The sequence below is a fragment of the Glycine soja genome, chromosome 11 (genome assembly GCF_004193775.1).
Source record: "Glycine soja cultivar W05 chromosome 11, ASM419377v2, whole genome shotgun sequence".
Classification (NCBI taxonomy): Eukaryota; Viridiplantae; Streptophyta; class Magnoliopsida; order Fabales; family Fabaceae; genus Glycine; species Glycine soja.
This window is the reverse complement of record NC_041012.1, coordinates 9872041-9939051: the sequence shown is the minus strand read 5'-3', so window position 1 is coordinate 9939051 and position 67011 is coordinate 9872041. Positions and strand designations below refer to the sequence as shown.

General features: G+C 31.0%; 7 protein-coding genes and 1 long non-coding RNA gene across 8 annotated transcripts; 1 reads left to right on the top strand and 7 right to left on the bottom strand.

Annotated features, from left to right (window-relative positions):
- Positions 1-11205: 11205 nt before the first annotated feature.
- On the top strand, positions 11206-20311 carry LOC114374695 (linoleate 13S-lipoxygenase 2-1, chloroplastic-like). Its single transcript, XM_028332368.1, has 9 exons — positions 11206-11614; positions 15758-16026; positions 16282-16519; positions 16721-17044; positions 17306-17391; positions 17512-17622; positions 17762-18069; positions 18572-18838; positions 19370-20311. The coding sequence occupies exons 1-9, from the start codon at positions 11257-11259 to the stop codon at positions 20127-20129; spliced, it is 2721 nt and encodes a 906-aa protein (XP_028188169.1). The 5' UTR covers positions 11206-11256; the 3' UTR covers positions 20130-20311.
- A 161-nt stretch (positions 20312-20472) lies between these two features.
- LOC114374696 (beta-glucosidase 12-like) lies at positions 20473-24826 on the bottom strand. The gene is made up of 13 exons (XM_028332369.1): positions 24633-24826; positions 24414-24483; positions 23931-23989; positions 22977-23052; positions 22813-22890; positions 22635-22722; positions 22336-22513; positions 21851-21966; positions 21549-21772; positions 21276-21307; positions 21031-21133; positions 20789-20897; positions 20473-20697 (listed from the first exon to the last, which is right to left on the bottom strand). The coding sequence occupies exons 1-13, from the start codon at positions 24783-24785 to the stop codon at positions 20526-20528; spliced, it is 1458 nt and encodes a 485-aa protein (XP_028188170.1). The 5' UTR covers positions 24786-24826; the 3' UTR covers positions 20473-20525.
- Positions 24827-27347: 2521 nt separating this feature from the next.
- Positions 27348-29129, bottom strand: LOC114374697. The gene is made up of 5 exons (XR_003658611.1): positions 28843-29129; positions 28654-28723; positions 27906-27965; positions 27545-27798; positions 27348-27447 (listed from the first exon to the last, which is right to left on the bottom strand). It is a non-coding gene; the product is annotated as an uncharacterized LOC114374697 (long non-coding RNA).
- A 1793-nt stretch (positions 29130-30922) lies between these two features.
- On the bottom strand, positions 30923-34032 carry LOC114374287 (cyanogenic beta-glucosidase-like). The gene is made up of 10 exons (XM_028331914.1): positions 33551-34032; positions 33376-33453; positions 33174-33261; positions 32818-33073; positions 32567-32682; positions 32034-32251; positions 31889-31920; positions 31690-31792; positions 31413-31521; positions 30923-31316 (listed from the first exon to the last, which is right to left on the bottom strand). Exons 1-10 carry the CDS (start codon positions 33924-33926, stop codon positions 31121-31123), a joined length of 1572 nt encoding a protein of 523 aa, XP_028187715.1. The 5' UTR covers positions 33927-34032; the 3' UTR covers positions 30923-31120.
- A 7517-nt stretch (positions 34033-41549) lies between these two features.
- LOC114374511 (cyanogenic beta-glucosidase-like) lies at positions 41550-44275 on the bottom strand. The gene is made up of 10 exons (XM_028332169.1): positions 43840-44275; positions 43662-43739; positions 43463-43550; positions 43103-43358; positions 42831-42946; positions 42511-42728; positions 42363-42394; positions 42163-42265; positions 41924-42032; positions 41550-41839 (listed from the first exon to the last, which is right to left on the bottom strand). The coding sequence occupies exons 1-10, from the start codon at positions 44219-44221 to the stop codon at positions 41644-41646; spliced, it is 1578 nt and encodes a 525-aa protein (XP_028187970.1). The 5' UTR covers positions 44222-44275; the 3' UTR covers positions 41550-41643.
- Positions 44276-49864: 5589 nt separating this feature from the next.
- On the bottom strand, positions 49865-52725 carry LOC114376228 (cyanogenic beta-glucosidase-like). Its single transcript, XM_028334230.1, has 10 exons — positions 52290-52725; positions 52112-52189; positions 51913-52000; positions 51553-51808; positions 51281-51396; positions 50961-51178; positions 50813-50844; positions 50613-50715; positions 50374-50482; positions 49865-50289 (listed from the first exon to the last, which is right to left on the bottom strand). Exons 1-10 carry the CDS (start codon positions 52669-52671, stop codon positions 50094-50096), a joined length of 1578 nt encoding a protein of 525 aa, XP_028190031.1. The 5' UTR covers positions 52672-52725; the 3' UTR covers positions 49865-50093.
- A 3977-nt stretch (positions 52726-56702) lies between these two features.
- Positions 56703-60022, bottom strand: LOC114376231 (cyanogenic beta-glucosidase-like). Its single transcript, XM_028334232.1, has 10 exons — positions 59592-60022; positions 59414-59491; positions 59215-59302; positions 58860-59115; positions 58588-58703; positions 57919-58136; positions 57774-57805; positions 57568-57670; positions 57333-57441; positions 56703-57230 (listed from the first exon to the last, which is right to left on the bottom strand). Exons 1-10 carry the CDS (start codon positions 59968-59970, stop codon positions 57035-57037), a joined length of 1575 nt encoding a protein of 524 aa, XP_028190033.1. The 5' UTR covers positions 59971-60022; the 3' UTR covers positions 56703-57034.
- A 2597-nt stretch (positions 60023-62619) lies between these two features.
- On the bottom strand, positions 62620-65790 carry LOC114376229 (cyanogenic beta-glucosidase-like). The gene is made up of 10 exons (XM_028334231.1): positions 65361-65790; positions 65170-65247; positions 64974-65061; positions 64612-64867; positions 64329-64444; positions 63851-64068; positions 63699-63730; positions 63493-63595; positions 63261-63369; positions 62620-63160 (listed from the first exon to the last, which is right to left on the bottom strand). Exons 1-10 carry the CDS (start codon positions 65737-65739, stop codon positions 62965-62967), a joined length of 1575 nt encoding a protein of 524 aa, XP_028190032.1. The 5' UTR covers positions 65740-65790; the 3' UTR covers positions 62620-62964.
- Between the last annotated feature and the right edge of the window lie 1221 nt (positions 65791-67011).

Sequence of the window (67011 nt, the reverse complement as noted above, 5' to 3'; positions counted from 1 at the left end):
ATAGAATAATAGATGTTAAGTTATATTATTATTGGTTTATGGATACATTGAAATTCATTGTTATAAGGTATTTATGGATTGCCCAAAGGTTGATTAGTTGTTCTTATAATTAATGAATATAATTGTAGGTGATTTGTGTGTATCATTAATTTTATTTATATATCCAAAGGAAATAAGTATTACTAATTGGTGCATATTTAATTGCCAAATAATGTTAAGAGTTTTATTAGCATCATCATGTTTGTATGTTGTGTGTTGATATATCACCCAAATGAGAACATCAATATACATTGGCTGTTATATGAATGAATCATATGTATGACATGTGTTTTATGTCTCAAAACACTTATGTGAATTTTATTATGAAGAGAAAGTTCATTATAAAGCTTGGAAAAGATCTAACAAACTAGCCTAATGTTCATGAAAATGACTGTTGCAGGCAATATTTAGATAACTCTCCCTAAGACCGAAAATGCTAAAGAGTTTATGGGGTTAGTGGATGAGTGCTCTCAAATAACTAACAAGTCTCTTGCTGGGACAATAATGAGTACATTGACCATCATGAAATTTGATGGTTCACGTATTATGCATGAACATGCCATTGAGACGACAAACATTGTAGCAAGATATAAGACATTGGGAATCACTGTGAATGAAAACTTCTTTGTTCAGTTTATTCTAAACTCATTATCGTCTGAATAAGACCCATTCCAAATGAGCTATAATACCATGAAAGATAAATGGAATGTGCATGAATTGCATAGTATGTTAGTTCAGGAAGAAACGAGACTTAAGAATCAAGAAAGTCACTCAGCCCATTATGTAAGCCACCAAGGGAATCAAGGAGTTGGAAAGAAATTTTGTGAAGAAGCATGATAAAGGAAAATGACCATTAAAGATCAATGATGGTCTTGTGCAGATCCAGCAGAAGGCATCAAAGAGCAATAATTGTCATTTCTGTGGGAAATCTGGACACTTAAGGATTGCCCAAAGCGTAAATCTTGGTTCGAAAAGAAAGGTGAGCTTAATGCTCTTGTATGTTTTGAATCAAACTTAACTGAAGTTCCCTATAATACATGATGGATTGATTCTAGATGTATGACTCATGTTTCTAATACTATGCACAGAGATTCCTTACAATCCAAACTATAAGCCCAAATGAGAAGTTTATCTTCATGGGGAATAGAGTGAAAGCTCCAGTGAAAGAAGTCGAGACTTATTGTTTAAAACTCAATACTAGACATCATTTAGATTTACTGGAAACTATTTATGTACCTAGTTTATCTAGGAATTTAATTTTATTATCTAAACTTGATGTTATACTCTTTTAATTTTGGTAATGGATATTTCAATTTATTTAAGCATAATCATCTCATTGCTAAAGCACTTAACTTCTTGAAATTGTACATAATGATATTTATGGATCTTTTGATGTTAATTCTTTCGGAAAAAGAAAGATATTTTATCACCTTTGTTGATGATTATTCACGTTACGGTTATGTCTACTTACTGCATGAGAAATCTTAGGCAGTGAATACCTTAAAAATTTACTTGAATGAAGTAGAAAGACAATTAAACAGAAAGGTAAAAGTTGTTAGGTCTAATAGAGGTGGTGAGCATTACGGAAGATACAATGAAACTAAGCAACACCAGGTCCATTTCCTATACTCCTTCAGAAACATGACATTTGTGCACAATACACGATGCCCGATACACCACAACAAAATAGTGTACTGGAAAGGCGTAATAGAACTTTAATGGATATAGTTAGGAGTATGTTAAGCAATTCAACATAATTGTCATGTATTTGTTGAATAGGGTTCCTAGTAAGGTAGTTCCAAAGATACATTTTGAACTGTGGACGAATAGGACACCTAGTATAAGACACTTGCATGTTTGGGGTTGCTAGACAGAGATAAGGATTTATAATTTGTAAGCAAGAAAATTGGATGCAAGAATAATCTATGGATATTTCATTGGTTATCCAGAAAAGTCAAAGGCCTATATGTTTTATTATCCTAATCATAGTATGAGAATTGTCTAAACTGAAAATGCAAAGTTCATTGAAAATGATGAAATCAGTGAGAGTACAGTTTCACAAGATGTGGAAATTAAAGAAGTTAGAATACAAGTCCATTTAGCTTGTACCTCTAGCAGTAAAGGTAATTACTCATTTAGTTGTTGTTCAAAATAATAATGAAGAAGAACAACACAATAATGAACCCATAATACACAATGAACCTATTGTGGAAGCATAAACACAAGAAGTAGCATTAAAAAGGTTTCAAAGAGAAAGGAGACCAACTATTTTGAATGACCATGTGATATACCTACATGAAACAGGAACATACTTAAGCATTAATGATAATGATCCAATATTGTTTTCACAAGTTGTAAGTTGTGATAATTCTGAGAAGTGATTAAATGCCATGAAAGAAGAGATAAATTTCATGAGACATAATGATGTTTGGGACCTTGTAGAATTATCAAAGGGTTGTAAGAGAGTTGGTTGTAAGTGAATTTTCAATACTAAACGTGACTCTCATGACAACTTTGAACGTTACAAGGCTAAACTTGTTGTTTAGGGATTTACTCAGAAAGATGACATTGATTATAAAGAGACATTTTCACCGGTCTCACGAAAGGATTCTTTCAGGATTATTATGATATTGGTAGCCCATGATAACTTGGAGCTACATCAGATGGATGTGAAAATTGACTTTCTTAATGGAGATTTAGAGAAAAATGTTTATATGGACCAACCAGTTGGGTTCTCAGTTGAAGGAAAGAAACACATAATGTGCAAATTAAAGAAATCAATATACAGTCTTGAGCAATCTTCTCGCCAATGGCATTTGAGGCTTAATGATATCATTTTTTCCTTTGAATTTAAGGAAAATACTGTTGATTAGTGTATATATCTGAAGGTCAGTGGAGATAAGGCTATTTTTCCAATTCTGTATGTTGATGATATCTTGCTTGCAACTAATGATCTTGATCTTCTTCGTGAGACTAAGAAGTTTCTCTCTAGCAACTTTAAAATGAAAGATATGAGTGAGGCAAGCTATGTGATAGGGATATAAATATTCCATAATGGATCGTAAGGATTGTTAGGCTTATCTTAGAAAACATATACTAATAAAATACAAGAGAGATTCAGGATGGAAAAGTGCTCAACATCACCTGTTCCAATTCAAAAAAAGAGACAAATTTAGTCTCGCACAATGTTTTAACAATGATATGGAACAAAAACAAATGGAAGTAATTTTGTATGCATCAGTTGTTGTTGCATCTACCATGAAAGTTGAATTTGTAGCATGTTTTGAGGTTACAATTCTGGGTAATTGGCTGCATAATTTTTTTTAGGGCCTGAAATTGTTGATAGTATTGCTAGGCCGTTGAAAATGTATTGTGATAACTCCAAAACAATGTTTTTCTCTAAGAACGACAAGTACTCTAAGGGTGTTAAGCATATGGAATTGAAGTACTTTGCCATGAAAGAAGTTCAGAAACAAAGAGTGTCAATAAAACATATTAGCACAAACTTTATGATAACTAGCCTTTTGACAAAGGGATTATCGCCCAAGACATTTATAGAACATGTTGAAAATATGAACATTATTGTTATTGATGATCATTAAGTGTAATTTACTTTATGTATTTTACTGACACTCTAAGCTTATTTATGATATATTTTTTATTACTTATTCTCTATGTTTGCATGCATGTTTGTATGAAAGTAATGTTAATAGGTTTGTCTTGAATAAAGACATTATGTTGGACCAATTATGTGCTTCTAACTAATGGTCATATTAAGGAGAAGACTAATTTGCAGTACATGGAAGGGACTATGTCGATTAAGTGATGTTCAATTGCCATGAATCGAATTGATTTCTATTCTTAATCATTGAAATTATGATGAACCAAATGTATAGAATGGTTTAGTCATTTTAATGCGCATTATGTTAGTTTAATCTATTTATTTATTTAGTCTACAATGTTTAGTAATGTCACATGAACCAAGTGAGAGAATGTTAGAATTGATGTCTCATGTGAGAGGCATGTGACTTATGTAGGGACTAATAAATAAATAATTAATAATTAATGACTAAACTGTAATTGGGTTAAATATAAAAAGTTTATAGAGGTAAATGCTACTTGATGGGAGTAGTGGTTATAAAAGGGATTAATACCCACTAACGTGAAACAATGTCTCATTCCTGATAAAAAAATGTTCTCTCTAATCTCTAGCTATCACAAACGTAGAGAGACAAAAAGAATAATCAAGGAAGTGAAATTTTGTTTCTCTCTTCTTCTAAGAAATCAAAGTACATCGGAGAAAAACCTGACTATGAAGAAAGTTACGCATTATTTATCTATTATTTGTGAAAATCATAGGTTTCAAGATCTTATTGACTTCCTATAATTATTAATCTAGGAAACCCTTAAAATTTTACACTATCAACCTTTTGTTATGCTCTTTTTTTCCTAACAAACAACATCTACAATACATTATAATTTTGTGAGTTTACAATTTCATATATACATTTAAATATTTTAAATATAAAATTATTTCAATGTTAAAATTCTTAAAATGAGTGTTTAAATTAATTTTATGTGTCTTATAATATTTAAAATTATATTATTTATGATATAATGTTAAACAATAATTTTTTATATAAACTAACTCTATATCATATGTTCCAATGTGAAAAAACTTAAGTAAAATTACTTAAAATTAAACAACTTATGCAAGTACCTTTATGTAAGCACCCCATTAAAGATAGTTTAGTTACTATTAAGACTCTGTGTATAAACAAATTAAAATTAATTAAAATATTAAATTCTATCAATTACTTTGGTTTAGATTTTTTTAAAAACAAATTTGATATAATAATGGGTCGTGTACCAATGTGTAGGGATGGATGGGGTCCATGGGATGTCAATTCATCAATTCAATTTAGATTTTGGTTATATTTTTTTGTTTTCCTTTAAATTATTATTTAGATTTAATTTTATCATTAATTTTTTTAATCTGATCTTCTAATTTTTAAAATCAATTTAATTTAATTTTAACAAAATGTACATTTTTCAAAAAATGAATTGATTTTAAAAATTAGATGACCAAATTAAATAAAAAAGAACTAAATTATTAAATTAAATCAGTTTTAAAAATTTAGAGGATTAAATTAAATTAAATAAAAAAATAAAGAAACAAATTAAACTTAAATAATAAATTAAAAAAACCCTAATTTAACCTAGATCTTTTGGGCATCGACAGACAATACTCATAAAATATGAGGCAAATATCCATTGGGGATAGAGACATGGGGCATAATACTCACGTGTTGGGGGAATTAACAGTCAACAATGAGTAAATGAGCTAATTATTAACTGTTAACTAAATTATAACATTTCATTATTGACTGTTAAGTTGATTATTAAGCTGAAATTAATGTTAACAAAACTTGTTTACACATTTCTTTTAGTTTGGTTACTTATTTCTTTACGTTCATATAGGTGATTATTTTGCAGGCCTCTATTTGATAGTCTTAGACTTGTGTTGATTTGAGTATGAATTTTAGGTTAGTTGATAGAATAGGATATACTTTGATTTGTCTTTGATTCTTATACATAAAAAAAAACTTGTGTTGATCTAATCAAGGAATTATTTACTCACCAAATTGTAATTGTTATAATGGACTAGCTAGCATTGATGAACTTAATTGAATCCACTAACTAAAATCCATTTCATTTCACTTTGGACATGATCTATCATTAAAAGGAAATTCCTTAGGTTAGAATGCTTAATACAGTTTATAAAATGTAGCCGGTAACATCAATTTATAAAAGAAAAGGTAAATTAGTATATGAATTGATGGTATGATCAATTCATTGAATTTTATAATAATTAATTTAAAAATAATCTCTAACATTATAACAACTTTAACTAGAAGGCTGGAATAAATTGAGAAACGAGCAAAACAATGAGAAAATAAAAAAATTAAGAAAGTAAAAAATCTCAATCATTGATCTGAATTTATATAAATCTATCGGTTCTAAACTAGTCTCCCACCCTAGTAAAAAAATTAAAATTGAAGCCAAATTAATTAAGTATCATGTATTTGAATTTAATTTTACTCGCGAGTCAATGGAAACCCACCAACACTTCTATTTAATTGAGCATCTTAATGCCAAAAACTCAAAAAACCCACGTGCTTGAAATATAAAAATCTGAATCTAATAAAAGAAGTTTCCGTGTGAGTTAAAATGAAAAGGGACGTGATTTTGGAAGAATCTGACCGAGGTCCAAACACGTGTTAATGTTTAAGATTACTGGTCTCCCTCTTGTTACAAAAAAACTAAAAAACTACTGTACCACTCTGCTTATTCACATGACCACTTTTGTCACTACGTCAACTCATTTGGCGTTTCAAGTTTTTAAGCTCTGTGATTTGATGGGAGGATGAAAATAATATTAAGGAAAAGGATGATCATGGTTCTAATTTCTAAAGTTTGTCTTTTATTATTTAATTAAAGGACAAAGTAAAATAACTAAAGAAGAAAAAATTAAAACAAAATTATTTTTCTTATTTTCGTCTATCCAATTTATCTCTCACACGTACTCTTCATTTCTTCCTTCCAAATAAATGGTTAGTGAGGGATTTGAGGTACGACAAACACGTCATTCTATCCCGTCCTTGAAAACGCGTTCCCATCTACAGTTGTTTTCCTTGTTCATCATGTTAATCATGTTTTTAATTCTCATTTCTTTTGAAAAATAATCATTTTGGACTCAAGAAAAATGTGTATATTTATAAGAAAAGAAGAATTAAAAAGACAAGAGGGAAAGAGATTAAATAGAGTAAATAATATACGATGATATAAAAAACATGTGAGGCTAGAATGTATAAAAAAATGTGAAGATTTTTTATTTTTATTTTTTAAAATCTCTGTTAAAAATAAAAGTTTAATGGAAACGTGAATAAAAATTATATTTAATCCAATAAAAATTTGTGTATATAAAATAAAATATATTTTATTATATAATTATAAAAAGAGAAGATATTAATTTATTTTAAAAGTATCTCTAAAATAGTTACTCTTCATCTTTATCATTAATTTATTTTATTGGAATGTAATAGTTAATATTAGTGACTTTTTCTTTAAATATTTTGTTATTGTTGTTGTTTTAAAATTTTTCTTTAAATAATTTTATAAATAAGATGAGAATAATTTAAATTAATTAATTAACGACAGAAAACATTAGAAAATCTAATATTATTATAGAAGAAAATTCAAAAGATGAGAATATTAATAACTTAGTCTACCAAAGTTATTTCTTGATGTTAATTATTTTTCTTTATTTATAATTATTTCAATTTACACCTGCATCTACTATAGTATACTTTAACTTTGATTCCCCGTATGAAAGAGTCTAATTTATCAATTTTCTCTCTCAAATTCCTTTGGAGAGCTAAAATAATAAATTCCATTAAAAATGTAAATGTATAACAAGCTAAACAAATATCAACTTATCCATAGTGATGACTTTATTTAGATATCATTTTTCAGTTCTATTAGTAAATAAAGTTTCCCAACATTACTCCTAAAACTTACCATGCAAATGGATGATCAAGCCACAAGTAATAATATTAAGCACAAGAAAGGATAATGTAAATGTAATATTATTAAATAGATAAGAAAAAAAATCACATAAAGAGTAGTTGGTTGTCAAGTTCCCAACAAAGGGGGTTTAACCTCTCATTGTCATAGAGACTTTACAATTGCAACAAGAGAATATTTAGTAAATATACTTAGTAAATATTCTCCTGTTGCAATTGTAAAGTCTCTATGACAATGAGAGGTTAAACCCCCTTTGTTGGGAACTTGACAACCAACTACTCTTTATGTGATTTTTTTTCTTATCTATTTAATAATATTACATTTACATTATCCTTTCTTGTGCTTAATATTATTGCTTGTGGCTTGATCATCCATTTGCATTGTAAGTTTTAGGGATAGTGTTGAGAAACATTACTTTCTAACAGATTTGGAAAAGAGTATCTAAATAAAGTCATAATTAGGGATATTTTGATTTTTAATTAGCTTGTTATACATCTATATTCTTAATGGAAGTTACTATTTTAGCTCTCCAAAGAGATTTAGGAGAGAAAATAGATAAATTAGACTCTTTCATGCGGGGACCAAAGTTAGAGTATACTAGTAGATGCAAGTGTAAATTAGAATAATTAAAAATAGAGAAAAATCATTAACATTACATCAAATAATATCTTTGGTAGGCTAAGTTTCCTACATTCTCATCTTCTAAATTTCCTTCTACAATAATATTAGATTTTCTCATCTTTTCTATCTTTAATTAATTAATTTAAATTCATGTTTAATTCTTTTTCTTGTTTGATTTAATTTTCAGCAATTTAATTTACTATTTTTTACTACTTTTTCCAAATCTTTTTCTTAATTAAATATTCATATACCTAAGTACAAACAAAGTTCTTATGAATACAATAGTTGAACTTCCGTTTTAACTTTACTACTTGGGACACATTGATATAGGCATGGCACCCGCACGGGGCGGGGGCGGGGAGTGCTCTCCCGCTCCCTGTCCCCGAACCTTACCCTGCTCCCTATCCACGTCCCCGCTTCTCATGGTGGGGGTATTTTATACCCCGTCCCTGTTTCCCGGCTCCCCGCGGAGACCCGTTTTACATTAAAAAATGTCAAAAATTATAAAAAAAAAATACAATTTTTTGTTTTATCTTAATTTTTCAACAATAATAAATTTAAGATTTAATTCTAAGTGATAAAATTGATTTTGTAAAATTAATTTTAAAGTGATGTGATTTATATTTAGATGTTTTATTATAAAATTAAGTTAAAAGTAAAATTTAGTATAAAACTTTGGATATAACACAAAAATTACTCAATATTACTTCAATATGAATTACTTTCTAACTTAAAATTGAACATATAAAAATATATTAAAAATAAATTCTCGACTCAAAATTAATTTGTAATGTGAAATCAAACTTTTTATGCTGGCGTCAATCCATTACTTCTAATCGGGGAAGGCACCTTCTAATTAGCATCTATTCGGTTATATAGTATTTGCATGATTGTATCTGCAGTGATATAAATATACTATAACCTTTGGTTTGCTCTAAGTCCATGTAATTAAGTGGGTACCACTGGACACTGTACCTATCAATTAATAACTTTTTTTACCGATTTTTTTAAAAAGTGAAAATATGTTACTGGCACTCTTCAAATATTCAAGGAAAAATATAGACCACACTATGGAGAAGCGTAGCCAAAGATAATTAAGCTTAGTATTATTAGAAAGTTAAAGTGAAAAGTGTTCTGTAGTACTATACACGATCCATGTGAAGAAAAGGATGCAACGCAGTATAAATTATACAAACAAACAAGATATTTGTGGTCCAAGACATTTGTGAATTAATTGTGGTCCAATAATAATTGATAGATTCCAAATTAAGCTTAAGGAGTTTTTAATTTTATATAATATCATATCAGCCAAAAGCCAAAGCCAACCCTAGGTTGGTCGCTAATCAATGGCAGACTTAGGTTTATTTGAGGTGGTGTACTCCTTTATTTTTTAAAATTTATCAAATTTATAAATAAAATTTTATATTTTTTGTATTTTATTTTATTTATATTTATATAATTAGATCTCTTAATTTTATTTTTTATAATTTACACTCATTGACTTAGGATCTTAAATCCGTCGCTTTTCCTAATTCAAAATGGACAATTGCATTGTTTATGCATGCATTAGCTTAGTTAAGCTAAACCTAAATACATTTAGCATCAAGAAACGTTCCTGCCGAATTTAAATTGCTTGCAACTTATTGCCAACCAACGAATTATCTAAACCTATAGTATCTTTCACCGAATTTAAAATAATCATTTCTTCTCCTCTCTCATCTCTCATCTCTCATCCTAATATAAATGTATTATGAAAATTATATATATATATATATATATATATATATATATATATATATTAATTTATAATATTTTTTATAATTGCAGCAACATAATAAACGTAGATAGATCAAATTAATACGAAATGATTAATTTTATATAATATACTATAAACATACATTTGAATATAAATAAATATAAAAAAATGATAACTTAAATTTTTTAAGGAAATTATTACTTTTTTTAACAAAGTAATATAAAATAATTGTTTCATTAACATTACAAAAATGTTCTTCATAAAAAAATCATTTAGAGAAGAGCATTAAAAATTGTTTCATTAACATTATAAACACAACATAATTTATCATTATTTTTTACTAAAAATTGTTTTTGGAAAAATAGTTATTTTTTCAAATTCATTTAAATAGAACAAATATTATTAGTTTTTAAATAAATATTAATCAGTCGCATTTATTATTTTTTAAATATATAATCTAATTTAATATTTATGAGAGAAAAGATGATTGATAATTTAATATTCATGAGAGAGAAAAAGATTAGGGTGTCTAAAAATTTAATGCTGATAGAGATAAAAGAGGAGAGATGGATAATTATTTTAAAATTGAATAATAAATTATTATAATATATTTATATTAAACTTAATGACCCAAAATAGTTAAATAATTGTTTTGTCCAAATATTTATGATATTGGTGGCTAATAAATTCATACTAAAAAATGTTGTGTGTAATAGCATTATAGGCTTTTTTTATTAGTATCCTTGACCTAATAGTTAAACAAACTAAAAGAAAAATATTTTTATTAAGAGACACAAAATTACGTCACCCGTGGTTTTTTTTAAGTACTCTTATAATTTTTATAATAAATATATTTTTTTAATTCTTTAACTAATGCTTTAGAGATCCTGAATAACAAGATCCATATATAAATTATCCAAGACATAAATTATCTTGATGATTTTTAAATAGTTATTTTTTAAAAAAAAATATACAACATTTTCAAGTTATTAACTATTAACTTTTAATTGTGACTATGTATGTGAAATGATATAGATAAAATTGATAGATTTAACATTTTGATGAGGCAAATTTTAATGATAGATATATCCCCATGTAATAATTTATTTATTTATTCTGGGCTGAAGATATGTGAAAACAACATAAAGCCAAGAGCTAAAGAGCCAAAGACAAGCAAGCAAATAGCAAATATAAAACAAGATGGCTTATTTTGCATATATTTTGGACCATAAAACATAAAACGAGAGAGAAAGATGATAAAGCCTCAAGTGTATCAATCACAGAACACCAATCAAACCCTCTTGTTTCTGCAGAGGCTATCCGTTCACAGCAGTACTGCATCTCTTCCACTATGGTTGGGGAGTAAAGTGCAGAGGCAAAAAAAGCTTAACCACCTCGTTCTGGTTTCACGCAACGTTGAAACTAATTCCACTACAACAGATACTCATACAGATAAGAGTACAGTGATTAAGGTTAAGGCCATAGTTAAGGTGAAAGTAACCGTGGGTGGTTTCTTCTCAAGTCTGAGGTTAGACCGAGGAATCGATGATATAACAGATTTGCTTGGTAAATCTCTCCTCTTAGAGCTTGTTAGCTCTGAGCTTGATCCTGGTAAGTATACATATGCTTATTTACTTGTTTACACTTTATATGTGGGTAGTTAAATTAATTAATTAATAGTGATTGCATAGTTTGCTAATTTTTATTTTTTTGTGTATGCGTACGTGCATCAACAATCTGTGTGTAATGATTTTTATTTTACGAGAAAATAAAAGAAAAAACAATTTATTTTTTAACCAAACAAAAATAATAACAGAAAGAAAATATGGATAATAATTATTCATTTCTTTTTCTCTTTTCTAAATACATCACTAGCCTTCCTTTGGTTGGCAGAAAGAAAGAATAGAGAGAGAGAAAATTGAAATTGAGAAAAAGAGAAAAAAATGTTTTATTTTATTTTTATTTTTAAAAGTTAATTTTTTACAAACAAAAATATTATTCTTATCCATATTTTCTTTCTGTTCCTCTTCTCTTTTCATTCTTAGAAAATAGAAACACACACTCAACAAAAAAGAAAAAGAAAAAAAGAAAACACACCATTCTTGGTTTGCTAATTAATGATTTTGGGAGTGCTTGGATTTGTGTTGCATTATTTAAAATCATGTTTAACTATTAAAACTATGATTGCCAAGGCCATAAACGTATTTTGGATCCAAAATATACTAAAAAGGTAAATTTCACGTACGTCCATTCAAGGTACACTGAACGGAGAGACAAACATACACTAATTAATTTGATTTTATTTTAACTAAATATTCACTTGTTTGAATTTACATTAAAAAAATAATTATAGATATAAAATTTATTTTCACTTGAAACAATTTTTGGTAATTTTTATGTTGGATGATAAATTTTATACTAAGCTTTATTATTAATTACTTTTAAAACAAATCCATTTAAATAGAAGTCATTTCATTTTACAATTAAGGTTAAATTACTCATTTGATCCTTATAATTTCATGATTCTTACTATTTTAGTCCTTATAGTTTGAAAGTGATCTTTTTAATTTCTATAGTTTATATTTTAATTCTCTTTTAGTCCCTGAAGTTTTGAAAATGATCTTTTTAGTCCCTATAATTTTATAATTCTTACTTTGTTAGTCCTTATAATTTTCAAATCACAAGACCAAAAGAGAATTAAAATGGAAAACTAAAAATAATACTTTTAAACTATATGGACTAAAAAAGAATTAAAATGTAAACTATAGAGACTAAAAAGATCACTTTCAAACTATAGGGACTAAAAATGTAAGAATCATGCCAAATGAATAATTTAACCTAAAATTAATTTTAACCAAAATCTATTTTACTAAACCAATATAATTTAAAATAAAATTTGCAAGACACTCACTTACTTACAGTTTGCCTTGTTCGGAGTTTAAATTTCGATTTAGACTTAATTTTTTACAATAGAGGTTCTATTTTGATTCATATAAGATTTTTATATTATATGGTCATATATTTTATGATATATTATCTATTTTTTTAAACATCTTTTCCTTTCTCATTATTATTTTTTATTTCTCTTAATTATAGAAATTAATTATACATATATAAATTATCATATAATAATATTCACTACTATTCTAAAAATCTAAACTCAGGTTCTAACTTCTAACATTTAATTTGGAAACCAGGCATAGCTTCTTTCTGAAAAAGGTAAAAGATGTCATTTTTTAAAATGAAATACATTTTACAGAAAAAACAAAAAATTAATTAATTGATTAATAAAAGTAATAACCATTCAGGATGAACTTCGTTTTTTACATGCAAAGTACCGAGAAAAAAGAATTTTAATTTGACGTTTTTTTGGGGAAAAAAATCAGTGCTCTATATTATTTATGTGGAAGAGTTGGATTCCTCTTTAATTACATAAATATATTGCATCTAAATATTATTAAGTTTAGTTTTAATTTTAAATTTTAAATTCTATTAATTTTTTTTAAAAAAATTCTTATAAAATTTAATAATGACGGGACTTATACATCAATATGTTATTTTAAATAATAAGTAACATAACATATTTAAATAAGGTCCTTTTATCATAAAAAAATGGCAGAAACCATTTTTACAAATTTATAATTTATAAATATTAATTTAAAAACATATCGTTACTTTATTAGCAACAGTTACAATGCAATGACAGAGACTGACAGAATAACGCTGTTACATTCTAAAAGTCGAGTTAAAAGTGACATGTTAGCAAAATATATGACCACTAAAACTATCTCACTCCAATAATTGTACAGCCTATGGAAACAGACAACCGTATCTTTTTGTAATCTTGTGTAGGTGGACCACCTTTCGAGTACAATAAAATCTTGAGTGCAGGTGGACTACCTTTCGTTTTAGACACTCAAATATACCTTTTGATATCCAGTGAGAGAGTGAAAAAATTAAGAAAGATATAGGTATAAAAATTGATATAAAAAATTGTTAAAACTTTTCCTTATTAATTTTAATATTTTTTTAATAAATTTTTTGCTCTATTGACTTTTTTTTATCAGCCAAATAAGTAAATATATTATTGAAATGTTACAAGCACATCAAAACAAAGATGTTATAGTTAAAATAAGATGGAATGTTATATCAGAAGGTGTAATTTTTTTTAGGGTTAATTTCAAATTATTATTAAAAATAGAGTAAGTCTTACAATGTGGTAGCATCTGAAGTCATAAAATATCATAACACTTGAAGTTGTAGAATTAAATTGGGTCATTTTTTTTTCTTTTTTAATTGAAGTCATAAAATTTTATAATTTTAGTTTAATTTTTTTTATCTACAATTTTAAGGTCGTATATTCTTTTTAATCTTACGATTTTGAAGTCATAAGTTTTTTTTAACTTACAACTTTGAAGTTGTAATTTTTTTTACCTTTAAAGTTTTTTCTTTTTTAGAATTTTTTTATTTTTATTTTCTTTTGTTTTGCTTTTATTTTTTTTTGAAAATCATAAATAATTTATTTATTTATTAAATAAATATCATATAGTTTCTATTTTTTTATATTTTTCTTTAATTTGTATTTTTTATTTTATATTAATATATTATGTTATTTTTATTTCTAAATTATTAGATGTGTTTAATAGTAAATTCCTTTATAAAAAATAAATAATATTATTTTAAAAAGTATAAATTAATATTAGTAACAAAATATTTTAATATTTTTTTTAAATTTTAGTTTTTTAAAATTTAACTATTTAAAATAAAACAAATATTCAAAAAATATATTAAATAACATTATGTTAGTTTTTTTTATTTCATTTACTAAACAAATAAAATTGAATAACATTATTAAAAAATTATCTAAATTTTAAATATAAAAAAATATATTAAATAAAATAATATTCAAAAATAAAAGAATATTCAAATAAATAAATAAACAAAATTATTTACAATTTTTTAAAAATTGAATTCAAAACAAAAGAAAAAAAATTATAAAAGAATAAACTTTAAAAGTAAGAAAAAAAACTTACAACTTCAAAGTCATAAGTTATAAAAAAATATATGGATTTGAAGTCATAAAGAAAAAAATTAAATTAAAATCGTAAAAATTTTCTTGACTTCAATTAAAAAAATAAAAAAATAAAAAATTCTATACTTGTTACAATTTATTCCATTTTCGATAATAATTTAAAATAGAACCCAAATTAAAAAATAAAAAAATTATACCCTTTTGATCAAAGTCCAAAATAAGATACCTTCAGAACAGAACCGTTGAGCATTCTAACACCTTCCAATAACCCCACAATTCTACTACCAAAAAACTGATAATAGAAAACAGAGAAACTGATTAAGCACAAAACCATAAATACCAGCCAAAAGAAGGGACCAGTCGATAGCATCAAGTCCTACAAATTGTAACAGACCAAAAATGTACACACAGCCCCTACCACTGGTACGTATATCACCGGCATGGAATTTGAACTAATTGGCTCAATTTTTATAACTCTCATCTTCTTAACTTTGACAAATAGAGGGTGAAACTAAACTTTATGTGGTATTAATTAAGATGCATATTCAAATGCAAACACCTTATTGAGCCTAAGTGCTTATGGTATAATCTTTTATGTGATGAGTGTTTAATTAAGTTATTCACTCAAACGCGCTTTTGTACACATACATACTTTGTATGCGTTTTCTTAAATAATTTTGATGAATTATATATACTAATTAATTGGTTAATTGTGGGTTTAGTGACGGGGCTAGAGAAGGAAACACTGAAAGCATATGCACACAAAGCAGGAAATGGCGAGGAGTCGGTTAAGTACGAAGCTAAATTTGAAGTTCCAAATGATTTTGGGGAGATTGGTGCTGTTCTTGTTGAGAATGAGCATCACAAGGAGATGTTCCTTGAAACAATCCACCTCGATGGCTTCCCTGAGGGTCCTATTAATTTTCATTGTGCCTCTTGGGTTCACTCCAAGTTCGATAATCCTACCAAAAGGGTTTTCTTCTCCGACAAGGTACATATTAGTATAGTGTTAGTGTGTTACTCTCTCTCAAACACACTCCTTTAAATATATCTTTTTTCTAATTGGTTAAAATTTATTAAAAATTACAAAATCAAGAAAAAGAATCATTGAATATAGCGTCCGATTCACAAAGTTTTATCACTTCCAATAAATTTCAATCAATCAAAAAATAATGCGTTCAAAAGACTGTGTCAGAGATTGTTAACACATTTCTCATACAAGTGTGATATGATCTTACTGGTGTAGTGTTACTTACCGCGAGAGACACCGAGTGGTTTAAGAAGACTACGTGAAGAAGAATTGAGTCATCTGAGAGGGAATGGAGAAGGAGAACGGAAGAGCTTTGAAAGAATATACGATTATGATATATACAATGACATTGGAGATCCTGATAAAAGCCTTGAACTTCAAAGACCTCCTTTAGGAGGTAAAGAGCGACCTTATCCTAGACGTTGTCGAACTGGTCGTCCACATAGTGAAGCAGGTATGTAATTCATGTTAAATTTCAGCTTAAAATTAATTGACACTAAGTAAAGTTACCCAACATATATATATATATATATATATATATAAGTATTTTTCATCCACAAAATATTCTAAAATGATTTGTCAGACATAATAAAGGATATGAAATTGAGGCTTAACTAAGTGTAAATATTGTGACTTGTGAATTGTGAGGATGCAGATCCATTGTCAGAGAAAAGAAGTAGAAATTTTTACGTTCCAAGGGACGAGTGCTTCTCAGAGGTGAAGCAGCTCACGTTCTCAACCAAGACATTACACTCGGTGTTGCTAATATTGCTCCCAACTTTGGGGAAAATTATCAAAGAAAAGGAGCTTGCATTTTCCTACTTCCACGACATAGATTCACTCTTCAGCCATGGACTTGACTTGCCTCCCGAAGAAACCGAGAAGGGTTTCCTAGGAAAAATCATGCCCAGGCTCGTCAAATCCATCTCTGGCGACAGGACACACGTGCTTCGCTTCGAGACCCCAGAGACTATGAGCAGTCAGATTTCAATTCTCAATTCATTTTATTCATTTATTTATTTACTATATGTATATTTAAATTCGATGAAAGATACTCGTGGTTTAGATAATTTTTTTAATCTGATTATTAAATGGATGATCAAAATTAAACTCTTATATTGCATACATATTTGTGTGTTACTAATGAGATCTAGTTCAGTTGATTGAGTAGAGCTATAAGTCTCTTAGTGTCTTATCCAATTCCTACATATAAAACAAATATTTGTGTGTTGGTTTGCAGGGGACAGGTTTTTCTGGTTTAGGGATGAGGAGTTTGCTAGACAGACTGTTGCTGGTCTCAACCCGTATAGTATACGATTGGTCACAGTATGCATTATTTTACACACACTGATTTTATTTTTTCAATAAAAAATTAACCCATTGAAAAAAATTATGTCACATTAGTTGTTTCAGTAATTAAGGTACTAAATTTACTTTCTTGGGCAGGAATGGCCATTGAGGAGTAAACTTGACCCAGAAATATATGGTCCACCAGAATCAGCAATCACCTCAGAAATTATCAACAAAGAGATTGGAGGCATAATGTCTGTAGAAAAGGTTTATAGTTCTTCTTAATCAAATTTGCCTAAAGTATTAATTCAATGATGTGACATGATTTATTATTTGTGCACAAACTCATTTCTTTATTGGGGATTTAGATTATAAATTACAAATATAATACAATTCTAACATGCAGGCGATTGAAAAAAAGAAGCTGTTCATGTTAGACTACCATGACATACTTTTACCCTACGTCAACAAAGTACGCAAACTCAAGGGGAAAACACTGTATGGTTCACGAACTTTGTTCTTTCTAAACTCAGAGGGGACACTGAGGCCTCTAGCCATTGAGTTGACTCGACCGCCGTCATCTTCAAATAATACGGGCCAATGGAAGCAAGTTTTCACACCTTCTTGGCACTCAACCAGTGTTTGGCTCTGGAGGTTTGCCAAGGCTCATGTTCTTGCACATGACTCTGGCTATCACCAACTTGTTAGTCATTGGTAAGCAATATATAATACCTCACCAACTACCTTTTAACTCAACCAATTCTTATAAGAACCGAATTTTAGTTTTATTTTGATAATCTGCATAATAAAAATATGTATTTAAGTATTACATTGGTTATTAAGGCGAAACTTTAGTTTTCATTGATAAACAACATCAACAGTACTTAAACTGTATCTAAGTTTTGTCCTTAATGTATATAAATGGAAAGTTTGTGAAGGCTAGCTTTGCTTATCTTGTCAAATTCTGGGACCATCATGTCTCTACGTGACACATTATTAATTTTTTCTCGGGTATTGAAAAACTTGAATACCTGTCACGCACGGATGAGTTGAATCAATTGACACGCGGGGTCCCAGACTAACTAACTGATGATTTCTCCTCATTGACTCTTTCCTTCTCAGTTACATTTATTTAGAATTGTATTCAGTCCATATTTTCTTTGATCTTTGTTAAAGAGGTCCAAATTAACACTAAATTTGTTGTCTTGTTTGGTAGGTTAAGAACTCACTGTGTGACAGAGCCGTATGTTATTGCAACCAACAGGCAACTTAGTGAGTTGCACCCCATATACAAATTGCTACACCCTCATTTCCGTTATACAATGGAGATTAACGCTATCGCACGAGAAGCACTTATCAACGCTGATGGCACCATTGAGAGCTCATTTGCACCAGGAAAGTACTCCATAGAGATTAGCTCTGCTGCTTATGCTCTCGAATGGCGGTTTGACAAGCAGGCACTACCAGCAGATCTAGTTAGCAGGTATTCTTGTTATCAAACTTCAAATACACACACAGCATGAATATTTGCATAGAGTAAATCATTTTTGTGACTCGCAAGAAGGTCAGTTAGCGATGCGGTTGAGAGGAAAATTATTATATAATCCAGGGATATCATGACGTGTTTATGGTCTTGTCACAATAAGGCTCACTTAACAATAAAGAATATGTTTGAAAAGAGAAATTCTTACATAGTCCAAGGGCATCATCACGATGGATTCATGATCTTAATTAATCTCTCTGCGACATGTGTGAGTTTTATGAATTTTATTTTAGCAAATTGAAATGAATACACGTAAAAATTGATTGAGACCATGTACATGTAGTAATTTTAGACCATACAATAATCTCTCATTTGAAAGAGTGTGTTAGGAACATTTTTCTTTTTAATTTGACCATACCTGAATAATTGTAACTAGAACATCCCTTGTATATTATTAAGTGGAGCCTGATGAGTGATGAATAATTTTTAGTACAACTTATCTATGCTTGACATATTTTCCATAATTATTAGGGGAATGGCTGTGAAAGATCCATTTTCTCCACATGGCTTAAAGCTCACCATTCAAGACTATCCTTTTGCCAATGATGGACTCCTTCTGTGGGATGCTATAAAGCTATGGGTCACTGACTATGTCAACCACTACTACCCTGAACCAAGTCTTGTGGAGTCAGACGAAGAGTTGCAGGCATGGTGGACAGAGATTAGAACACTTGGTCATGCTGACAAAAAAGACGAGCCATGGTGGCCACGTCTTAAAACCCCAAAAGACCTCATTGGAATCCTCAACACAATCATATGGGTAACTTCTGGTCACCATGCAGCTGTGAACTTTGGGCAATATGTTTATGGGGGATATTTCCCAAATAGGCCTACAATTGTCAGGACCAAAATGCCCTCAGAGGACCCTACAGAGGAAGAGTGGAAAAAGTTCATTGCAAACCCTGAAAGAGCACTCCTCAAGTGCTTTCCTTCACAACTTCAAGCAACTAGAGTCATGGCTGTCTTGGACATACTCTCAACTCATTCACCTGATGAGGAATACATAGGAGAGAAGATGGAACCATCATGGGGTGAAGATCCTGTCATAAAGGATGCCTTTGAAAGATTTAGAGAAAGACTGAAGAAATTAGAAACACTGATTGATGAGAGGAATGAAAACACAAAGTTGAAGAACAGAAATGGAGCTGGCATTGTTCCGTACGAGCTTTTGAAACCTTTCTCAAAGCCTGGTGTGACTGGAATGGGGGTTCCCTGTAGTATATCTATTTAAGTTGACAAAGTCAAACTGATATTATGTGTGAAGTGTGATCCTAAACTCATATGGGTTTTCAATTAAACATATGATAGACACATAGTCACATAAACTGGTGCCTCAACCAGAATTTCCATAAACACATGACTAGTGTTTCTTTAGGATGTTCTTGAACCAATGAGATTATTTCTTTGAGTATCTTTTCTTTTTCCTAATCCACAGAATTAGTACTAAACAGCACTACTGCGTAACCAGAATCTCATTCAAGAACATAACACAATGAGAAGTATAAAACAATTATAACACAGATCCAGATACTTATAATTCGTTTTAAAAAAATTAAAATTAAAGTTGCTCTTGATTAATGACCAAGTTTTCATCTTATTAATTATAGGGTATCAACCTGCAATGAGTCTAGTATTTTTGAAGAAAATTCCTAAACCAATGGGCAGAGAGCTTTTGGTGTCTTTTTAAATTATCCTTGTAATCGACGAAGTTAATTCCAAAACGCAAGGTGTAGCCAGCACTCCATTCGAAGTTGTCCAAAAGTGACCATGCAAAATATCCTTGTACTTTCACCCCATCCCTTCGCACCAAAAGCCAACAAATAAAAATAGAGTTAAAATCATAAAATTAAATTATTGAATAACTGAATAAGTGAAGAGAGTGTCAATTACTTGATTGCAATTAGAATATAATAAAGATGACGATAGAAGTAGTCAATTCTGCAAGTATCCATGAGTGCCTCTTCAAGGGATAGTGTTGGATCATTGGACTCGTCCATACCTATAATTTAAGTAAAATGTGAAAAATTTAGTTTATTATATAGTTAATATATACACATTAACTTACGCTAGATTATTATCTTAAATTTCATATTGAAAATGAAAAATAAAAAAGATCATAATTGAAGTATTACCATTTTCTGTTATGTAAATTACAGGGTTGTTATACTTCATCTTTATGTACAACAATAGTTCTCGAAGTCCCCTTGGATAAACATAAAGCCAAGATGAAGCAGCCTGCATAGGAATGAGTTTTCTTTGTTATTTCATCAAATAAATAAATCATAGAAACGAATCATCTGGTTGTACTTAAGTGTTACACACTCAGATAACTAATATTTGAGATATAACTAACAGTAAATGAAGTAGTCTTACGTACCCTTGGTCCAATGGGTGTCCCATTACGTTCAGCTGTCATAAGTCATAGCATAAAACATAATTCATGAAAGACAGTTGTTATTTTTTGAAATACAAAATACAAGGCAGTATCACTGATTAATTAGTGCACATTGATTTTCATTAACTCTTAATTTCTTGGTCAGAAATTATGTAGCCCCAGTTTTGCTTTCCCCTTAATTTTACCGCAAAAGGAAAAAAAGAAGTCATATAATATATAATTCTTCATTAAGATTTGTAACCAAGGTGTTCTTACTTGTAAAGTTGATGTGAGTATCTTGGAAATAGCTAGTATTGCTTGTGTTATTAATTGTTTGGAATATATGGGCAGCATAATTAGTGGTGTAGTAATTGAGTCCAACAAAATCAAATGAGCCAATAAGTAGCTTGGATTGCTCTTCTGTGAAGTTTGGTAATCGACTTCCCAGCAAAGACTGCATGGTTTCTGGATAATTTCCTGTTGTAAGTGGTTGCATAAACCTGCAATCAAATAAATTTTGAAACATCACACTAACACAGGCACAAAGAGATATTTGAATAGACTTAATTAGCCTTTACCATCCAAACATGAAATCAAGAGCGCGTAGGGCAGCTTGATGATCTAATGTGTCATTTGAGAATGGAATAAACCAGTGACAATTTAAGGTGATGCCTATCAAACCGTTTTGAGATGCCTGCTCACATTAAGGTAATACATTCATAATGAACAACAGAACAAGATGTGTACCACTAACAAATTTGGTCTTGAATAGGAAAGATGTGTTTGGTTATATGTTGAACTGCCCAGGATCATCTTGAAATACTTGCAAAGTGCAAACAAGATTCTAGGTAAATTTTTGTATGTTTAGTTTCACGTTGAGAAATTGATTGAGTTTAGTAAAAAATTTATACTGTGTTGTAATACTAATTTTTAGAATGGAAATATTCAAACATAAATTACATCACTTCAAAATCATTTTTTGTAATTCAATTTCATTTAAAATTAGTTTTAACAATGCTCACCGAAAACACACTTAAATTTTTAAGTTTCTCAACTACTGCACCTGATAATTGGTTTTATAAATTTTGACAGCAGCTGCATGAGCCAGTAGTTGGTAGTGAGAGCTCAGGTAGGGCTCTGAACCCATACTGTAACTCCATGGTTCATTAAAAGTAATCCAATGCTTCACTCTATCTCCAAATTCCTTGAAGCATAGCTTAGCGTAATCTTGGAAATCATTTCTGCACATAGAAATGTGACTATTCTAGCTAACTTGAATTCAATTTATATGCAGGCATTGATTTATAATGAATTGCTACTATTCTAGCTAGCTTGAATGAAAATTTGTGTTGTGTCACTTACATAATATGAGGGCTTAAGAAGCCACCGTAGTCATCTTGTAAGGCTTGGGGAAGATCCCAATGAAAAAGGGTCACAAATGGCAGAAGATCTGGAATAATGTCATTCCCATCAATATATTAAGATTATGAACATCATAAATGTGTGATGATTTATGAATACAGGATGGATTATATATGACCATTTGCCAGTAGCTCGTTGATGAGATTGTTGTAATATTTGATTCCTTCTTGGTTTATACCTGCGCTTATTTTTCCTTCTGCATATTTATCAGAGTGGTTAATGTAAAGGAAAGATTCTAATAACTGAAACTCGTAAGGATGAAACTGAATCCTATTTGATTACTTGGCAATATCCTTGACCAAGAGATGGAGAATCTGTAAGCATCAGTGTTCATATACTTCATGATCCCAACATCTTCCTATGAACATGTAAAATGATTAACACATTTGGTAAATAGATAGTGAACAAAACAATTATATAAAATCAATGTGTACTAATGCAATGTGAGTATGTTCTTACAAGCTTGTGTCTTAAAAATAATTTTAGCAAGGACTTTGTCATCTTTATGGATGCTGTTTTTATGTATGTTAAATTTTTTATTGATTGCGCCTAATAGACACTACTCAATACTCAGATTGCCCTTCTATTTAAATCATGTCTTGAATTTGGATTCAAGAATGATTTTTTGTTATACTTGTTGATCTCGTTCTCCTATTATCAATAACCAACCTTGCTTACTCAGTCAAGTGAAAGTTTATGAATGACAGTACTATATCACTAACACAAGAAAAAAGACATACTTAAATATTACATCTCTAACACACTTCTTAATGCAAGATACAGCTTTTTTGTTTTTTTGGCAATTGTAATGTAGATATTTTACATCCCTATGGTAAGCTTCGATACTATGCCAAGGACTAAAACTCCTGAAAACTTAAGTTGTTAAATAGAAGTTCATGAATGTCATTGTTAGGATAGCACGCTTAAATGTTTAACTTATTGATAATTGGCTAGTCAAAAAGTTATTTTATGAACAGAAATTAAGCCAAAATAACCCATATACAAATACAGGAGTGTTAGTAACACGTTCTGTTTCCAATACATTCTTCTTTTATTGATTGAAATTCACACAAATCTCACTAGTTTAGACTGAGATTCACTAAATATAAAAAATGAAACCCTTATATGTAGTAAATTTTACCTAATAGCATTAATTTGTGGTAAACAAACTAGCATGATATATAATTGGTAAGATAGAGAGTGCAGAACAAGTTTCAATTTCGGTTTGGATGGTACCTTATAGCGATGATATTGATCAACTGCTACATCTCCATTGCTTCTATCCGATATTTTTTCTGTTAGCAAATACACCAATTACCACATGAAGAAAACAGATACAGGACAACAACTGTCATTGCCCAGATGGAGTGGAACAACGGTTATCAAATCAATATAGTGCTGATTTACTTCAGCTTTTGTCTTCTTAAATTCCTAATAATTATCTATGTTTTCTTAAAATCTGTTCTTAATCTTCACTTTTAACAGTGTCTTAAGAACGACTTTTTGCATACCATAATGTGTCAAATTTTACTCATAAAAAGAGAGGAACCCCACCTTGTATGTTCCTTATCTTCAGCTAATACAATATTTTTATACTGAGAGGTTCAAGCAATCCGGTCCAGAGACCACAAGTTTATCTGGTTTTCACACAAGGGATATTTTTAAACTAATTCTTTAGCTTTCACCTACTAAAGAAATTGAAGTATTGAATAGAGATACCTGGATATTTATGAGAATAGGCATCCCATGTACTTGGTCCTCTGCCTCCTTCATTTGCAGCACCTTCGTACTATATCATAGACACAAATTAATTATCAATTATACTGTACAAATCTAACTCCTATAATCTTAATTATGAAAATTTGAAGCACAATCTCTCTCACACACGTGCACACACGTACACATATACATGCTTATAATATCAGTACTGATACATACCTGGTAGGCGGAGGAGGCGGTGCCAAAGATGAAACCTGGCGGAAAACTGGTCCGATTTAGAGAAGGTGCAACTGCTTGTGTGATATTAACGGAGGAACTTATAACGAGAGTGAAGACACCAATGAGAATGTATAGATAGCCCTTGAATGCCATACCCTTGTTGATGTTTAATAAAAAGTCTCCTTATGTGCTTACTTTCATTGGTTAAATATATCCTTAAAAAAAAAATTACTTGTGTATTAGGATAATGGCAATGACATCTCACTTATGTTGTTGTAACTTGCTAGCATTAAATAATTTCAAAAGAGAGAAAAAGAACTGACCGGTAGCTTGTCAGTTTAATTACATTATCAACAGTTGATGCTATGTAAACATATAAGTACATACTACATACATAACTGTCATGTTTGAGCAGAATTGTTTCATATAATTTAGTCTGCACTAAAAACAAAAAAAACAGATAAGTTATTTAACTGAACAAAACTTCAGAAGTGTAACTAAACTCATTGATGTAACACTTTGTTTTTCGTCAAATAAATAAAAAGAATTTTTTTAAAAAATTAATAAAGTTTTTAGAAATTAAATAAATGAGAAAAAATGGTTTTTGTTAATTAAAATAAAGATTTCATAGTATTTGAATACATAGAGTAAGATGATGTTTTAAAAAAATAAAGAGATGTTTTAATTGATTATTTATTCAATGAAAAAGTAAAATATAGTTCATTTTTATAAAATAATAAAATAAAATAAAAAAGAGAATAAATAAAAGGTTGAGAGTATCTTAATTATAGAGACATATTAAGTTACTTTTTATACGTCTCTACACTCTTCCTCTCCTCAAATTCGTTTCCCTTTTTTCTCTTCTAGAATTTTTTTTTCACTCACATACACCCAAATATGTCACAGTAAAACTATGATCCTAAACTCGTTAATCGTTGGATCATCATGAAATTGGAACACCATCTTGGGAGCTCATTTTCACACATTTCTACCGTTGAGATTTGAAAAATATTGCTTGTAGACAGAGAAATGACCCTCGCACGGAGACAATAAAATTGAGGCTCAAATCCCTTCTCCTTCTCTATAACACTTGAAAATCCTAGTAGAGCAACCAAAAAAAAAGGTTGAGGAATCTTAAGGAACCGCTAGAGATTCCTTTATCATTGTTGGACTGCACATGTGGGCCCGCTTAAAGGTAAGAGATGTGTTTATCGCAATTGAGGTTAGAATGAATATGTGTAGAAATCCTTAGAGGATCAAATTAAAATTTATTTTGGGATGTCTACTCTATGTTAATTCTACCTTTATGATTATAATTACGATATTGTTATGTTTGATGGGCCAATTGATATCCTAATGTGAATTGGTTGATAATATTAAGTGTTCTTAGTGTTTTCGTGTTTTTGAATCTATGATTTTGATTCCTTTGATTTTGATATGATTATATCCCTTAAATGTTTAAAGATTGTTATTGTATGATATATATATATATATATATATATATATATATATATATATATATATATATATATATATATATAGTGTAAGAGAAGTGATAATGTGTTAGTGAGAAAGTATGATGAGACATGTGTTGTGAACAAGTATGAGATTAATACGATTCTCAGTATGATTATACATGTTATTGTGAAGTGTAAAGTGATGACATATGAGTTGTGAGTGGGTCCATATACTTAACCAGAAATGCAAATGCAATCAATAAGTATTGAAACACTCTTTTTTATTTTCCTAACAGCACAAATGACACATCACTACATATATAAATTACCTTCAATTTTATACAGGTTTACGAGGTGACATACTTTGTGTAAACACAAATCACCCCACAAATAAAGATCAGGTACCAACACATCAATCTAAGTGCATCGTCAACTAATAGCAATCAATAATGTTGTTGGCTCACATTTTTCTTACTAAATGTAGTATACTATCAGTCACCACATGATTATATTTTCAAAAAAAAAAAAAAATTGTCTGTCAATTTTCCTTCCCTCCAAACTATGAATGTTGAGTATAAACTTGTCATCCAAACATGAAGTCGAGGCTCCGACGTGCAGCATCTCGATCAATTTTCTCTTTAGAAACCAGAACATACCAATCAGAATTCAAGGTAATCCCTATTAAACCCTTTTGAGATGCCTGTATACACATTTTCAAATATTTTGTCAATTTCATTACTAACAGCATTCAATAATTTTACATGAAAATAAAGCATGGTCCTTCACCAAATAGAAATTACATGTGGCTTCTGTACTCTTTGACCCTTTTATTAGAAAACTTGAAGTCTCATTAAATTTCAGGACATAAAGATTCATTGTTGGTTTAAAAAACATTTGGTGATTTTAAATTAAAGCAGCTCAAGAGCACCGAGGACCTGATAGTAATGAAAACAAGTTGGTAATGCGAACTCAAATATGGCTCAGTTCCCAAATCACCAACTTTGCAATTCATTTTTAACCAACCAAGCGCAAACCTGCCATTTGCATAGCCATTCTTGCTCGCACTCCTCGGTTCATTCAAAGTAATCCAATGTTTCACCCTATTGTCAAATTCCTTCAAGCAAAATTCAGCACTGTCCCTAAAATCATCTCTGCATGCTCATATGAATTATATAAGTTTATTAGATCATTAGATTTACTAAAACTTTCTCTCAATATTCATACAATGTTTATCAGTTAATTATACAGCTCTAGGTGGAAAATGTGAGGACTTAAAAAATTGCCATACTCATCCTCTAAGGCTTGGGGGACGTCCCAATGGAAAAATGTCACATATGATTGCACATATGGTTGCAGACCTGCATGATTCATGATGATTATTTATGATTAACAACCATATGGATATGATACTAATGCAATGTAAAGAGTTATATATATATATTAATAAAGTATGACCATTAGCCATGAGCTCATTGATGAGGTTGTTGTAGTAGTTTACTCCTTCATGGTTTACACCTGCACTAAGCTTTCCTTGTGCAAATAATTTATAAGTTAATAATAGTTACTATGGAACACAAACTAAGAAAAAAAATAAAAAAATTATTTGGGTGGAATGTCAGCAAACTTGACTTACTCGGTAGTATCTTAGACCATGAAATGGAAAATCTATAAGCATCCAAATTCATATACTTCATGATTCCAATATCCTCCTAAAACATGTGGACCAGTTTATCATGATTCATGACTCTACATATTAGTTACATTTTTATTCATATGAAAATTACTTAAGTAGTACTATAACTGAAAACATATATACCTTATACCGATGATATGAGTCGTCCGCTACTTCTCCATTACTTCCCTCTTTTATTTTTTTCTGCATGCCATAAGTAGAAATTATACATTTAAGCTGGCAATTTATAGTTAAAGCAAGTATAAGAAAACATACCCAGCTCATACATCTTGCAAATTACTCATTAGTTAGGAGTTAGATGTTAGTCAGATGAACAGTTAGATGTCTCTCTTGTTTCCTTATTAGATACAATCAAAGACATTATTCCATCAACTATAGAATCTCTAAGAATCCTCTCCTTTACTTCCATCTCTATGATCTCTCCCCCCACTCTGTCAACCACCTCTGAGTTCTGATTGCAAGTAATAATTTACTTTGCTTGATAAAAAAATGGTCCTAAATTTCACCTAGAGACCCAAAATTCTGCAAGGCTGGAGCAATTAAAAAACACATACTATTTACTTTTTTTTTTCTTCTTTCCGGTGAGCACTACAATTGAGGTATTTGGCTCTCCGGTGAGATTTTGAAGTATCACCACAAACGTCGGTCTTTTATGCTGGCGATTGAATTAACCTATGGTCCGGGACTATGGCATACTTAAAGCTCCTCTTCTTCTCCCTGAATATGTGTTATGTGGAAATCAAACTCAGGTTCTCCCCTCCCACATGTTCGCTGTTTGTTGCCAACTGAGTTACGATACTATTTACTCTTATTCGAAAACATAAGTAAACAATATTAAAAAAACACTAGGGAAGGAGAGATATACATATACCTGGGTATTTATGAGTGAAAGTATCCCATATACTCGGTCCTTTTCCACCTTCACTTGCAGCACCTTCATACTACACCGCAAAATTATGTATCTTAGCTTCTGAATACATAAACGGTAATTGAGAACAATAATAACCAAATTGGAAGATTGATCAAATTGATTGACAAATTATTATGATATATAATGTACCTGATATGCTGAGGATGCTGTCCCGAAAATAAAGCCTAGCGGGAAACTGCTCCGGTTGAGATAAGAAACCTCATGAATGAGTGCATTGGTGTTGGAACGAGTAATGGTAATGGCTGAGATAACAAAAAGAGACAAAACGCAAAGCAACAGTGATAGGAATACGCAGGAAGCACCAACAGCAAGAGAAGGGTGAGGAAGCCAACATACCTGAAGGACTACGCTTGAGAGAGAAATTAGGAAATCAGCATCAAATCCTGCTTGTCGTATGTGCTCCCTCAGGGACAAACATTCTGTTACTAGAATATTCCTATAACAGATTTTATGTCAAATTCTATCCTAGAAATTTCTATATAAAGCTATGTAAATAATCAAACAGGCAATAATACGAATTTTCCTCTTACCTTATTTGCTTTGCTTCTTTCCTTCTCTGCATATCTGGAGGAGCTGACCCTCGAAGTCAATCATCACAATTCTGCACCTAACAAACAGTAGCATGCTCAAACTCAATGCCATGATCGTAATTCTTGGAGTGAAGTTAAGGCAACTGATTGTTCTCTGTCACTTTATCGTTTCGCATCGTTGCTTTTTTTTTTTTTTTTACTGTTTTATTTCTTTTAGGGTAAATAGTCACATGTACAAATATTGCAATAACCTAGTTTAAACATTAAATATCCATCTTTTCTGTCAAGACTAAGTGCATATGTGACATGTTATTTATTGAACCTAATGTTTTACATCAACACTCAATTTTTGTATTTAAAGTTTTTTACTGAATTTAATTCAAAAAATATAATAATGTGTGTTCATGTGAAACATCTCCGACACACATAGAATTGCCGGTAATATTTCATATATGCACTCAACTTTAATCAAAATAACATATACTTGATGGTCATTAACCAATCCAAAAAATTTCTTTAGTGGAGAAAAAAATAATCCATAATATTTTCAATAACAAAAAGTATTAGTATAATTTTTTTACAAAATATACAATCTCATGATAAAAAAAATTAAAATATCTAAGCTTTTAAAATTTAAAAGGATAAAATCGATAAAATTAGTATTAATTTATTTTTTATTTATTTTTAATATTCTATTTTTAAAAAATATTTTATGGTAATAATATCTATTTTTATAGGGACAATAATAATAATTATTTAAAATATTCAAGTAAAAAAATACTTAATAGAGACAATTACTCCCATAATTCACAACGTGCATCCATCCCTATTTACGGTTGAACTAATTTATCATAATATTTATAGTTTTATGGATTAAATTAATCATTTCCAAAATATAAAAATCAAACTATCATCGAATGCAAACTATATTGTCAAAATGACCATTTATTTTTAATTTTATTGATTATTAATCTTTTACTAAATAAAAGTAGCTCATCACGATTTTTTTTTGTCTAATCTTTGTTAAAATGGGAAAAAAAAGTATAGGAGTGATCGATAAATATTTATACACCCATTTAAAATTCTTCAATAAAAACAAATGAGGTTCATTGTAAGGCAGAAAGGAACAGGGGAGCTCCATTCTGTGCTGTGCCAAAAGACATTCAATCAAAAAAGAAGTGACTCCTACTCACGGTAACTATTGCTAAAAATAAGAACAAACACTAGTAACGAAAGTTAGTACTTAAAAGATTGGCATTTTTTTCTTTTACATATATAAACATGGTGAGAGAAGGTCAATTATACGTTCATCAATTAAAAACATGCAAAGATCACGGTACTTGGCAATACTCTGTTCTCGCATTGACTAATCACGGTTGAACTTGTTTGTTACTTATATTAAGTTAATTTTCATTAATAAACTAGGACGCCAAAAGTTATAGATATATTGTGCTATATTTTCATGGGGGATATATTCATATGTATATATCCAGCACATTTTTCTTTCTTTCTTTCTTAAGAGTGATACATAGATATATGTACTTATGTTGTACTTAAAGTTCGTAGTTTTGTTCAATCGCTTCGTTCAATTTCTAGTTTCCAGCAATATGATGAGAACAGAGTGAGCTTTACTGTTATCAACTTTCACAGATCCCCCGATACAAGATGCAGTAAATTATAAAAAATAATAACTTTATCATAACAAAAAATTTCTTTCATTCTTAATGTAACAAAATAGTAGCAATTATCAATAGATCTACATCTCTATTTCCCCTCTAAGTCCAATAGGACCTCGATAGAATAAAAGAATGACCAAATACAAATCAAATAATTATTTACAAATATATATAACTATTTTGTAAACAAATTTCATAATACTATTTGCTAGAACCATATAGTTTGGTTTCTTTCTTCAGAAAATTCTCAAACCATAATGCAGAGAATTTCTTGTATCTCTTCAAATCATTTTTGTAATCTACATAAATCATTCCAAATCTTGATGTAAAACCGGAAGACCATTCAAAATTGTCGAACAAAGACCATACATAATATCCCTTTACATTTGAGCCATTCCTATATCAAGGATAAGATAAAATAAGTTCAATTAACAACTATTAAATTTCATGACAAAATATCATAAATCTTTTATATAAATAATAAATTACTTACCTAATAGCAGATAGAAGATAAAAAAGATGACGATAATGATAATCAATTCTATAAATATCCATAAGAGATTCCTCAAGTGATTGTGTTGGTTCATCATACTCATTTATACCTATAAATTAAGTGAAGAAAATATAAGTTAGAATCCACATTTCTTTCACTAGGTTAGGAAATTAAAAATCATGTAAAACATATGTTATTTCATTAAAGCAAATTAAATATATATATATATATATATATATATATATATATATATATATATATAGCAAGTGTTATTTACCATTTTCAGTGATGTAAATCAAAGGATTATTGTACTTTTCCTTGGTATATAATAAAAGGTCACGAATTCCTCTAGGATAAACATATATCCATTCAGAAGCAATCTGCATAATTATGAAAACAGGTTAGTTTTATATTTTATCAAAATTAAAGGATTTAACTAGAAGAACATTTGCGTGCTTTGGTAGGCATAGACGTACCTTTATACCGATAGGTTTTCCATCGCGTTCAACTGTAATCAATCACAAATATAAAAGACAAACCATTATCAACCATGATCATTTTTAATAATGTATACGTGCAATTTGGGGAATTGATAGAATGATAGAAGATTGGAGTCCTTACATGCTGGACTGACAAGAGAATCTGTTATGTAATTAGGTCTAGCATTGCTTAGCTGAGGTGCATCAGAGGCATATGTTGTAGAGTAATAATTTAGGCCAATAAAATCAAATGAACCAATAAGTAGTTTGGATTGCTCTGTAGTAAACTTTGGCAATCTTGTTCTCACAAGAGATCGCATGCTTTTTGGATAGTCTCCGGTTGTTAATGGATCCATAAACCTGAAATCAATTACCTATCAATTAAAATTTTTGTTCAACAAGTCATGCATTTTCAATACTAAATAGAAAAAATATCAAGACCCCCGTATCAAATCCTTAATATATACGCTACCATTGAAAGACCACCATTTAAGGTTAGGGAAATGTGTAGAAGCCTTGAAAAACTAATTAAGGATTACGAACCCCCAACACATCAAGATATAGTCTATTAGATAATACTTATTCATTGTATTTCTTTATTGGTTTTTGATGTAATATAAATGCAATGCATTTTGTAGAAACCAAAGTTAGATAAAGGGTGGTAGGAACTCTTACCATCCATACATGAAGTCAATTGCTCTTTCAGCAGCCTTTTGATCAGATTTGGTATCTCTGAGCGGTATAAACCAATTAGCTACCAAAGTTATGCCTATTGAACCCTTTTGAGACACCTGAGTACATAAGAAAGAAAGTGTAAAACAACTTTTATAAATAACTTCCTTTTTCTAATTCCTCGCTCAATGTAAATTAAATGTGGCAAAGTCTACCTATAACATATCTAAAAGGTTTAGAACAAATTAACTAACCTGATACTTGGTCTTGTACACACGAACAACTGCTGCATGAGCAAGAAGTTGGTGATGTGTAACCAAATAAGGCTCTGTTGCAGAATCACCTCCAGTGCAATTTGAATTTAACCAAGCAGAACAACGACCTGGTGCCATTCCTCCATTTGCATAACCATGCTGACTGTAACTCCATGGCTCGTTCAAAGTAACCCAATACTTCACCCTATCACCAAATTCCTTGAAGCAAATTTCCGCATAGTCCCGAAAATCTTTCCTGAAGATTAATATATGTTTTGTTCAACAAATTGCATACATATCTATATGTTAAATGTGCTAAAGACATAAATATGCCGTGTTTTAGAATTGAAACTTACACTATAAGTGGACTTAAGAAGCCGCCGTACTCGTCTTCTAATGCTTGAGGAAGATCCCAATGAAAAAGAGTGACGAGTGGTTGTATACCTGTAATTATTAATATATAATATTAATTATGGTTGTCAATAACAAGGCAATATGATAAAATTAAACTGAAAATACAATAAAAGTTGAATCAACTGAGTTTAATTAAATTCTAACCATTAGCTAGTAGCTCATTGATAAGGTTGTTGTAATAGTTGATTCCTTCTTGATTTATACCTCCACTTAGCTTTCCTTCTGTAGATATATATAGTTTAAATAAAAAATGGTTAATGGGTAACATTCAACTAGGAAAATTTTAGTTTAAATTAGTCATCATAAGCAATTAACTTACTTGGGAGAATCCTTGACCAAGAAATGGAAAATCTATATGAATCCAAATTCATATCCTTCATCATGCCAACATCTTCCTTGTAGTGGTGATATGAGTCAATTGCCACGTCTCCGTTGCTTCTATCCTTGATCTTAGCTGGATAATTATGGGTGAAGGTATCCCATACACTTGGTTCTCTACCACCTTCCATTGCTGCACCTTCGAACTGGTACGAGGAAGATCCTGCCCCAAAGATGAAGCCTTCAGGGAAACTGTTCCGATTGAGTGAAATGTCAATAATAGGTGAAACTGTTTCTGCTTCTAATTCGCATGTAACTTTGGAAGTGACAACAACAATAGCAATGAGGCCGATAAGGAAATAGCCTTTAAATGCCATATCGTGTGATCGATATATTTTGCTTAGTGGTTTAGTGTTATATCTGAGAATGCTTAATTGCCTCTTTATCTATATAGATAGGTGCTGTCGTTTGATGTTATCTCTGGGAATGCTTGCTTCTTTATATATGGGTAGGAATACCTACCCACCAAACTGTAGTGCTGACTAGTAGATTTAATAAACATTAATGCATGCTCATGCCTACCTCGTTTGATATATTCTGCTGACTTTTACCACGTTTTTCTCTGGCCATTTTCCAAGTTGATAATCAAAAAAGACGGCTCACGGTTAATTGTCTTATATATAACATTCTTTTAATTAACAAGAAAATAAGCATATTATCTGAATATGTATGGTCATTGGTCAAAGACAAAAGTTTATTTTAATTTGTAAAAGGGAATGTCCATAATGTTTTTCAAACGAAGTTACATGGAAATTAATTAAAACAAAAATTAGACGAAATTTGAATACACAATTTTTGTTCAACATCTCTTATAAAAGCAACTATTTAAGACCAGCAGGAAAGTATTAATCTAAATAATAAATAATGTTTTAAATTAAAAGTTGGTTTGTAGATAGTGTTTTTTTGTTTGTTTTATACATATATATATATATATATATATATGTTTTATTTTGAATGAATAACATAAATATATTATGAAAATATACATTTAAATATTTATATTGTGAAAATCATAAAAATATTTAATCAATATATTATCATTTCAATAATAATTTATAATTATATTATTATATTTAATACCGACTGAAAAATTTAATGATTGATTAAATTAAAAATGTGTGTTCGCTTGGTTGATAATCCGGAAACTTACTTTGAATGATGAAAGATGATAATATTTTAAAAAATTTAATCAGTCAATATCCCTAAGCTGGCTTTGACCAATTTCGAAAATTGTTGACATGCATAGATAAACATGAATTTGATGAAAGTTGGATTGCGTGAAAAATTTGGACAAATTATACCCAGAGAAGTGTGTCCGTATGGGTGTTAGCCATGTGCACGGGGTATATGACTAAAATTTATAATTAATAAATATTTTGAATATATAATTATAATATAATTCAAATTCATAATAAATAAATATTTTTAAATACATAAATTATATTTTAAGTTTATGATAAATAATTGATACTAAGACATAAGATTATTTTGAACTATTGACAAATTTTATGAAAAATATTAAAATTTAATTTAGAAATAAATATGACAATTATAGAATGAAAAAGATAAGGAGTTAATAGAATATCCAAAAACGTTTTTGTTGAAAAAACTCTTAGAAACGCCCTTCTCAAAGAATAGCCCCAAAAGTCACTCTCACGTGAAGAATATTTCCGACAAGATAGATTATTTATCCTTGTTTGAAAATCAAGATTTTAATAGAATTAATAAATTAAGATTTTGACTGATATACATACAATCAATTGAACATTAAACATTTTTGGCTAGCTAGTGGCAACCTTGTGCCGATGATGGAGATTGCAGATTATGCATGTCTTTTATTAGTTTAAGTTTTGACGATTTCATACTTGTATATATCTCTATTTGAATGTAATTCGTTCTTTCAATTTTTTAATTGCTAGACATTATATTCAAGGCTCAAATCTCTACAAATATGATTCTATTCGTTAGTTTTAGTCTTTATAAAATGTTTTGTTACTTTTAGATTATTTTTTTATTGTGTTACTTTTAGATTTTAGATGTCAAAATTCCTCACTAAACATTTTATATCTATTGTGCCACAAATTTTGGCATATCAAAGTCAAGAGGAATTTGTAATATGGATATGTATTACATTGACGAGGTTAATATATATCTAAGTCATTTTAAAACGTGTTCAAATCAATTCGTCACACGAGTGTCTGACTAGTTTGTCATTTGAATGTATACACCCAATCTATTATGAGATAAAAGTAAACATAATAGTTAAAAGAGAAAGAAGAAAAGGCAATACCCGAATAAAATTAAGAAACATGCAGATGCTTGTAACATCAAGCATTTTGCAGACCGAAACGCTCTCTGCATATATAGTATTTGCGAAGCCTAACTTATAGCAACATCACAAAAGCATAACACCACACTGTATGGTGCTGGAAAAGACTGTTCTGGTATATGATTAACAGTATAGAAAGTTTGTGCACATTTTTTTTATTGATATGAACTATGAAGCTTAGATCGATTTTACAGTGTTGGTTGAGGATTGGGGTAGAGGATCAATGGATGCTTGTTTTGAGTTGTATTGAAAGGTGTTGTGGTGTAAGGCGTTGGGTACGTGTACTGCTTTACCCTAAATCCTCTACTTTAATGAATTTATTTTGCTGATAAAAAAGAAACTCCGTAACAAAAATGGGTCATAATTAAACAAATGATAAATCACAGCAAACATCTAAGAAGCATAAAATCGTGAATGTAGCACTACTACAAAATGGTCATTCTACATCGGTTATATTGGTTATTATAACCGATGTTATAGAAGACATCGTAAAAGGGGTAGGTGTTCTACATCGGTCTCCGCAATCGATGTAGATTGGTGTTAATTCTACTATGATCTCTTGGCTACGACCGTTGTAGAATGGCGTTAATTCTACTACGATCTCTTGGCATGAACTAATGTAGAAAGTAATAATTTAACATCGGTTGTCTAATTGACTGATATAGAATGTCTGTCATTCCACATCAGTTTTGGCCGTTAAATGTCGTTGAATAGACAACCAAGGTCAAACATTCTACATCGTATTTTCCAGCTAACTGATGTAGTATATTCGGGAATCGGTTATCCAAATAACCGATGTTGAATTATTATTTTTTTTTCTTTTTCTTCACGAATGACAATTACAAATGTTTCGGTACAAAATGTTTACATGAACCTTGGTATTATATATCGACAGTTTATAATCATTAACTAGCAAATTGTAATGAACCACGAAGGTTCCTATTCTAACTTTATAGTGTATACAACACATATTGTATGCATATATCACTTACTACTTGCAAACCCACTATATCTCATTAGATATCTAGGTTATATATCTCATTCTCATCGACTTATCAGCATCACCAAATGCATTCAATCAAAATTCTTATTTCATAATCATGGTATTTAAATACCATGATTATTATAAATTAACATGCTTCTCCATTATGCATCAATTTTTCATGTTAAGTTGACATCTAATAGACCAAAACCTCAGAATTATTTTATCACAAATAGCACATAGAGATGTTGTACCCGTGTTAAATAAAAGATAGCATTTGTTTAGAAGCTAACTTGACTGAATGCAGGAGTATAGTCATGCTTAAAGTTCAATTTCTTTAAAAGAGGTATGACATCCGAACTCTGTGGATAAGTGATACGTGGACCCTTTACTCTGTAAAGTGAAATAAATGTAACTCGACCACCTTTCTGTGAATTAAGATGTCTAATTATCTGGGTTGAGTTGTCATCATTTTCAACAACCACATGAAATAAGTTGTTCAAAAAAAAGATGTTAAATAAAAACATTAAAGCCAAATGTGCAAAAATAAAAAACCAGTAAAGAAATCAGGCCAAGAACAAATACTGAAAAGGCTTAAATATATTTTTGAAACAACTGACGTGCCAAATTCTCCTACCCCTCTCCCAAAACAATATAGGAAAATGCTCAATGCAATATGTGATGAATCAAATACATATATCAATGAGAAATGACCTGTGTCCTGCAATAACTTCAACAGTAGTGAAAAACTTTTCATCACAATTCAGCAACTCTATAATTGGACCTTGAACTCCAGAAATGTTACTCCCTGGAGATCTTCGTAACTGAATTCAACCCTCTTCTCACATCCTGAACATCATAATAGTGTCAAACATGGTGATAGACAAAAACAACAACCTGTGACTAGGGACTGACTGGGTTGACCTATGACTCGCAAGTTGTCATTTTTATCATCTAGGTATTCAAACATTGTTAGAAAGAGGGGTTACTCACACCAGGAATTGCATGATCAAGACTCTTTTCAGCCTTCTCAACTTCAGCTCTCAGCTTATCAATTTCAGCAGTAAGTTCATTCTCTTTGCCCCATAGGGACCTATAACGTAACAATTTAAACTCATAAGAAATATTTTCTTGACTATGAAAAGTAGTAAATAATATACTTTTGCAGCTTACTATGTTTCTCCTTTCTACTTTTGCTAAGGAGGGCACAATGCTGTTCATGTTCTCATCACAATGCTGTAGTTCTTCTTTAAGCCGATCGATTTCATCCAAAAGCTTTTGCTCCTGCAGACCAAAACAACAATCAAAAACAAGGAAGAGAGCATAGTACAAAAGACCACTACACTGTTCATAAAACAGGAGAATACAAAAGATAGAGATTAGCATTTCTTTTTTGTTACCATATTAGAAATTAAAAATTTGCAAATATAAAAAGCAATATTGGAACCCATGGCAACGTTAATTGATCACATGAAAATTCTATACACCAAGAATACTCATATATCAATGTTAACAAGTTGAGTACCATATGGCTTAATATCCGTTAAGGTTTACGGACATATGGGATTCAAGTAAAATGTAAATATGTATATATAACCCAGTTCATTTTAAAATAAGTAGCATAAAAAGTTCCATTCAGTTGAGTCTCAATTGTGTAGTAACAGGCTTCTCCTTATTCAAAGAACGAGCAAAAAATTTCAAGTGCTGGGTAAAGTTCTCACAGACTCTTTAAAAATTGGTAGTACTTTTAGAGTAGACTTTTTTTTCATAGGAGTAGACTTCAAAATCAGAGTTAGCTGGCTTCCACTTTTTGCTTTTAAAAATTAAAAACAATAAACACCAAAACATTCTCAGTTTTCTTGAGATACCATTATAGCATTTATTCATTAGAGCATAAACCTTAGCTTCTACAAGCAGCTTCCAAAAATCAACAGCAAGACCAAATTGAGCTGGAGTATTTGGAAGGAAGCCAATTAGTAATGAAGCATAGTTAATGAACAAATGCATAAAAAAGAAGTAACCCAACTTGAATAAAAGTAGAGTATGTGCCAATTCTGTGAGAAAAATTGTCTTCTCATAATGGTGCTCAACACTTCAGACAACAAGAATATTTTGAGTTCCTTAGTAGGATATACAGTGAGAAAGACAAGATTATAGATAATATTGTTTGTAGTGGCAATCACACATTTTGTTTCTTCGATGGGGATACCATATCGTCTGTTATTGTACTTCTTCCATTCTATTTTCTAATAACACTCTGCATGTTTAGGAATGATTATTTTCCCAGAAATAATCACCATCTTCTTCAAAATCTACCTTAGGAAGTTGACAAAGTAAGTGATTATTTCTTCCAGTTAGACATGCACTTGATCTGGTAGGCAGAGAACATGAAAAATGCATATACAACATAGTAGAAAGATGAATTTGATATCACATTTAAAATCAATGGAATACAAGATTAAAGAAAAGCATTTTGAACAGATTTTTTTTCAAAATGATCCAAAACTGATAATAGAAAACATTTTGAGCAGATTTTTTTCAATTAAAAATATTTTTTAATTCAACTAATTAAAACTAATTTATGAGAGAAACAAAGACTCATGTACGTACGAGGCCCCAAAACTTTTAATTAATATGATTTTAAACTGCCTCAACTGCTTCATTGCCTTCGTTGCCTTCGTGTGGTTCCCGCAGTGGAGCGTGGTGAGTGTGCGCTCGCATTTGAGCTTGATTGTGGAGTAATCGGACCCCTCGGATTGGAGCGTGGCCAATTTGATCATCCTAGGGTTGTGATAAAAAACATTGCACGTGGTGTAGGCGTCCGGCGAGGTGGCAACACCGTTGGCGGTGGCAGCCGTGAGGGATTGTTTCGAGCGCGACACAGTGTTTCACTTTTTGTGCCCCATCGACGATTGAGTTCATGCAAATCCAAATCGCGTGCATAAAAACACGTGCGAGAACCTGCAAACGTGCCTGTGTATAGAAGTGATGCAACAAATGAAGAAATAGAGAGTGAGTTGACCTAGATAAGTGTAGAAGCAAGCGAGTAAGTGGTGGGCGAAGACGGTGGAAGAATCTAGAAGGTGGTGAGAAATAAAAGAAGAAGAATCATCATCGTTGGAGCAGCGGTAGCCGAGGATGGCGTGGAGCTAGTTGCAAAAGTGGGTGATGCTGGTGGCCAAGGCAAGAGGAAATGCAAGAGGCTGAAGGGGCTCTAGGGATTTCAAACGCGGAGTGGCAATTATGTAATTAAGCGAAGAAAAACAATGACGTTTTTATGTATAAACCCGTTGTGGTTTACGTTGCTCCTAGTACATTCTAAGGCAGTTCTTGGAACCGCCTTAGAATGTGTGTCATAAAAAAAATTCTTCTTAATTACAAAATTGTCACCGCGTGACATTCTAAGACGGTTACGTATAACCGTCTTAGAGTGTGTGTCGTAAAAAATCAATTTTTTAGTAGTGTAGGAAGAGGTAGAATGGCTTGAAACACACACACACACACATATATATATATATATTAAGGAAAAATGTTATTTAGCATGAATGTTTATTTTTGTTTTCATGCAATTCGTGCCTGATAATTTTTGTACTACGTAGCATTGCTCGTATATTGAGAGGTGAGGGGTCTATTTCCAGAGCTCTAGCCGATTCGTTTCATTCCATTTCTCTTCCATTTTCTTTCATTTCATTCACCTTTTATATTTGTAAGCTTCTCATTACAATGATAGTCTAAAACCCACTGTTGTTGGGATCTCTACAAACCAAACTCTCTTGATGTAATAATTCTAACTATTTATTTAATGCTATGTTGATATTATTGTTCTTTTCCGTGCTTATTATCATGTCTGTGGTCTGATCATCCAGTCTCATGTAATGTTTTAGGGTTTTGACATTGGAAAATGTTCATATTCTAGGAACTTGGAATGAACATTTAGGTAATCCATATCTTGGGATATAATGATATTATTTAGCCTGATTTATGCATCTCTGCTCGTAATACATATTATTTGATATAACTCTTAAGGGATTAAGAGTGATATTAGGTAATTTAAGCTCTCTCACTTGAGGGATAATGGCTAGAGTATATTAGTGGATGTGAGTAATAATCAATTTATTGTTAAATAGAGCAAAATCATTTAGGATTGTATCAAGAGTAGTTCTTGTAGGCTGACCTCCCAACACGTCTCATAACTCATTAGCAACGTCATTTCACAACTCCGAACGTTTGTTTTGTCTTGTAGTTAATTTACATCAATTTATATTTATGCACAATCAATGAAAAAAATTTGATATGACTCATCAATTGCTTAAAATTTATATATATATATAAAGTCTGAATACAAGCAAAGTCTTTATGGACTTGACATTCAGTCTTATCATTTTCTTTATTACTTGAAAAAATTGGTACGATTGTCAAAGAGTTAAAAATAAGATGCACAATAAATTAGTTAGCAAACATAATCAATTTGTAAATGATATCACTTTATCGTAACCAAAAGTTTTTTTCATTCTTATTATAACAATAACAATAACAATATATAGCAGCTATAATCAACTGATACACATCTTTGTTTCACCTCTCAGTCCAATGGGACCTCTTTAGAATAAAAGAATAATCAATACCCTCTAAGTCAAATTAGGACCTCTTTAGAATAAAAGAATATCAAAGAAAAACCAAATAATTATTTACAAATATAACCAATGAATAAACGAATTTCATATTATTTACTAGAGCTATAAAGTCTTCTTTCTTTCTTGAGAAAATTCTTGAACCATTGCGCTGAAAGCTTTTGGTATCTCTTCAAACCATTTTTGTAATCCACGAAGATCATCCCAAAACGTGATGTATAACCTGAAGACCATTCAAAATTGTCGAACAAAGACCATACATAATATCCCTTCACATTTGCGCCATTCCTACATAATGTAAAAATTAAAAAAATGAAGTTGGAATACAAAATAACATAAACCTTTTCTACAAATAAAATATTAATTACTTACCTAATTGCGGATTGAAGATAAAAGAGATGACGGTAATGATAATCAATTCTAAAGGTATCTATAAGAGATTCCTCAAGTGATAATGTTGGTTCATTATACTCATTTATACCTATAAATTGAGAGAAGGTAAAATATAAGTAAGGACACATTATCATTTGGTTAGGAAAATTAAAATTCATGTAGAATAGTATATGTCAGTGCAATAAAGGAAATCAAGTATTTAGAGAAGTGTTATTTACCATTTTCAGTGATGTAAATCAAAGGATTATTGTACTTTTCTTTGGTATATAATAAAAGGTCACGAATTCCTCTTGGATAAACATATAACCAATCAGAAGCAATCTGCATAATTACGAAAAAAAAAGAGTTAGTTTTTATATTTATCAAAAGTAATGATTTAACTAGAAGAACATTTGCATGTTTTGGTGTATACACACACCTTTATTCCAATAGGTTTCCCATCACGTTCATCTGTAATAATCAATCAAAAACATAAAAGACAAACCATTGTCAGCCACAATCATATTTAATAATGAATACATGCAATTTAGGGAATTGATAGAATGATAGACAATTGAAGTCCTTACATGCAGGAGTGACAAGAGAATCTGTTAAGTAGCTAGGACGGGCTTCGCTTAGATCAGGTGCGTCAGAGGCATATGTTGTAGAGTAATAGTTTAGGCCAATAAAATCAAATGAACCAATAAGTAGTTTGGATTGCTCTGCAGTAAACTTTGGTAATCTTGTCCTCACAAGTGATCGCATGCTGTTGGGATAGTCTCCAGATGTTAATGGATCCATAAACCTGAAATAAAATAAATTAGTTGTCAATTCAATTTTTTTGTTCAACAGGGCATGCATTCTCAACATCAAATAAAGTTACATAAAGGGAAAGATCAACTCTTACCATCCATACATGAAGTCAATTGCTCTTTCTGTAGCCTTTTGATCAGATTTGGTATCTCTGAGCGGCAAAAACCAATTAGCTACCAAGGTTATGCCTATCACACCATTTTGAGATGCCTGCATACATTGTATTTAAATATTTAGTTAGAAAACAAAAATGTCAAACAACCTTTATGAGAATTTCCTTTTTCTAATTCCTGGCTCAAGGTAAAGTTTAATAAGGCAAAGTGAACCTTGTAGCATATCTAAAAGATTAAGAACAAATAAACTAACCTGGTACTTGGTCTTGTACACACGAACAGCAGCTGCATGAGCAAGAAGTTGGTGATGTGTAACCAAGTAAGGCTCCGTTGAAGAATCACCACCAGTGCAATTCAGATTCATCCATGCAGAACAACGGCCAGGTGCCATTCGCCCATTTGCATAGCCATTTTGGCTGTAACTCCATGGCTCATTCAATGTAACCCAATACTTCACCCTATCGCCAAATTCCCTGAAGCAAAGTTCTGCATAGTCTCGAAAATCTTTCCTGAAGATCAATATATGTTTGTTAGACAAATTATATTCATATCTAGATGTTAAATATAATGTGCTAAGTACACAAATAAGCTATGTATTAGAATTGAAACTTACACTATGCGCGGACTTAAAAAGCCACCATACTCATCTTCTAAAGCTTGAGGAAGATCCCAATGAAAGAGAGTTACAAGTGGTTGTATACCTGTAAATGTTAATATCTTATTAACTATGATTCTTAACAATAACGAAATATTAAAAAATTAAAGTCGAAGTACGCTGAAGTTGAATCAATTGAGTATAATTAAATTCTAACCATTAGCTAGTAGCTCATTGATAAGGTTGTTGTAATAGTTGATTCCTTCTTGATTGATACCTCCACTTAGCTTTCCTTCTGTAGATATATAGTTTAATTAGAAAATGGTTAATGGGTAACATCCAACTAGGGAAAATTTATTTCAAATTAGTCATTGGGTGTAAGCAAATTAACTTACTTGGGAGAATTCTTGACCAAGATATGGAAAATCTATATGAATCTAAATTCATATCCTTCATCATCCCAACATCTTTCTTGTAGTTGTGATATGAGTCAATTGCCATGTCTCCGTTGCTTCTATCCATGATCTTTCCTGGATAATTATGGGTGAAGGTATCCCATACACTTGGTCCTCTACCACCTTCCTTTGCTGCCCCTTCGAACTGGTACGAGGAAGATCCCGCCCCAAATATGAACCCTTCTGGGAAACTCTTCCGATTGAGTGAAATGTCAATAATGGGTGAAACTGTATTAACTGATTCTTCTTCGCATGTAACTTTGGAAGATTTAACAAGAACAAGAGTAACGAGGCCGAGAAGGAAATAGCCCTTGAATGCCATATTGTGTGATATGTTTTTCTTAGTTGATTGTTTTGGTGTTCTCTATCTCCGAAACCTTTCCTCTTTATATAGGAAGGAGTGGAATACCTACTGCCACTCTATGACTACGACGTTGATTCAATAATAATAATAATAATAATAATATATAGTATGCTGTCTATTGCTGACTTAGAAGACTGAGTAAACACCATGCATCTGCCTACCTTGTTTGATAAAAATCCTGTTGACTTGTTCCACACGTGTTTTTCTTACTTTGCCAATAATGTTGATTATAATAAAAGACGGCTATGTCTTTTATGCGACATTTTTTAACAAGAATATTAGCTCACATGCAAGTGATCTACTGTTGTATGGTCAAAGATAAAATAGTATAGTATAGTATTTTGAAAAAGGGAAAGCACATAATGTTCTTCACACACGAAGTTTCATGGAAGGACACGAAAATAAAGAGTTAAAACTTCCGGGAATGTTGAATCCGCGCGCATTATTTTTGTCTAACATCTCTTATATCATCACAAATAACGCTTTAGGATCAGCTGGAAAATATTAATCTAAATAACTAAAAGTTGTTTTGTTTCCTTCTGCCAGTCACTGACTTCCACAGTACTCTTTCTCAAGAATTCAGCGACCAAATTTTCCCTCTTAAACCGCACGCTCTACAGCGATGATCCCTTGACCTAAATGTCCATCCTAGCTTCATTAATTAGGCAAGCGTTGTTCAATTCTACAAATTTACACATACCCATATGCACCTCTTAGGAATCATCATGGTGTGCCAATTTACTACATTCCAGCCTCATCATTTTGTTGATCACCCCATTTAAAAGAACTTTGAACCTTTTGAATCTCATGCAAGACACTTTTGGTAATTGGCGTGGTCATGATATATAGTGTAAATGAGATATTTCTGGCTATTCCACACTTATGATGAAATTGATCATGTATATCCAGCGGCAGAGGAATCTACTTAATTAACTCCAAAATGAATGGCCAATACGGAAATATCTTATGTGAGAAATGAGATTCTTTAATTTGTTAACCACGGCTTTATTTTGAACTATTGGCAAATTTTTTGAAAAATATTAAAATTTAATTTAGAAATGAATATGGCAATTATAGAATGAAAAAGATAAGGAGTTAATAAAATATCCAAAAACGTTTTTGTTGAAAAAACTCTTAGAAACACCCACTCAAAGAATAACCCCAAAAATCACTCTCACGTGAAGAACATTTCCCACAAGAATATTGATTATTTATCCTTGTTTGAAAATCAAGATTTTAATAGAATTAATAAATTAAGATTTTGACTGATATACACACAATCAATTGAACATTAAACATTTTTGGCTAGCTAGTGGCAACCTTGTGCCGATGAAGGAGATTGCAGATTATGCATGTCGTTTATTAGTTTAAGTTTTGATGATTTCATACTTGTATATATCTCTATCTGGATGTAATTCGTTCTTTCAATTTTTGAATTGCTAGATTTTATATTTAAGGCTCATGATAAGGAATCAGAAGCAGCAAACAGAACAGGAACAATAGTTACAAAGCCAAAAACTAGGGTGCAAGGAGAAGAAAAGCCCAAAAGAAAGATTTCAAAACCATCTTACCTCAACAACTATGACTATGCATGAGGAAATGGACACAGCTAGTACCGTAATCTACTTGGTTGATGCTTGTAATCTTGCTTGGTTGATGCTTGTCTGCCAATAGGGGACAAGCCTAACAAATTAGGTTATTGTAATATTCCTATCACATGGTTCAAAAAACATCAAGAGCATTCAAGTTTGTCAATTAATTCTCATCAGAACATCAAATGGTACATATAAAAAACAATATTGTATTTATAATCGTAAAGGAAAAATTGTAATTCAATAAACATCTCAAAATAAATCTCAATTTAATCCTCTAAGAAATCCTACACATGTTCATTCTAACCCCAATTGCGATAAACGTATCCCTTACCTCTAAGCAGACTCACGTGTACATTGTGATAGTAATAGCGACATCTCTAACAGTTTCCTGAGATTTCTCCAATTTTTCCTCCGACTGTTCTGATAGGGTTCCCAAACGTCAGAGAGAAGGAGAAGAGATTGAAGCCTCCATTTTGTAATGTCTTCGTGCGATTCATTTTTCTCTCTCCACGAAAATTATTTCGCAAATCTCAAAGGTGAAGGTGTGTGGAATTAAATCTTGAACCTCATATCAAAATTTCACAATAATCCAATGGCTACGAGTCCAAGATCATAATTTTACTGAGACAGTTTTGGGTTTCTATGGAAAAAAAAGTTGCGATAAAAAGAATTTTTCTCTCAACTCCAATATCTTTTCATAATTCCCAATAGTGAGAATGTTCGTAAATGAGTTCCAACCACGGTGCTCAAATTTCATGACAATCCAATGGTGAATGGGTCCGAGATCATCATTTTTCTGAGATAGGTTTGGAGGTATGCGAGAAAAAGAGAGGATTTTGGGAGGAGGAGTGGAGAAAACGAAATTGAAAAAAAGATGAGGCATCGTCAGTCTAAAAACTGATCTAACACGTCTCTAGCTAGGGTACTTACAACTTATCATTTACTCTATTTATTTATTTTTATCATTTTATAAAAATAAACTCTATTTTATTCCCTATCAAATGAATAAATAAAATACTATTTTTATTTTCTCTCAAACTATTATTTTAATTAATAAATTTATTTCTCCTTATTTATTTGATTATAAAAAATTTATCATTTTTCTAAAGCTCTATTTATTTACAAATAACAATCCTTTTTAAATTAGTTTAAAAAAAATGAAATATTATTTGATTAGTTTGTCATTTGAATGTATACACCCAATCTATAATGAGATAAAAGTAAACATAATAGTTAAAATAGAAAGAAGAAAAGGCAATACCCGAATAAAATTAAGAAACATGCAGATGCTTGTAACATCAAGCATTTTGCAGACCGAAACGCTCTTTGCATATATAGTATTTGCGAAGCCTAACTTATAGCAACATCACAAAAGCATAACACCACATATGGTGCTGGAAAAGACTGTTCTTGTATATGATTAACAGTATAGAAAGTTTGTGCACATTTTTTTATTGATATGAACTATGAAGCTTAGATCGATTTTATAGCGTTGGTTCAGGATTGGGATAAAGGATCAATGGATGCTTGTTTTGAGTTGTATTAAATGTTGTTGTGGTGTAAGGCGTTGGGTACGTGAACTCCTTTACCCTAAATCCTCTACTTTAATGAATTTATTTTGCTGATAAAAAAGAAACACCGTAACAAAAATGGGTCATAATTAAACAAATGATAAATTACAGCAAACATCTAAGAAACATAAAATTGTGAATGTAGGAAGAGGTAGAATGACTTGAAACAATGGTCCAGTGTTATAGATGCAGCTGCGAAAACACACACGCGCACACACACACATATATATATATATATATATATATATTAAGGAAAAATGTTATTTAGCACGAATTTTTATTTTCGTTTTCATGCAATTCGTGCCTGATAATTTTCTAACAGAGGTAGGAACGAAGACCCACCACCTGTGACTCGAGAGGAACATCCGCGAAGGAATATCACGCGACCTAGGCACTTGGAGAGTTATGTATAATTGTCCAGCACGTGACTGCATGCATGCATGACAATAGATAGTTAAGTCATGACTTGTGAACCATGGGTTAGTTCGTTGAACCATTGGTTAATTAGTTGAGCCATTGGTTAGTTAGTTGCAACGGCGTAAGCTGTTAGTTAGAAACTGTTAGAGTTGTTAGCTATCTGAAAACAGTGTAAACCCATTGTATAAAAACTTGGTGCATATTCGAATAAAGCAGAGAAACATTTCGAGAAAGCTAGCTTTAGCGAGGAGGGACCTTGACCTCGAACCAAGTAAATCCATCGTTCTCGCTTACCCACCTTCACCAACGCACAACAGAGAGTTCCCCCCAAGAATTCGTGAGAGATTCAAAAGTGTGTGATCAAAGAGGTGCTTAATTAATCTTTTCATCTTTTATATAATTTCTTGCTTCCTTAATTTTCACATTCAGAATTCAAGCTATATCCTCATGTACCTTTAGTTTGCCTCATCACTTAATTAAGTTTATTTCTGTTTGGATGTGTTTGACCATGATTTCATATGGATGTGTTTAAATCCAGCACATCTTTTCTCTGTTAGTTTCTTTAATTGCTACATTGTGTAGTGCTAATAGTTTGCAGGTTCGTATTATTTCTATTTTCTAGCCACACGATGAGAACAAACTAAGGGTGAGCTTTATTATCATTAACTTAAACAAAACCCCCCAATATAAATGATAAATGTTATGCCTACGTTATTTGTATATTTAAATCACATAATAATTATCTAATTTGTTTCTCTTTTATTGCTTCTTTTGAGTCAAAACAATAGGAATTTAGCCTCTTCTGAGTTTTTATCCAGAAGATGCTAAAGTTGATCAAATTATAAGTAATTTTGGTTGTATTTTTTTGTAGAGATACAGCAGAGGTTTGGAAGAATATTGAAGTATTGGAGTGTCGCGCTCAACGCAATAGTCTCGCTTAGCACATCAGGATAGCTCAGTCCAAAAAGCCTACTTAGTGCAAGAAGTCATCTTGAAAGTCAGTTGCCATGTGCAAGCGCATTAAGCACGCATCCTATAGCTTAGCGCGTGATCACTTAATCTAGTTGAACATGTGTGCTTAGCGCGAGCATCACACTAAGCGCATAAAGGAGGTTCTAATTGGTCATCAAATGGAAAGATATTTTGAAGACAAAGGCATTCATTCACAACATCCTTCAAGTTGAAGAAAGGAGGAAGCAAAGGAAAACAAAGGAGCCATAGCCAGTGGAAGAAAAATCTATTTCCAGAGCTCTGACCGATCCATTTCATTCTATTTCTCTTCCATTTTCTTTCCAGAGCTCTACAAACCAAACTCTCTTGATATAATGATTCTAACTATCTATTTAATGTTATGATGATATTATTGTTCTTTTCTATACTTATTATCATGCTGATCATCCAATCTCATGTAATGTTTTAGGATTTTGACATTGGAAAATATTCATATTCTAAAAACTTGGAAATAACATTTAGGTGATCTATATCTAGGGATATAATGATATTATTTAGCCTGATTTATGCATCTCTACTCGTAATACAAATTATTTGATATAACTCTTAAGGGATTAGGAACGATATTAGGTGATTTAAGCTCTTTTACTTGAGGGGTCATGGTTAGAATATATTAGTGGATGTGGGTAATAATCAATTTAATGTTAAATAGAGAAAAATTATTTAGGATTACATCAAGAGTAGTTTAGATAGACTGAGCTCCCAACACGTCCCATAACTCATTAGCAACGTCATTTCACAACTCCGAGCATTTGTTTTGTTTTTAGTTAATTTACATCAATTTATACTTATGCATAATCAGTGAAAAAGATTTGATTTGATATATATACACTCTAAGTACAAGAGTCATATATATACACTCTAAGTACAAGAGTCTCTATGAATTCGACATTCAGTCTTACCGTTTTATTTATTACTTGAACAAATTGATACATTTGTCAAAGAATTAACAATAAGATGCACAGTAAATTAGTTAGCAAACATAATCAATTTGTAAATGATATCACTTTATCATAACCAAAAGTTTCTTTCATTCTTATCATAACAATAACAATATATAGAAGCTATAATCAACCGATACACATCTTTGTTTCACCTCTCAGTCCAATGGGACCTCTTTAGAATAAAAGAATAATCAATACCCTCTAAGTCAAATTAGGACCTCTTTAGAATAAAAGAATATCAAAGAAAAACCAAATAATTATTTACAAAACCAATGAATAAACGAATTTCATATTATTTACTAGAGCTATAAAGTCTTCTTTCTTTCTTGAGAAAATTCTTGAACCATTGCGCTGAAAGCTTTTGGTATCTCTTCAAACCATTTTTGTAATCCACGAAGATCATCCCAAAACGTGATGTATAACCTGAAGACCATTCAAAATTGTCGAACAAAGACCATACATAATATCCCTTCACATTTGCGCCATTCCTACATAATGTAAAAATTAAAAAAATGAAGTTGGAATACAAAATAACATAAACCTTTTATACAAATAAAATATTAATTACTTACCTAATTGCGGATTGAAGATAAAAGAGATGACGGTAATGATAATCAATTCTGAAGGTATCTATAAGAGATTCCTCAAGTGATAATGTTGGTTCATTATACTCATTTATACCTATAAATTAAGAGAAGGTAAAATATAAGTAAGGACACATTATCATTTGGTTAGGAAAATTAAAAATCATGTAGAATAGTATATGTCAGTGCAATAAAGGAAATCAAGTATTTAGAGAAGTGTTATTTACCATTTTCAGTGATGTAAATCAAAGGATTATTGTACTTTTCTTTGGTATATAATAAAAGGTCACGAATTCCTCTTGGATAAACATATAACCAATCAGAAGCAATCTGCATAATTACGAAAAAAAAAGAGTTAGTTTTTATATTTATCAAAAGTAATGATTTAACTAGAAGAACATTTGCATGTTTTGGTGTATACACACACCTTTATTCCAATAGGTTTCCCATCACGTTCATCTGTAATAATCAATCAAAAGCATAAAAGGCAAACCATTGTCAGCCACAATCATATTTAATAATGAATACATGCAATTTAGGGAATTGATAGAATGATAGACAATTGAAGTCCTTACATGCAGGAGTGACAAGAGAATCTGTTAAGTAGCTAGGACGGGCTTCGCTTAGATCAGGTGCGTCAGAGGCATATGTTGTAGAGTAATAGTTTAGGCCAATAAAATCAAATGAACCAATAAGTAGTTTGGATTGCTCTGCAGTAAACTTTGGTAATCTTGTCCTCACAAGTGATCGCATGCTGTTGGGATAGTCTCCAGATGTTAATGGATCCATAAACCTGAAATAAAATAAATTAGTTGTCAATTCAATTTTTTTGTTCAACAGGGCATGCATTCTCAACATCAAATAAAGTTACATAAAGGGAAAGATCAACTCTTACCATCCATACATGAAGTCAATTGCTCTTTCTGTAGCCTTTTGATCAGATTTGGTATCTCTGAGCGGCAAAAACCAATTAGCTACCAAGGTTATGCCTATCACACCATTTTGAGATGCCTGCATACATTGTATTTAAATATTTAGTTAGAAAACAAAAATGTCAAACAACCTTTATGAGAATTTCCTTTTTCTAATTCCTGGCTCAAGGTAAAGTTTAATAAGGCAAAGTGAACCTTGTAGCATATCTAAAAGATTAAGAACAAATAAACTAACCTGGTACTTGGTCTTGTACACACGAACAGCAGCTGCATGAGCAAGAAGTTGGTGATGTGTAACCAAGTAAGGCTCCGTTGAAGAATCACCACCAGTGCAATTCAGATTCATCCATGCAGAACAACGGCCAGGTGCCATTCGCCCATTTGCATAGCCATTTTGGCTGTAACTCCATGGCTCATTCAATGTAACCCAATACTTCACCCTATCGCCAAATTCCCTGAAGCAAAGTTCTGCATAGTCTCGAAAATCTTTCCTGAAGATCAATATATGTTTGTTAGACAAATTATATTCATATCTAGATGTTAAATATAATGTGCTAAGTACACAAATAAGCTATGTATTAGAATTGAAACTTACACTATGCGCGGACTTAAAAAGCCACCATACTCATCTTCTAAAGCTTGAGGAAGATCCCAATGAAAGAGAGTTACAAGTGGTTGTATACCTGTAAATGTTAATATCTTATTAACTATGATTCTTAACAATAACGAAATATTAAAAAATTAAAGTCGAAGTACGCTGAAGTTGAATCAATTGAGTATAATTAAATTCTAACCATTAGCTAGTAGCTCATTGATAAGGTTGTTGTAATAGTTGATTCCTTCTTGATTGATACCTCCACTTAGCTTTCCTTCTGTAGATATATAGTTTAATTAGAAAATGGTTAATGGGTAACATCCAACTAGGGAAAATTTATTTCAAATTAGTCATTGGGTGTAAGCAAATTAACTTACTTGGGAGAATTCTTGACCAAGATATGGAAAATCTATATGAATCTAAATTCATATCCTTCATCATCCCAACATCTTTCTTGTAGTTGTGATATGAGTCAATTGCCATGTCTCCGTTGCTTCTATCCATGATCTTTCCTGGATAATTATGGGTGAAGGTATCCCATACACTTGGTCCTCTACCACCTTCCTTTGCTGCCCCTTCGAACTGGTACGAGGAAGATCCCGCCCCAAATATGAACCCTTCTGGGAAACTCTTCCGATTGAGTGAAATGTCAATAATGGGTGAAACTGTATTAACTGATTCTTCTTCGCATGTAACTTTGGAAGATTTAACAAGAACAAGAGTAACGAGGCCGAGAAGGAAATAGCCCTTGAATGCCATATTGTGTGATATGTTTTTCTTAGTTGATTGTTTTGGTGTTCTCTATCTCCGAAACCTTTCCTCTTTATATAGGAAGGAGTGGAATACCTACTGCCACTCTATGACTACGACGTTGATTCAATAATAATAATAATAATAATAATATATAGTATGCTGTCTATTGCTGACTTAGAAGACTGAGTAAACACCATGCATCTGCCTACCTTGTTTGATAAAAATCCTGTTGACTTGTTCCACACGTGTTTTTCTTACTTTGCCAATAATGTTGATTATAATAAAAGACGGCTATGTCTTTTATGCGACATTTTTTAACAAGAATATTAGCTCACATGCAAGTGATCTACTGTTGTATGGTCAAAGATAAAATAGTATAGTATAGTATTTTGAAAAAGGGAAAGCACATAATGTTCTTCACACACGAAGTTTCATGGAAGGACACGAAAATAAAGAGTTAAAACTTCCGGGAATGTTGAATCCGCGCGCATTATTTTTGTCTAACATCTCTTATATCATCACAAATAACGCTTTAGGATCAGCTGGAAAATATTAATCTAAATAACTAAAAGTTGTTTTGTTTCCTTCTGCCAGTCACTGACTTCCACAGTACTCTTTCTCAAGAATTCAGCGACCAAATTTTCCCTCTTAAACCGCACGCTCTACAGCGATGATCCCTTGACCTAAATGTCCATCCTAGCTTCATTAATTAGGCAAGCGTTGTTCAATTCTACAAATTTACACATACCCATATGCACCTCTTAGGAATCATCATGGTGTGCCAATTTACTACATTCCAGCCTCATCATTTTGTTGATCACCCCATTTAAAAGAACTTTGAACCTTTTGAATCTCATGCAAGACACTTTTGGTAATTGGCGTGGTCATGATATATAGTGTAAATGAGATATTTCTGGCTATTCCACACATATGATGAAATTGATCATGTATATCCAGTGGCAGAGGAACCTACTTAATTACCTCCAAAATGAATGGCCAATACGGAAGTATCTTATGTGAGAAATGAGCTTCTTTAATTTGTTAACCACGGCTTTAGTCATAGCCTGTTAGATATTAATTAGAAAAATAATAATAACAAGTTTTATGAGCGTGGAATATGCAAGTTGTAAGGTTGTGAGTTACAAAGTCTTGAATAAGCAATTATGTGAACATTTAATATTCTTGAATAAGCAAATTTTGTGAGTGGTCACTCTATTTTAATATAAATAGGGGATCATACTCTTGTATTTGGTGTGACAAATGAAATAAAATCTTCTTCTTCTTCCAACAAAGTGGTATCAGAGCATGTGTATTATAGCACCATTGCACGAACATGTGTATTGAGTGAAACTGGTTCACTTGCGGCCATTTCTATTGCTGGTAAAAGAAATATTAATTGCCATTAGGAATCATTTTGCTGTAGTGTGTTCGGGCAGAAAAAAATCATTAACAATTAATTTAAGGACCCTTTGGGATGGATGGAGAAATGAACAAGTGATCCAGTATGATCACGTCATCTGTGATGTGTTCCCAAAATCACCTTGCATGGATGATCTCAAAAGCTGCCAAATGGTTATGGTCGTCCCAGATCGAGGAATAGCAGCTATTTCTAACAGTGATTGTATACCTATAATTGTTAATATTTAATAAATTATGATAATTAAAACCAAGGCAATATAATAAAATAAAATTAGAAGTACACATAAAGTTGAACCAATTGAGTTTAAATTCTAACCATTAGCCACTAGCTCATGGATAAGTTGTTGTAATAGTTAATTCCTTCTTGATTTATACCTCCACTTAGCTTTCCTTCGGTAAATATATAGTTTATTAAAAAAAATAGTTAATGGGAAATTAACATCCAACTAGGCAAAATTTAGTTCAAATTAGACATTGCTTTGTTTGCAATTAACTTACTTGGGAGAATCCTTGACCAATAAATGGAAAATCTATATGAATCCAAATTCATATCCTTCATCATCCCAACATCTTCCTCTTGTAGTGGTGATAGAGTCAATTGCCACGTCTCCCTTGCTTCTATCCATGATCTTATCAGGATAATTACGAGTGAAGATATCTGTTACTACACAATTCTTACTCAAATTCATCTATGCTGATTCATTTATTTACTCATGTTTGTACAGGTAATAACAAGCTTATGTGATCCTAACAGAATTGATTCTCCACTAATAGCAGACTTTATACCTCCACTAATATCCTGAAATAGCACTACTGCTATTCGATCCTACAGAGGCTACACAAAATCATCAAGATATGAAGGTCTGTTAGTGCTCCTCTTGGGCCTGCTGTCATGAGCTTCTGCTGCAGCTTCTTCCTATCAGAATTCCTACTACCACGCCATGACAATGACGATTTGATTTGAAAATAATAATATATGCTACCGTTGACTAGTGGACTGACTAAACACTATGCACGTGCCTACCTTGTTTGATACATATATTCTTGCTGACTTTTCCCGAGCGAGTTTTTCTTACTTTGGCCATTTTCCTAATGATGTTGATTAAGTATAATAAAAGAAAGGCTTTCCTTTAGACGACATTGTTTAACAAGAAAATTAATAAGCGCACATGTGATCTTAATTTGTGTGTGTGTGTATATATATATATATATATGTGTGTGTGTGTGTGGGGTCAAAGAGACAAAACAGTATTTTGAAAAAGGGAAAGCGCATATGGTTCTTCACACGAAGTTACGTGGAAGCTAGTAACACGAAAATTATTAAAAAAAAAAAAAAAAAGGCTGCAACCAACAACTGCACTTCCTTCCGCCTCCCCAATGAGATGCACTACGACATTAGTTTGTTCTTAGCAACGAATATTGTAGTCAAATCAATGCTTGACTAATTACATAACCTATGGTGCAGCAATATTATTTCTTAAGGACTATTAGGGCTTTCATCATATGTGTGTGTGTGTGTTCATTCGTGTTATTTGTTTCACCATTTCCACAACAATTAAATAGCAGGACAGTCACATTCGTAAGGCTTCCTGTGGCCCCGCCCCATCTATAACTGACTTTCTGTGATTTGTAATCAGTACTCTCTCATGGTTAACCTAGCTACCATATGAAAACTCGAGCATCTCTTTACTTTTTTATCAATTTAATTTTCTATTTCAATTTACCATACCAACCTTTAATTTAATTTCCATATTACTTTTTTCTTCTTACTCTTTCTTCTCTTCAAATATTTTTTAATTTCAAGTACTTTATTTATTGTTTTTATGGTAAATTTACGATTTTCATGTAATTATTCTCAACTTAATCATTTTCTTTGATTCTTCAAACCTAATTATTATTATATTTCTTTTGATTTCCTTTATCAATTTCTTCAAACTTGGTTTTAAATTTTTTTTCTCACTATATATAAGAATTGTCCGTTGATGTAGTGACTAAAGTTCACATGTCCGTTTTTATTCTAGCCACACTGAGTTTTACTATTATTAACTTTCACAAAAATCCTCCAATATAAGTTGCAGTAAATTAATAAATACTGTATAATCAATTGCAAGTGAAATCAATTGAAAATATAGAAACTAATTTTGATAGGTTTTTAAAGGAGGATAGGAAAATTGATTTGGAAAAAACTTTGAAATGTTCAATTCATCCCCTTTTGAGCACATATATATTACCCATATTGTCATCTATAACAGAAAGAATTTGATTCTAAGTCCTCACATTCCATTGAGAATTCAAACTAAGTTACTCAATAACATTAATATCAACCCTGATCATATTAAATTTCATTCTCAATACTAGGATGCCAAAACTTATACAGATATGTTATGATAGTGTTCATAAGAATATATTTATATATGTTTAAATCCATACATCTTTTCTTATATATCATTGATTTTTTACTATAAGATCGGTTCAATGATTTAGTGCTAATAGTTCGTAGGTTCGTTTTAATTCTATTTTCTAGCCACTCGATGGGATTAGAGTGAAAGTAAGCTTTACTATCATTAACTTTCACAAAATCCCCGAACATAAGATTCAATAAATTATCAAATACAATCAATTGTAAATTAGTGACATCTTTATCATAACGTTTTTTTCCTTCTTATTGTAACATTAGTAGCAATTATCACCAAATTAATCAGCATCTCTATTTCCCTTATAAGTCCAATAGGACCTCTTTAGAATAAAAGAATGGTCAAATAAATCTCTATAGCCCCTCTAATCCAATAGGACCTCTTTAAAAGCTTGTAAAAAAAAAAGAACAATCTAATAAATCTCTAGCTATTTCCCCTGTAAGTCCAATGGGACCTTTTTAGAATAAAAGAATAACAAATATATATCAAATAATTATTTACAAAATATAATTATTTGATAAACAAAGTTCACAACACTATTTATTGGAGCCATAAAGTTTGGTTTCTTTTTTGAGAAAATCCTTGAACCATAGTGCAGACAATTTTTGGTATCTCTTCAAATCATTTTTGTAATCCACGAAGATCATTCCAAATCGCGATGTATAGCCCGAAGACCACTCAAAATTATCAATCAAAGACCATACATAATATCCTTTAACATTTGCGCCATTCCTGTATATATATCAAGTTTGTAAGTTAAAAGAAAATGAATTAAAAACTATTAACTTGTATAACAAATTAACATAAACTTATTATATATAATAAAATATTTACCTAATTGCTGATTGAAGATAAAAGAGATGACGATAATGATAATCAATTCTGAAGGTATCTATAAGAGATTCTTCAAGTGATAGCGTTGGTTCATCATATTCATTTATACCTATAAATTTGTAAGATATAAGTTAGGAAAAAATTTTAATAAGTTACGAAAATTGAAAAATCATGAATAATAGTATACAACATTGCATTGAAGAAAATTAACTACATATAGACGAGTATTGCTTACCATTTTCAGTGATGTAAATCAAAGGATTATTGTACTTTTCCTTGGTATACAATAAAAGATCACTAATTCCTCTTGGATAAACGTATAACCAGTCTGAAGCAATCTGCTTAATTTAAAAATAAAAAAAAAAGTTAGTTGTATATTTTATCAGAATTAGAAGTTAGAACCAATAGAGTATTTGCATGTTTGGGTGCGTATACACGTACCTTTATTCCTATAGGTTTTCCATCACGTTCATCTGCAATAAGTCAATAACATAAAATACAAACCATTATCATCCATGATCATATTCAATTGTCTATAGATGTAATTTTGGGAATTGATAGAATGACAGAGGATTGAAGTCCTTACATGCAGGAGTGACAAGAGAATCTGTTAAGTAGCTAGGCCTAGCATTGCTTAGCTGAGGTGCATCAGAGGCATATGTTGTAGAGTAATAGTTTAGGCCAATAAAATCAAATGAACCAATAAGTAGTTTGGATTGTTCTACAGTAAATTTTGGCAATCGTGTCCTCACAAGTGATCTCATGCTTTTTGGATAGTCTCCAGATGTTAATGGATCCATAAACCTGAAATAAATAAAAAATAATTGTGAATTCAACTTTTTTGTTTAACAAGTCATGCATTGTAAACATCATATATATATATATATATATATATATATATATATATAACTTTTTTATAATTACTATAAAAGTAACTATTTAATTTTTTAAAATCTAATCAATCACTAGATTTTAAGAAAATGAATGATAAAAATAAGAAATAATTTTAAAAGAATTATTCTTAAAATAAATTATTTGTTCATATATATATCCCTAAAGGCCTTCCATTTATTGTTTGAGAAATGCGTAGAAGCCTTCAAAAGCTAAGGATTGTGAATCCTTATTATATCAAGGTATAGTATGATAAATTAATACTACTTGTCAATTGTATTTATAATTTGACTATTTTAGTGCAATAAATGCCTATGTATTTTGAAGAAACCAAAGTTACATAAAAGGAAAGAGGAATTCTTACCATCCATACATGAAATCAATTGCTCTTTCTGTAGCCTTTTGATCAGATTTGGTATCTCTGAGCGGCAAAAACCAATTAGCTACCAAGGTTATGCCTATCACACCATTTTGAGATGCCTGCATACATTGTATTTAAATATTTAGTCTATAAAACAGAAATATTAAACAATCTCTGAGTAATTTCTTTTTTCCTAATTCATTGATCAATGTGAAATTTAATATGGAAATGTACACCCATAACATATCTAAAAGGTTAAGAACAAATTAACTAACCTGATACTTGGTCTTGTACACACGAGCAGTTGCTGCATGAGCAAGAAGTTGGTGATGTGTAACCAAATAAGGCTCCGTTGAAGAGTCACCACCAGTGCAATTCAGATTCATCCATGCAGAACAACGACCTGGTGCCATTCGTCCATTTGCGTAGCCATTTTGGCTGTAACTCCATGGCTCATTCAATGTAACCCAATACTTCACCCTATCACCAAATTCCCTGAAGCAAAGTTCCGCATAGTCTCGAAAATCATTCCTGGAGATCAGCATATGTTTGTCCGAAAAATTATATTCATACCCAGATGTTAAATAAGCTTAGCACACAAATAAGCTATGTATTAGAATTGAAACTTACACTATGCGCGGACTTAAAAAGCCACCATACTCGTCTTCTAATGCTTGGGGAAGATCCCAATGAAAGAGAGTCACAAGTGGTTGTATACCTATAAATATTAATATTTTATTAATTATGATTCTCAACAATAAGGAAATATTAAAAGATTAAAGTCGAAGTACGTTGAAGTTGAATCAATTGAGTTTAATTAAATTCTAACCATTAGCCACTAGTTCGTTGATAAGGTTGTTGTAATAGTTGATTCCTTCTTGATTTATGCCTCCACTTCGCTTTCCTTCTGCGGGTACATAGTTTAATTAAAAAATGGTTAATGGGTAACATCCAACTAGACAAAATTTAGTTCAAATTAGTGATTTATTGTAAGCAAATTAACTTACTTGGGAGAATTCTTGACCAAGAAATGGAAAATCTATATGAATCCAAATTCATATCCTTCATCATCCCAACATCTTTCTTGTAGTTGTGATATGAGTCAATTGCCACGTCTCCATTGCTTCTATCCATGATCTTTCCTGGATAATTATGGGTGAAGGTATCCCATACGCTTGGTCCTCTACCACCTTCCTTTGCTGCCCCTTCGAACTGGTAAGAGGAAGATCCCGCCCCAAATATGAACCCTTCTGGGAAGCTCTTCCGACTGAGTGAAATGTCAATAATAGGTGAAACTGTATTAGCTGCTTCTTCGCATATAACTTTGGAAGACCTAACAATAACAAGAGCTATGAGGCCGAGAAGGAAATAACCTTTGAATGCCATATTGTGTGATATGTTTTTCTTAGTTGATTGTTTTGATGTTCTCTCTGCGAAACCTTTCATCTTTATATAGGAAGGAATGGAATACCCGCTACCACACTATGATCGACTACGACGTTTATTTAATAATAATATAATATATACTACTGTCTACTGTTGACCAAACACTATGCATATATATGTGCCTACCTTGTTTAATATATTCTTGCTGACTTTTCCCATGCGAGTTTTTCTTATTTTGTCCATTTTCCCAACAATGTTGATTAGTATAATAAAAGAAAGGCTACGAATTAGACGACATTTTTTAACAAGAAAATAAGCGCACATGTGATCTTAATAATTTGTATGGTCAAAGAGACAAAACAGTATTTTGAAAAGGGGAAAGCCCATAATGTTGTTCACACGAAGTTGCGTGGAAGCAACTAGTGACACGTATGAAAATAAAATAGGCTCCAATCACATCTGGCTGGACCACCTGGCCCTCTAACCACAGACCCATCAGCTAGCCAACCAGAACCTCGATTATGTTCTTAGCAATGATAGTGATCAAATTAATGCTCCTAGACTTATATAACCCCTAGTGCAGAAATATTAGTTCTTAAGGCTTATTAGGACGCAAGAAGCTTTCGTGATCATGCTCGTGTCGGTTTCCACATTTCCACAAAAGATCGCAGGCAGTGGCATAGACATTTGTAAGGCTCCCCATGGCCCCCCATCTAGGCTTTCTGTGATTTTTAATCATTCTCTCATGAATCACAATTAACCACCTACCAATACCATATAAAAACTCGAACATCTCTAGTTAAGAGTATCTTGCTTCCAATTATGTTACGCTACTAACAATTGTTCTCCTCCATTATATGAAGATTATTCAAAATATGTTAGGTACTTAAAATGAAGAAACATCCCAGCCTGTCACCTGGGCATATCCTTATGTTGTCATTCTCCTCATTTACCTAAAAGGGGTAAAAGAAATTATATGGTAGAGTAATAATTTTATCTATATTATTTTATGTTATTTTTATAATTAAATTAAAATTATTGATTTATTTCAAGTCTTTTTTTAGTTTAAATTAAGATGTATCATGATTAAAAAATATTATCAAATTGTTTGTTAGTTTTTTATGTATTATCTTTATAAGTTCATATTAGATGAATGTTTAATTGGCTGTGACATATCAATATGGAACGAATCTGAGTCAAAGACTTTAAATGTTTTTTTTAACAGAATAAGAAACACAAATAAAAATTCAAATTATAAATAAAATGAAATTAAATGTTAGAATATAATAAAGAAGGTAAGAAAATGTATGTAAATTTTAATATTGAATAATATTTTATTGATGATAGACGATAATGATAAAACTAAATCACTTTTTCAAGACACAAAATATAAAATTAAATTATAAATTTAAAATCAATATTTTATAAATATATAACTAAATTAAAAATTTAAAATAAATGTGATAGATTTCTCATAGTTGCTCAAATTTGATAAATTCCAATCGGGATGTAATATAAATTCGTTTCTTTTCAACCTAAAATTATCTCACCTTATAAATAGATATTTATATTTTATATTTTATTAAATTGAATTAAAAATAATAACATTAAAGTAAATTAAATAAAAAAATGTGATATATCTTTCTAGATTTATTAAAGTTATATGTTAATCATTTAATGTAACAAAATATATTATTTTTTATAAAACTGTGAATTTTTATATAACATATATTTTTAATTTCGAATACTTAAATATAAAAAAAGATCATATTTATTGTTTTGCCCTAGACTTATACATCTCAGGATGGAGCCAAGATTCCAGGAACGACTTCAATGGCATTGGCGACAAAATGGTTAAGGCCGTCCCAGAACAATTATAGCAGTCATTTTAAATTAAGATAGATGGGGGGAAAATAACGATTTATGATACGGGTGTATGCACAGGACCACCGTGATTCATTAGAAGCTGTTGAAGCACTTACACAAAAACTTTCCAAGACCTAATGTGTCAATCGCATTCATCAATGACTACTAATTCCGGGAGTTGGGTGTATGTTTCCAATTACCCGTTTAAATAATTTTCCTTTTACAATCTACAATTCTTTTTTCATTACTTTTTGATCAATTTTTTTTATTTCAATTTATAATAACAACCTTTAATTTAATTTGCATATTACATTTTCCTCTTCCTCATTATTCTCTTCAAATATCTGTTAATTTGCATATTATTAAATTTACGGTTTTCATGTAATTATTATTCTCAACTTAATCATTTTCTTTAATTCTTTAAACTGAATTCTTATTATATTTCTTTTAATTTCCTTTATCAATTTCTGAAAACTTGTTTTTTTTTCTCTGTAAGACTCCACTGCTTCTGCTTCCAGATGTACATCTGGAAGCAAGAGCTAGCATGCTAGCCAGTGTTCGTAGGGATATACTTATATGTTTAAATCCGATAAATGTAGTGCTGATAGCTGTCAATATCTTTGGTTTTTTTACTATAATATCGGTTAATTGATGTAGTGCTAATATATAGTTCGTGGGTTCGTTTTATTTCTATTTTCTAGCTACTCGAGGAAGATCATAGAGTGAAAGTGAGGTTTAGTACTGTAGTTAAATTTCACAAAATCCCCGAACATAAGATGCACTGATGCAGCAAATAAACAAATATAATCAATTGTAAATGACATATTTATCATAACATTCATAACGTTTCTTTCCTTCTTATTACTGTAACATTAGCAGCAACTATCAACAAATCTACATCTCTATTTCCCTTCTAAGTCTAATAGGACCTCTTTAGAATGAAAGAATGATCAAATATATCTCTATTTCCTTCTAAGTCCGATAGGACCTCTTTAGAGAAAAAAAAAATCTAACAAATCTCTATTTCCCCAATAAGTCCAATAGGACCTCTTTTGAATAAAAGAATAATAAATAAAAATCAATAATCAATTTACCAATATAATCATTTGATAAACTAACTTCACAATACTATTTACTAGAGGCATAAAGTCTGGTTTTTCTCTTCAGAAAATTCTTAAACCATAATGCAGAGAGTTTTTGGTATCTCTTTAATTCATTTTTGTAGTCCACAAAAATCATTCCAAATCGCGATGTATAGCCTGAAGACCACTCAAAGTTGTCGAACAAAGACCATACATAATATCCTTTAACATTTGCGCCATTCCTATATATGTAAAGTTTATGTTAAAAGAAAATAAATTAAAAAAACTATTAAGTTGTATGACAAAATAAAATAAACCTTTTATATAACAAATATTACTTACCTAATTGCAGATTGAAGATAAAAGAGATGACGATAATGATAATCAATTCTGAAGGTATCCATAAGAGATTCTTCAAGTGATAATATTGGTTCATCATACTCATTTATACCTATAAATTTGTAAGATATAAGTCAGGAAAAAAATTCAATAAGTTACGAAAATTGAAAATCATGTACAACGGCATTGCATTGGATCGGAGAAAATTAAATACATATAGACAAGTGTTACTTACCATTTTCAGTGATGTAAATCAAAGGATTGTTGTATTTTTCTTTGGTATACAATAAAAGGTCACGAATTCCTCTTGGATAAACATATAGCCAATCAGAAGCAATCTGCATTACGAAAGACAAAAGGTAAGTTTTATAATTTATAAGAATTAAAATATCGAACTAGATATAGTGGAGCAGTTGCATGTATTGGTGGGTATACACGTACCTTTATTCCTATAGGTTTCCCATCACGTTCATCTGACAATCAATAAAAAAACATAGAGACAAAAAAAAATCATTATCATCCATGATCACATTCAATAATGTATATATGTAATTTAGGGAATTGATAGAATGATAGAAGATTTAAGTTCTTACATGCAGGAGTGACAAGAGAATCTGTTAAGTAGCTAGGCCTGGCATTGCTTAGTTGAGGTGAATCAGAAGCATATGTTGTAGAGTAATAGTTTAGACCAATAAAATCAAATGAACTGATAAGTAGTTTCGATTGCTCTGTAGTAAACTTTGGCAATCTTGTTCTGACTAAAGATCGCATGCTTTTTGGATAGTCTCCAGATATTAACGGATCCATAAACCTGAAATTAATTAGTAGTCAATTCAACATTTTGTTCAAGAAATCATGCATTCTCAACAAAAGAAAAGTTAGAGAAAATAATAAGTTTCCCTTATAAATTCCTTTCAAAAGATAATTAGGATTATGAATCCCAATGTATCAAGGTATAGTCCAATAGACAGTACTTATGCATTGTATTCATTTATTGGTCTTTGGTGCAATAAATGTATATGCATTTATATGAATCAAAGGTAGATAAAGGGTGGGAGGAGGAACTCTTACCATCCATACATGAAGTCAATTGCTCTTTCGGTAGCCTTTTGATCAGATTTGGTATCTCTCAACGGCAAAAACCAATTAGCTACTAAGGTTATACCAATCAAACCTTTTTGAGATGCCTGCATACATAGTTTACAATTATTTAGTTAGTTTTTAAGAGTAAAATTAAATGTAAAATAACCTTCATAATTTATATTTTGCATTTTTTATAATTTCTAGCAATGTAAATTTAACAAGGTAAAGTTTATCTATAACATATCTAAAAGGTTAGGAAAAATTAACCAACCTGATACTTGGTCTTATACACACGAACAGCGGTTGCATGAGCAAGAAGTTGATGGTGTGTAACCAAATAAGGCTCCGTTGAAGAATCGCCACCAGTACAATTCAAATTCATCCATGCAGAACAACGACCCGGTGCCATTCGTCCATTTGCATAGCCATTTTGGCTGTAACTCCATGGCTCGTTCAAAGTAACCCAATGCTTCACCCTATCACCAAATTCCTTGAAACAAAGATCCGCATAGTCTCGAAAATCTTTCCTGAAGATCATTGGTATAGGTTTGTTCAATAAATTACATTCATATATATCTAGATATTAAATATACTAGACACATAAATAAGCTATGTTTTACAATTGAAACTCACACTATGCGTGGACTTAAGAAGCCACCGTACTCATCCTCTAATGCTTGGGGAAGATCCCAGTGAAAAAGAGTAACAAGTGGTTGTATACCTGTAATTGTTAATATTTAATTTGATTATGATTATTAACAACAAGAGAATATGATCAAACTAAACTGGAAGTACAGAAATTTTGAACAAATTGAATTTAAATTCTAACCATTAGCCATTAGCTCATTAATAAGGTTGTTGTAATAGTTGATTCCTTCTTGATTTATACCTCCACTTAGCTTTCCTTCTGTGGATATATATTCATAGTTGAATAATATAAAAAAATTGTTAGTATGAGTAACATACAACTAGGCAAAATTTAGTTCAAATTAGTCATTAATTGTAAAGCAATTAACTTACTTGGGAGAATTCTTGACCAAGAAATGGAAAATCTATATGAATCCAAATTCATATCCTTCATCATCCCAACATCTTCCTTGTAGTGGTGATATGAGTCAATTGCCACGTCTCCGTTGCTTCTATCAATGATCTTACCAGGATAATTATGGGTGAAGGTATCCCATACGCTTGGTCCTCTACCACCATCATTTGCTGCACCTTCGAACTGGTACGAGGAAGATCCCGCCCCAAAGATGAACCCTTCTGGGAAACTGTTCCGGTTGAGTGAAATGTCAATAACAGGTGAAACTGTATCTGCTTCTAATTCGCATGTAACTTTGGAAGTGCTAACAAGAACAAGAGCTATGAGGCCCAAAAGGAAATAAGCGTCGAATGCCATATCTTATGATGTATTTTGCTTAGTCGTTTGATGTTGTCTCTGCAGATGCTTTCCGGTTTCTTTATATAGGAATGAATACCCACTTGCTAGCACACTATGACAGTCCATATGATAATAATATAATATACTACACTATTGTTGACTTAGTAGAGTGACCAAACTTTGAACTTACCTTTTCTGATAAATTATTGTTAACTCTTCCCACGTTTTAATTTTTTTGGCCATTTTCCCAGTAAAGTTGAATATCAACAAAGGCGGCTGTCTTTTATTCATTGTTTAATTTAACAATAAAATAAAACTCTTACTATGGTCTTCATCATATCATCTTATTCTCTATGGTCAAAGTCAAAACAGGATTTTGAAAAAGGGTATGCCCATATTGCATTTCGCATGAAGTTACCTGGAAAAGGAAAAAAAGGACAAAAACTGAGTTCTTTACGGAATCTTGAACTTGCAGTTATGTCCAAGAAACCTCTTGTACCATCACAAGCAACAATTTACGACCAGATTGAAAATATTTATCAGAACAATGGTATTTTAAATTAAAAATATTCGAAAATCCGTAGAGAACTTCTTCCTTCTTTGATTCTTCTCGTGATTTCTTTTTACCATCATTTAACATAACTATTTTCTTCTTATATTTTTGTTCTAGCAAGAGTATATTTTTCCTTAATTTTTTCTCTTTTTTTTTTACTATGCCTCTTTGCTTTATTCTTTACCTTGCATCTTTCTCAACAAAGACATTGTTGGAGATCTCGTATTAACTAATATAAGAATATAAAATTTCGTACCCTATTGCCCAGAGGCTTTTCGCTATGCGAAGGTATGTTATATGCAGCCTTACCCTTGCATATGCAAAGAGGCTGTTTTCGGATTCGAACCCATGACCAACAAGTCATCAAGGCACAACTTTACCGCTGCATCAAGGCTCGCCCTCATTAACTAATATAAGAATATGATCAAATTAAAATATATAAGTGAAATAAATTCAAGTTCAATATATTTTAAGATGATATCAAAACTTATTCTAATAATATATCAGTTAAAGATACATTCTCCTTGAAATAAAATATGTGTTAGATATCTCATATTGATTATGGTCAAGAATATATAAATGTTGACAATTCTCATCGACCAACACTACAAACAAACAAAAAACTTGATTTAGCCATTGGAATTCGGGGACTGAAAACTATCTGTGGCAAATAGAAACTGATTCAGCGACCCCTTCTTTCTGTCTAGTAAGCAATTTTGAGATTCTGCGATGGCATT

Bases quoted from the DNA above. Each gene is read 5' to 3' on its own strand.
- LOC114374695 (XM_028332368.1), top strand. From the start codon at position 11,257: ATGATAAAGCCTCAAGTGTATCAATCACAGAACACCAATCAAACCCTC. The intron at 17,392-17,511 runs GTATGCATTATT...TTTCTTGGGCAG, and splicing joins ATAGTATACGATTGGTCACA to GAATGGCCATTGAGGAGTAA. The intron at 18,839-19,369 runs GTATTCTTGTTA...CATAATTATTAG, and splicing joins CCAGCAGATCTAGTTAGCAG to GGGAATGGCTGTGAAAGATC.
- LOC114374696 (XM_028332369.1), bottom strand. From the start codon at position 24,785: ATGGCATTCAAGGGCTATCTATACATTCTCATTGGTGTCTTCACTCTC. The intron at 22,891-22,976 runs GTAATCAAATAG...ATAAATATGCAG, and splicing joins TTGGTCAAGGATATTGCCAA to AAGGAAAAATAAGCGCAGGT. The intron at 20,898-21,030 runs GTAATACTTCAA...CTTAAATTATAG, and splicing joins AATTTACATAACAGAAAATG to GTATGGACGAGTCCAATGAT.
- LOC114374287 (XM_028331914.1), bottom strand. From the start codon at position 33,926: ATGGCATTTAAAGGCTATTTCCTTATCGGCCTCATTGCTATTGTTGTT. The intron at 32,252-32,566 runs GTAAGAGTTCCT...AATTGATTTCAG, and splicing joins ATTGACTTCATGTATGGATG to GTTTATGGATCCATTAACAA. The intron at 31,921-32,033 runs GTAAGGACTCCA...GATTGATTACAG, and splicing joins TTCTCTTGTCAGTCCAGCAT to TTGAACGCGATGGAAAACCT.
- LOC114374511 (XM_028332169.1), bottom strand. From the start codon at position 44,221: ATGGCATTCAAGGGCTATTTCCTTCTCGGCCTCGTTACTCTTGTTCTT. The intron at 42,947-43,102 runs GTTAGTTTATTT...CAATGTATGCAG, and splicing joins TGTACAAGACCAAGTACCAG to GCATCTCAAAATGGTGTGAT. The intron at 42,729-42,830 runs GTAAGAGTTGAT...ATTTTATTTCAG, and splicing joins ATTGACTTCATGTATGGATG to GTTTATGGATCCATTAACAT.
- LOC114376228 (XM_028334230.1), bottom strand. From the start codon at position 52,671: ATGGCATTCAAGGGCTATTTCCTTCTCGGCCTCGTTACTCTTGTTCTT. The intron at 51,397-51,552 runs GTTAGTTTATTT...CAATGTATGCAG, and splicing joins TGTACAAGACCAAGTACCAG to GCATCTCAAAATGGTGTGAT. The intron at 50,483-50,612 runs GTAAATAACACT...CTTAATTTATAG, and splicing joins GATTTACATCACTGAAAATG to GTATAAATGAGTATAATGAA.
- LOC114376231 (XM_028334232.1), bottom strand. From the start codon at position 59,970: ATGGCATTCAAAGGTTATTTCCTTCTCGGCCTCATAGCTCTTGTTATT. The intron at 59,303-59,413 runs GTTAGAATTTAA...TAATATTTATAG, and splicing joins CAACGAACTAGTGGCTAATG to GTATACAACCACTTGTGACT. The intron at 58,137-58,587 runs GTAAGAATTCCT...TATTTATTTCAG, and splicing joins ATTGATTTCATGTATGGATG to GTTTATGGATCCATTAACAT.
- LOC114376229 (XM_028334231.1), bottom strand. From the start codon at position 65,739: ATGGCATTCGACGCTTATTTCCTTTTGGGCCTCATAGCTCTTGTTCTT. The intron at 64,868-64,973 runs GTGAGTTTCAAT...AATGATCTTCAG, and splicing joins TTCTTAAGTCCACGCATAGT to GAAAGATTTTCGAGACTATG. The intron at 63,161-63,260 runs GTAAGTAATATT...TTACATATATAG, and splicing joins TATCTTCAATCTGCAATTAG to GAATGGCGCAAATGTTAAAG.